General features: G+C 43.9%; 1 protein-coding gene across 1 annotated transcript; it reads left to right on the top strand.

Moving 5' to 3' along the window:
- The first annotated feature begins 6547 nt into the window (after positions 1-6547).
- NDUFA9 (NADH:ubiquinone oxidoreductase subunit A9) lies at positions 6548-54954 on the top strand. Its single transcript, XM_073621306.1, has 11 exons — positions 6548-6704; positions 12156-12326; positions 12452-12549; positions 18380-18471; positions 27991-28132; positions 31245-31347; positions 32435-32502; positions 45888-45964; positions 48520-48615; positions 50650-50716; positions 54678-54954. Exons 1-11 carry the CDS (start codon positions 6656-6658, stop codon positions 54843-54845), a joined length of 1131 nt encoding a protein of 376 aa, XP_073477407.1. The 5' UTR covers positions 6548-6655; the 3' UTR covers positions 54846-54954.
- Positions 54955-56046: the final 1092 nt, after the last annotated feature.

Raw genomic sequence — 56046 nt, 5'->3', positions numbered from 1 at the left:
CAGGCCCAGTACAGGAGGGCTGGCTGCACTGCCTTATCAGCAACCCTGGCTAGCACTATACAATATTCTACTACTACTAACCTAGAATGAAAAAGTTACTAAGCTAAAAATAAAACGCAAAACTATGACCTTAATTCATGAAGCTGCAATTGCACATAAGGCATGCTATAAAGATGAGTTATGAGTGGTTATTTTAGCATGCCTTAGGCGAACATTGGGGTCTTAAGTTTTAGCAGGTTGATAAATCAAGGCCTTGTGTTTTTAAACTTACCTGAAGCTGTACAGACATTGAAATAAATGATGCGATATAACTTTGTAAGCTGTCATGTTATACAGAAGGTTTTCCCTATGACCATTGGCAACTTTCTGTCATAGGAATGTTTTAAATTATGTGCTCATGATTTGTGTGGCTGGCTCTTCTCTTTGGTTTGTCACATGTGAGAAGATCAACTTTCAAACTTTAGCATATGCCTTTATTGCTTTGTTCTATGTAACCTGCGCTGTGTATCAGCATAATGTGGTGTAGGGGATAAATGCCGACACACTGTATGTGAGGGTGTTGGGCTTTGGGCTTCAAATTAGGTGCTGTGCTATTGGAAGGAAGATGGATAAAATAATTCATTGGTTATAGTTCAGTGAATTTCTACAGCTGCTCGTTATTTTATCTTGCTTTCTAATTAGACTTAAATGCTTCTTTAATGAAAGTGCGAAAGGGGCCTAAATATGCTTCGTTATTTGTCTTCCAGAGAACCATGTTTACTGATTTATGTTTTTTTTTTTTTTTTTTTTTTTTCCCTATTAGGTCATCCGATAATTAAATTGACCCTATCCTTTGTGAACAAAGCCCACTCTAGTATGTGGGCTTTGTAAAAGGGGTTAAAAACTCCTGTGTTGCGATGCTTCTGTATCGCTTTTCAGGCGCATTGGAAGCGCTGCCCATTCATTGCAATGGGCAGGGTGTTTTGGGAGCACTAAATACAGCACTCCCAAACCGCCCCAAAGATGCTGTGATTGTAGCACTTTTTCTAACAACCCGCAAACGCACCGCCTGGGTGTGAAAGCACCCATTGCAATGAATGGGAGGCAGTTTTCAGGCTCTTTACAGGCGCTATTTCAAGCGCTAAAACAATTGAAAACTGCCTCAGTGTGAAAGGGGTCTTACAGGTGTAGGTATACAGTCTTTGCTAGAAGCCTGTACAGTTCAATGAAAGGCTGACAGACACCACAGCTGTAAGCTTGTAACCTTATATGATTACATTGTACAACGACGGGTATGCGGCCCCCGTGGCATCTGCCAGCCTGTCATTGATTTACCATTAACAAGTGTTACTGCACAAAAAAGAGCATCATACAGGAATTTTTTTTTTTTTTTTACCACACATACATGGTTTGTCCTATACAGATGAATCACAGTTCTCATTTTCTTTTAAATCCTATTAGGACCAGCTTGTTCAGTATGAATAGTGAAAATGTGCACTTTTCAAATGGATGTAGATTACTGAAATGAGTCGTGGCTTGATTTTATTTTTTCTTAAGAAAAAAAAGTGGTGTTATTACAAGCAGGGCCCCAGGAACACCATTAATCATAGAAACCAGTCAGGCTTCAGATGCCAATTTTCTCATACTGGGCAACAAAGAGTTAGCTGGTTGCTACTTTTCAGAGTGTATAAGTAAGGCTAGCAGCCATTTTGTGTCTGTAAAAACCTCTGAGATTTTAGCTTATTTGTTCAATAACCACTAGTGATGTTGGTGACGCATGTTCGGATTTGCAGAGAAAAAAATGTATTAGTTTTATGAATTTTTCTACTTGAAAATGACTGTCAATTTTACTTCTTGTGATGTCATCGCTTTTATTGATTGGAAACTGCTGATATGTGGCACTGTGGAAATCTGATAAAATTTTTCACTAAATAACACTTCACTGTATCAATTTATGTGCTGGAATAAGGTTGCTGATACATTGCGGCAGTGACCAGAACAGGGGGAAATGGACTTTATAGCAGCATTGCTTTATATCAAAGACCTCACCCTAATTTTACATGTGTAATAACTTGATATGTCATTGTTTACACTCTCTGGAAAAAGGACATCTGAAAAATAAAAAAAAATTCATGTGTGTTTTGTCGCCTGCTTAATCATTTCAGTTGGTCTATTTAACATGTATTACCATACAAAAAAAAAAACAGCAGCATGTTGGAAATGTGTTCATCTTTTTTTTGCACACAGATCATAAATTATATGTGAAGGGGACCCTTAGTCCCTCGTCAAACGAATGATGTCTTATTCCATTTGAAAAGAAAATGTTGTCATTCCTTTTGACCACTTGAAGACCAGCATATTAAATCACTTTCCTGTCCAGGCCATTTTTCAGTTTTCAGCACTGTATTACTTTGACAATTATTCAATTATACCTAAATTAATTTTATGTATTTTTTTTTTTTGAGATGGAGAGCTTTCTTTTGGTGCTATTTAATCACCACTGGGTTTTTATATTTTTTGCCATATAAAGGAAAAATATCTGCAATTTAAAAAAAAAAAAAGGAAAAAACGGTTTCTCTTTCTGCTGTAATATTTTGCAAATATATAATCTTAGAGGGGCCTGAAATCCAAGAAGCACCTTCATGCTTTCAAGGAGCATAATAATGCATCTGATTTCCTGACTACATATCACATTTCTTGAGGCCCTGAAGGTGCAGAGCAGGTGAGACTTTTGAAAATCACATTTAGGAATATAGCTAAAGCTGGATACACACTATATACAGTTTTCTGTAGACTTTTTTTTCCTTCAGATTTACCAAAACCATATACAGTGGAACCTCGGATTGTGAGTAACGCAGTTAATGAGCGTTTCACAGTACGAGCTGAATTTTTAAATTTTTTTTATTCTGACTCGCTTTTGCGAGCGATGTCTCGCAAGACGAGCAGGAATCAAGACTCTGGGGTGTGCAGTACTGAATCTGGCCAGAGGTGGCGATGTTGCTCGGAGCCACTCGAACACTCCGTTCCCGAGTGTCTCCGAAGCGTTTCCGGCACCTCTGGCCACATGTGGTACTGCATAGACAAGCAGTGTTTGTGGAACAGATTATCTGAGTTTCCATTATTTCCTATGGGGAAACTCGCTTTGATATATGCGTGCTTTGGATTACAAGCATTCTTCTGGAACAAATTATGCTCGTAATCCAAGGTATTACTGTAATATGAGGTCAAACCTTAAGAGTTTCAATTTGTATGCAATCAGGCAGGCCCTTGCACTACATGGTTTTGGTAAATCTAAAGGAAATCGGACAACAAAAGTTGTATAGGGTTTTAAGCATCGTACACACGGTACGATTGTTGGCCAACCAAGCATCTGATTTTTGTCAAAAGGATGTGTACACAATTGTCGTGAAACAAACACAAACGTAGTGATGTACGATGAGGAATTTCAGCTCTTGAGCACCACCCTTTGGACCCCTTCTGCTAATTTTGTGTCTGGTGAGCATTGATTCTGATCATGCGTGTTTGTACTTTTTTGTCTTTTGTGTGACGTATTTTTGTACTGACCATACGAAAATCTGACGTTAAACTGCTGTCCGCCGAAAATTTACTAGCCTGCCATCCAACATTTGTTGACTGAAAGGTGGACAACAATTGTCAAAAGGAGCGTACTAACGGTATGATTTTAGGACAACAGTCTGTCAACAGACAATCCCCTACCAACAATTGTACCATGTGTACGAGGCTTTAGTGTAGTCACAGTAACTGATAGAAGTCCCTGTACCTAAAAGCCGAGAAACTCTAGTCAACTGGTATGTGGCAGCCTCCAGGAATGCTATGCTCACTGTCCAGGAAGTACAGTAGGCTAAACAAAGTATGAACAAAACAGTTCCTGTGGGTCCAGGAATGCAGTTGTCGACAGGGGGTGGCTTGACTGGTGTCTCACAGGAACATAGTCAGTGGGACATGCAGATGAAGACAGTTCAGGTTGCAGAGAAGTGGTCAAATACCAGGCAAAGGATCGGTCCAGACAGCAGGCAGAAACACGGTCAATAAACAGACCAGGGTCAGTTACAGCTGGCAGGTAGAGGTAACACTGCACTGGTGTGGTTGACAATCAGGGACACTGTTGATGGCTGTAATGGCTCTGATGACACCGGCACTGGTATGGCTAGCTATCAGGAACACTGTTGCTGGCTGCACTGGTCTGGAAATATTTGCACTGGTGTGTTGATGATACGGAACACTGTTGCTGACTTACACTGCTCTGGCGAAACTGGGACTGGTGTGGCGGTGATCAGGAACATTTCTGCTGGCATACACTGGTCTGGTGCCATTGAAATGGATGTGGCAGCGATCAGGGACACTGTTGCTGGCTGCACTGGTTCTGGTAAAAATGGCACTGGTGTGGTGGTGATCAGGAACACTGTTGCTGACTTACACTGGTCTGGTGACACTATGATATGACTGGTGTGGCAGCAATCAGATACACTGTTGGTGGCTTACATTGGTCTGGCAAATCTGCAACTGGGTTGGCGTTGATCAGGAATACAATTGCTGGCTGCACCGTTCTGGTAGTACTGGGACTGATGTGGCAGAGAGCGGGAACGTTGTTGCTGGCTGCACTGGTCTGGAAACACTGGAACTTGTGTTGTGGCAGTTAGGAACAATGTTGCTTGCTTACACTGGAAAATGTGAAAAAACGCACTATTGATCCTAAAACGTACCAAGCAGCAACTTTTCTGTGAGATACTGACACTGTGACAAAAATTAAACTTAGATAAGCTACACTAAAAATGCATTACATATATAAATACAAACCATATATAACAATGGTGTAATAATCCAGTGAAGAATGATCAAATAATTGGAAGTGAGCCAAAGCTAATTTGAATAAACTGTGAAAATGATTTATCCAATAAAGAGTCCAGTAATATAAATGTTCCAGTGAAAAATTCTCAGTGTTTCCGATGGGTCTTCACCACCATCCAACACCTTTGAAAAGTGATCATGTAAATACATCACCACTAATGGCTGAAAAAGGGCTCTCTTACCAGATCAGATAGACCTCTAAATACAAAAGGTCAAAAACGTCTGTGGTTCCATACCCAGCCAGGGCCTTTAATCCAGTCAGTCTTCTAAACAGGGGACATCCATCCTCCTCATACAATGTTCATAGAGGTGCCCCAAAAATGAAGAAGACTCCGCATAGTGTAAAATCCTCAAAGTTTTAATGAACTTTTAAATTACAGGTTGCACTTACAAGAATGTAGTGTAAAAACGCCTGAATTTGTATGTGTAGCCGACACACATACATAAGCCTGTCTTTCTGGGATATGAGTACAGCAGTGATGTCAGTGCGTTGCTCCTCCCTATGTGTTTTGTCATCCTGGGACACTGGTCTGGCGACACTGGGACTGATGTGGCGGCAATCAGGAACACCATTACTGACTTATACTTGTCTGGTGGTGATCAGGAACATTGTTGCTGGCTTACACTGGTCTGGTAAAAATGGGACTAGTGTGGCAGGGATCAGGGAAACTGTGGCTGGCTTACACTGGCCCAACAATCAGGGACATTGCCGCATTTTAAAGCATGACATGTTGGGTATCAATTTACTTGGCGTAACATTATCTTTCACAATATAGACAAAATTGGGCTAACTTACTGTTTTCTTACTTTTAATTCAAAAAGGTGTTTATTTAAAAATAAAATAGTTTGTAAGGCTGCTGCGCATATACTATGTGACATAAAATATTGCAACGACTGCTATTTTATTCTCTAGGGTGTCTGAAAAAAAAAATGTATATAATGTTTGGGGGTTCTAAGTAATTTTCTAGCAAAAAAAAACAAAACGTCACGGTGCTTTGTGTAATAGATACAGCGGGCGTGCTCTCTAGACCCCCGTTCTGTCAGGGGCGTACAGTGTGATCGTCTGTTCCTAGTGATCAGGAACAGCGATCTCTCTGTACTCCCAGTCAGTACACTCCCCCCACAGTTAGAAACACCTTCCTAGGACACACTTAACCCCTTGATCGCCCCCTAGTGTTAACCCTTTCCCCGCCAGTTTCATTTATACAGTAATCACAGCATTTTTTTTAACACTGATCGCTGTATAAATGTCACTGGTCCCAGTGTCAAAAGTGTCCGTTCTGTCCCACTAAAAATCGCTGATCACCACCATTACTAGTAAAAAAATAAAATAAAAATGTCATAAATCTACCCCCTATTTTGTAGATTCTATAACTTTTGCGCAAATCAATCAATATATGCTTAAGACAATTTTATTTGACCAAAAATACGTAGAAGAATACACTTTGGCCTAAACTGATGAAGAAATTTGTTTTTTGCCAAAAATGGCCTGGTCATTAAGGGGGTAAATCCTTCCGGGGCTGAAGTGATTAAACTAAACCGAAATTTGATGTCACAATTAATAATCCCACTCGCAGTATTACCACCTCTAACCACTAGATGTAGCCGGTGAGTAGTTGGTAACCCCAACTGCAGTTTTACAATTTACGGCCGCTAGATGGAGGCCCCACCTGGAGTCGATGGTAATCCAACCTGCAGTATTACCACATACGGCCGCTAGATGGAGCCTGCCGGTCGCTGACAGTGCTGTCTGGTGTATACAGTGCGGCTTCCGTAGCTCGCACAGGACTGTGGGAGGCCGGACAAGATGGCGGTGATTATCCTCTGCAGGGCGGCCGGAGGCCGGGCAATGTCACGTAAGTCAACCGGAGCTGTCAGGTGAGGGGGAAAGGTTTGAGTGAGGGAGGATTTTATATGGGAGCTCGGAGCTCACTGGGGGGTAATAATGAACACATATATTAGAGGGAGAGTGTTCTGTTGTGACATCCAGGTCATGTATGGAGGAGAAGGACACACCAACATGCCATAAAAAGATCCTCTACAACCAGGACACAGCACCAGAAATCACCCGCATTACACCACAATTCAACCCTTTGCAGTCAAATAAATGCACCCATATTGCAAAAAGGAAAAATGTCCCATTATTATTTTTGCTTGCAAAGCAATGCAACCGAGATTGGTGGAGTGTGGGTGCAATGGTCTGGCTGCTGCACATTATTCCTCTAGCCCCATGTCCAAATAGAGCTACAGACCTTCATCTATGGATACACCATTGAGGGCTACAAGTCCTTCTACCACAGTGGCAGATGGGACCTGTAGTATTTTCATTCTTGGATTAATGGCGCAACTTACTGTGGCAGGCTGCACTGCTCTGGTGACACTATACTGGTGTGGTGGGTGACTGGGGACACTGGACAGGTGTGGGGACAATCAGGGACAATGACAGGCTGCACTGCTCTGGTGACACTGTACTGGTGTGGGGGTGACTGGGGACCCTGGCTGGCTGCACTGGTCTGATGACCCTATACAGGTGGGGGGGTGACTGGTGACACTATACAGGCGTGGTGGCAATCAGGGACAATGGCAGGCTGCACCGGTATGGTGACACTACTGGTGTGGGGGTGACTAGGGACACTGGCTGGCTGCACCGGTATGGTGACACTATACAGGTGTGGGGGTGACTGGGGACACTAGACAGGTGTGGTAGCAATCAGGGACAATGGCAGGCTGCACTGGCCTGGTGACACTATACAGGTGTGGGGGTGACTGGTGACACTATACAGGTGTGGTGGCAATCGCGGACAATGTCTGGCTGCACTGGCCTGGTGACACTATACAGGTGTGGGGGTGACTGGTGACACTATACAGGTGTGGTGGCAATCACGGACAATGTCTGGCTGCACTGGTCTGGTGACACTACTGGTGTGGGGGTGACTGGGGACACTGGCTGGCTGCACCGGTATGGTGACACTATACAAATGTGGGGGTGACTGGTGACACTATAAAGGTGTGGTGGGTGACTGGGGACACTAGACAGGTGTGGTAGCAATCAGGGACAATTGCAGGCTGCACTGGTATGGTGACACTGTACAGTTGTGGTGGCAATCAGGGACACTGGCTGGCTGCACTGGTCTGGTGACACTATACAGGTATGGGGGTGACTGGCGACACTATACAGGTGTGGTGGCAATCGGGGACAATGGCAGGCTGCACTGGTATGGTGACACTACTGGTGTGGGGGTGACTGGGGACACTGGCTGGCTGTACCAGTATGATGATACTATACAGGTGTGGTGGCAATCGGGGACAGTGGCAGGCTGCACTGGTGTGGGGGTGACTGGGAACACTGGTCTGGTGACACTGGTAGAGAGACAAGAACCTTACAAACCTGTAACAGGGGGGGGGGGGGGGGGAGCTCTGCATGTTGTCCATTCCGAAATATGGGTGTACTATGAAACGTGGTCAGAAAGGTGGAGTTATCTTTTGATGCTCGTGTCTCACTTTGCTCTCGTTCCTTAGCTCTTCACTTTCTTGCAGAACCTTCATATCTGATCCAAAAGGCTCTGTGCATGTGATCACTGTAGCCAATCACTGTGATTAATAGTACAGTGTTTAGGTCTTGAGCTTTGTGCGCTACATCTAGTGCATGTTTACCATACTCCATGTTTTAACACCCTCAACACCAGCATGTTTTTTCAATTGCAAAAAAAATCATCTAGTGAAAAAACAAACCACAGTGAGAGTGAATAAATAACACCAAAAGAAAGCTCTATCTGTCTTAAAATAATGATATAAATGAATGTGGGTGCAGTGTTATATGACTGAGTAATTGTCATTCAGTCAAAATATTGCAGTGCCAAAAAATTAAAAAAATTGCCTGCTAATGAAGGGTATTTCAGGCTGGTACTGAAGTGGTTAAAGAAAATTGTCCCTTTTACTCATTCAGGACTAAGTGACAGGTTCTCCTGAGAGCTTGCAAATCATAGTCACTGAAGCTCAGCTTTGCCATTCTCCCCCCACTTGGTTGGTCTGTTAGAGCCCTGGGACTAATCTCTGTGTAAGCTCTATATCAGTCTGAGTTGGAGCTTATTCGGGGTTCATGGCATTCAGACAAGGCATTTGACTGCTCAGATCCAATCACTGCATCCTGGGAAGAAGGGCAGAAAGTCACATGCTATACCATACCTGGAAAGTAGAGAATATTTCTCGTATGTACTATGTGTGTGTATGTATATATATATATCCGGCCACTTTATTAGGTACACCTGCTCAATTGCTTGGTAACACAAAGAATGGGGAAGAAAGGGGATTTAGCCCTGGTTTACATTGGTGCATTTTGATATGTCAAATCGGCGGCAATTGCCGGCAACGATTTAAAAAAGTTGTTTCTGTACTACTTTTTGTCATTTTGGGGTGCAATGTCCATTGACATCTGTGAAGAAACCCGCATAGATGTCTCTGAAATCACCTCCAAAATCGGGACTGACATGGAGGAATAAAATGGTGCGAGATCAGCTGAACTCACACCATTTAATTCCTGCACTCAGTGGGCTCAAGTGACTTTGAATGTGGCATGGTTGTTGGTGCCAGACAGGCTGGTCTGGGTATTTCAAAAACTGTTGATCTACTGGGATTTTCACGCACAACCATCTCTCGGGTTTACAGAGAATGGTCCGAAAAAGGGAAAATATCCAGTGAGAGGCAGTTGTGTGGAGGAAAATGCCTTGTCGGGGTCAGAGGAGAATTGGTAGACTGGTTTGAGATGATAGAAAGGCAACAGCACCACACTGGGAGACACTCCTGTCGGCTAAGAACAGGAAACTGAGGCTACAATTTGCACAGGATCACCAAAATTGGATAATAGAAAATTGGAAGAACGTTGCCTGGTCTGATGAGTCTCGATTTCAGTTGTGACATTCAGATGTAGGGTCAGAATTTGGTGTAAACAACATGAATGCATGGATCCATCCTGCCTTGTATCAACAGTTCAGGCTGGTGATGGTGGTGTAATGGTGTGGGAGATATTTTCTTGGAACACTTTGGGCCCCTTACTACCAATTGAGCATTGTTATAACCCCACGGCCTACCTGAGTATTGTTGCTGACCACGTCCATCCCTTTATGACTACAGTGTACCCATCTTCTGATGGCTACTTCCAGCAGGATAATGCACCATCTGGACAGCCGAAGTTCCATTTTTTGGGTGGAACTCCGCTTTAAGGCAGATCCGAAGGCAAAATGGGGTCCAACCCAGTACTTTCAAGGTGTACCTAATAAAAAAGTGGCCGGTGCATGTATATGGTTTGCAGTAATAAAAATTTCCACCTATTTAGTCAGTGACTTTGTAAAACAAAAACTTTTAGCTAAAAAAAAAAAGTTAACATGAGGGAATCGCACCTGCCCCCAAAACGGGCTGTTCTTTACATGATTTAAATCACTATCAAAAAGGCTTGATTTAAATCATAATTTTTAAAGAGCAACAATCATCTCTGTCCTGCAGCAGCCCCTCCTCTGACCTGCTGTTGACTCACCGACAGTCCCATTCACGGCTGGTGATGCGGCAGTGACACAACAAGGTGAGGGATGTGGTGGCAGCAGGTGAGTGCCATGCCCACTAACAGGCGCTGCCATGATAGATCTGAAATTACAGGTGCTCTTTAAATGTAGGGACTTATTCTTGTTGGTAGTTAGAATCTTTAATATTTGCAAACAAAATGAAGGAATAATAAGCGGTCAGGTTAGTAAAACAGCGATATCAGAACCGATTCAATTATACCGTTTGTAGTGTACATAGATGTGCAAAACAATGGGATGGAGGAATATTCCTGAATTTTGTTTTATCTCATGGATACTGTAAAATTGTGTGAATGCATCAATGCAGTGCATGTTATCTCAGTTTGCAGAGCTTGGATTGATTGAAACAAAAATGGAAATATTGCAGACTATACAGCCTCATGCTACATAACTAAGCTCCATTTCATGCTGAATAAACTAAATTATTAATGTATCCTGAATAGAAAACTATCTTTAGATAGATTTTTACTCCAAAAGCATTTTATTAAAATAATTTGATACAAATCTTTTTTTTTTTTTTTTGATTTGTTTAAAAAAATCATTGGTTTTTATCCACCCTGTTTTTAAGTGATCGCATATCACTCGGTTCTCAACTGCATAAGAGCTGGGGGAGGAGAAGCAACAGCACACTGATCTTCCCAGTGAATGTCTGTGCAGCAGGGCCGTGTCAGGACAAGTCTGATTATTGGAAGAGAGTAGACTGAGTTCTACTACTTATGCCGTGTACACACGGTCTGACTTTTCGACCGGACTTGTCTGACGGACCAAATCCGGCGAACAATCCGATCGTGTGTGGGCTTCACCGGACCTTCAGTGGACTTTTCCAGTCGCAAATCTGACGGACTTTAGATTTGGAACATGCTTCAAATCTTTATGTCGTAACTCCGCCAGACCAATTTTAAATAGGAAAGCAAGGAGACTAGCAGGGATTTCACATAAAAGAAGCAAAACAAAGTGAACAGGATACTTTCTCTTACGAGTACATGGTACAGCAAGCTCATGTCAGGAATATGAAATGTTGGGCTAACAAACGCTTTAATGGCTCCCCCACCCATCTAAACATCCAGTGCGTTTGTGGGTATGGGAAATCGCATAGTGAAATTCTCTGTGGCTGTGTTTTAAAAAGTGCAGGAACCTTTTTTCGGAATTTCCTGCAAGTACAGGAGCTCTTTCAAGTGAAAGGGCTGCTCCGCCTGTGCAAACGCGGGACACACTGTTTGCAGAGGTGTGAACCAAGTGTGTACTATAGCATTCACTCATGTGAGCGCCATGTTTTCCCGCACAGGGATGTGCAGGTGTTTGTTTATGTCGGCCTTGCAGGCAGTCCCATTTGTGGCAATTGGGAAGCAGCAGCTGCATGGACACAGCCACTGCTTCCAATTTGACATCCATGTGGGTGCGTGGGCCCGGATGTAGACATCATGAGTTTTTTTTAACACGCACCTTTCACCCTCACAGATGTCAAATCAAAGAACACCCGTACATCCCCCTGCAGGTAAACACGGCCCTCGCGTGGAAGTATGCTGCAATACGCCCGTGTGAATGAGGTCTTATAAACACATCCAGCTTTTTTTTTTGGAAAGTTATCTGGGTGGGCTAGGACCATCTCCTGAGGAAGTCTATTCCATGTTTTCAGAACTTTCCATGAAGAAACCTCTTTTCCTGAAGATGCAGAGTGCCCCTTGTCAATTACACATGTGGTATTTGTTAACATATATATATATTTTTTTTTAGGGCCTCAGATTTCATCTCTGGCAGCGTCTGTCCCGGTTTTCCTGCAGCAGAGGAATGTCCACCATGCGGTCGTACCACATGGTAAACCTGGGCGCTCTGCAGTTAGCGGTGTGGTGGCCACAGTTTTTGGAGCCACAGGGTTTTTGGGCCGATATGTTGTCAACAGGCTTGGTAAGTACCAATACACACAATATAGTGTTATTCTATGCAGGATGGTTAATGTTCTTGACTTTCAGCTTTGAAATCTAGAATTGTATTTCTTTTTTACTTATTTTTATTTTATTTTGGCATTGTAGGACGCATTGGCTCTCAGATTGTAATACCCTATCGCTGTGACCAATATGATATAATGTATTTGCGACCAATGGGAGATCTTGGACAAATACAGTTCATGGTATGGATCTAACTTTGCTTCTTGAAATTCTTAAAATATGTCGTCTTATTGTGGTATAAGAAATAGCACAACTGTATTGTTTTCTGTGTTGTCTATAATATTAATGCAGTCATTTGTTTACTGGCTGTATGCTTCAAGAAATACTGCCACAGGAGGAAGAGGGGAAATTTCTGCAGGTATAAAGTGCAGCAGCCTCCTAGTTTAGTGTTGCAGCCGAATACTGGGCTGTTCTAACTGGCAAAGCTCTGACACATCAGGTAGTGTCAGAACTTGTTGTAACTAAACGCAATACCTTGTTTCCTTTTGGCTAGAGCGGAGATTAGAACACCTGTCAGGATTTCATTGCTGTCTATGCCCCCATTAGGGAGATTTAGTTTCTCTGTTTGTCGTGTTTTTACCGTCCATCTTCAAAAATAAAAGCAAAAGAATTCCTAAATTTTAGGTTTTCACCAAAATGCTTTTGCTGTGACAGGAAGGGTTGGGTAGGCAATTACTTTTCATACATGCAGCAATGTTCTCTAGTAACTGGCACTCTTTAGATAAATGACAAAATACATTTAATGTCCTGCTTTCCACAGTCACTAAATTAATGTAAGGCCGACACTTTTTTTTTGGATAGAGTATTTAATGGTTATAACCTCTCTCAGGTTTTTATTGCTGCTTGTGTCCCCCCTTGTTAGGTTCAACCTTCCCTCTTTGTCTTTGGTGATCAGGGCCTCCAGGACAGAAAATGATGGGAAATTGAAAATTGTATTGTTATACAGGAGATAAAAGTAAATATTCCAGTGGGGACACCTGTTTTTCTGACCGCTGTCTAAAGTTCTCCATGAACATTTGCAATCAGATTGTACAATCCCTGTACATTAGTAGTATTATTATTATTTTTATTCAGGATTTATATTGCACCAACAGTTTGCACAGCGCTTTACAACATGAGGGCAGACAGTACAGTTACAATACAATTCAACACAGGAAGAATCGGAGAACCCTGCTCGTTCTCCTTTAGATTTACAAAAAATACATAGGGGTCTACCTACACAGTTCATTCATTTTGTAACCAGTTATTAAGTGGTTGTAAAGGCTCAGCCACACCCCCCGCTCCCTCTTCATAAGATTGGAGTGACAGCAGCAGCCAATAGCTCCCGCTGCTCTCAGAGCCTCGTATGAATGCAGGAAGAGAGAGTAGCGCTGCTGCAGGTTCAGAGCTGGATTGAGAGAGGACTCGGGTGTTTAGGTAGGGGCTGGGCGGAGCATTGGAAATGTGTTTACCTTTTTCATGTAGAGAATTCATTAACCTCCCTGGCGGTATGATTATTTCGGATTTTAGGTGCTGAAAGCGGTACCATTATTTTGCATGGAAATTTGGCGTTTTATATTGTAGGTCTGTAAATCTTAACAATAACACACTTAAATCTGTCCAAACCAGAGTCTAGTAGATATCCCGGGTATGATAAAGTTTGAAACACAAAAACATAAATTATAATATAATAAATAAAAATAAATAATTAAAAAAAAAAAAAAAAATAGTAATAAAATAAATTTCCCCACAATTCACTATCGCTCAATTCTGCAAGTGTTCTAATTTACTATCGCTGTTTTCTAGGTGGTCTAAAGCCACTTTTGACGTAAAGGGACACTTTTTGGTTGCTATGGACAATCTCCAGTTTCCAGGCAGAAAGAACAGTGTATATCATGTAAAACTGCATGCAGGGCATGGGACAAAGCACTGGGGACAAAAGGGATGTGAAATCATTTCATACAGTACTGTAATCTGTAAGATTACAGTACTGTATGTGTTATGATTTTTACTTTTTTTTTAATTTGCCGCCAGGCTCCGCCCCTGTGCGTCGCGCCGCTCGCAGGGAACGGAGCCTGGCACGGAGAGGCTTCGGAGGAGGACGGAGCCCTCGGACACTGCGGGTGACATCGCAGGATCCCGGGGACAAGGTAAGTAACGCCGCCCCAGGATCCTGCAATGCGATCCCGAGTGTGGCTCGGGGTTACCGCTAATGGTACTGAATTTTAACCCCGAGCCACACTCGGGAAAACCGCCAGGGAGGTTAAGGTTTCAAAAAAATCTTTTAACCGCTTCAATACAGGGCACTTTCACTCCCTTCCTGCCCATGCCAATTTTCAGCTTTTCAGCGCTGTCGCACTTTGACAGTTACAGGATCATGCAACACTGTACCCAAATGAAATTATAATTTTTTTTTTGAGACATATAGAGCTTTCTTTTGGTGATATTTAATCACCACTGGGTTTTTTATTTTTTTACTAAAAAAATAAAGACTGAAATTTTTGAAAAAAAAAAAAGTTATTTTTAGTTTCTATTAGAAAAATTACTTATTTACAAATTTCCTCTTTCACTGATGTGCGCTGATGAGGCTGCACTGATAGACTGCACTGATAGACTGCACTGATAGACTGCACTGATAGACTGCACTGATAGACTGCACTGATGAGACAGCACTGATAGACTGCACTGATGAGACAGCACTGATGAGGAGGCACTTTTATGCAGCACTGATGGGCTTAACTGATGAGCAGGTACTGTTGGGCACTGAAAGGCAGCACTGACTGGTATCTCTGCTGGGCACTGTTTGGGCTGCACTAATAATCAGTGCAGGTCTCCCCTGTGAGGAAATGCGGCTTATTGGCTCTCCTCTCCTCACACGCTGTTAGTGTGAAGAGAGGAAAGCCAATAACTGGCATTTCCTTGTTTACATGGTATCAGCTGTGATTGTATACCGGGTAAAGAGCCTCGTCATCGGCTCTTTACTGAGATCGGGGGTGCGCCATGTCCCAGAGACACAGTGCACCGCCAGTCGCCACGCTGCACAGCCCAGAACGAGAGAGCCACCTTGTGCCCGTAATATTACTATATGGCGGGCGGCAGGTGGTTATTAAAGTGATTGTAAAGTACTTTTTTTTTTTTTTTTTTTGTTATGATAAAAATTATATTGCACAAAACAGGTAGGAAGAGGGGTTTCTTGCCCTCCTCCTCTTCTTCTGGAGTTTGCCCTTGGCATTGTCCACTTCTCCTCTTCTCTGTGCATGCCTGCTCTCGAGCCAGGTTGTGTGCATCCATAGACACACACACAGTGGCTCAGCCATGCCCCCCTCTCCCTGCTCCCAGGATTTAAATGAGAGCAGAAAAAGCTAATGGCTCCCGATGCTTTCAAGATGTCCTGTGAGAGCATGAAGTGAAGAGAGAGGAGATGTAGTTGGGCACAGTGCTTGATTGATAGAGGAGCCAGGTGTAAGTCTTTAGGGGGGCACAACAAGTGGTGTAACGATTTTTACTTTAAAAGTGAAGTATGGGGTTTACAAAAAAAACCTCATACTCGCCTAGATAGATGCCTCATTGATCCGATGCTGCATCTGTCCCCCGCTGCCTCTGCACTGAGAACTGAGTAATCAAACACCACTATACGCTCAGTTCTCCCCTCTGATCTAAACAGAGAGCCATGACTGTTAGTCACAGGGTGTCTGCTTTGCCCCTCCAGCACTCACTGGTGCACTGGGCTGGGGAGTGGAGGTAGCAGCTGGCTCAGTCTCCCAGCGGTTCATTGAGAGTCGCCAGCTTGCCAGTTCAGGCATCTGGGTGGATCCTGACTGTAAAGTCAGGATCTTTCCCAAACTGAGTGACATCCGCTGACAGCAGACTTTAACCCGCTGTCGGCTGAAAATGGGCCACAGGAGGTCAGAACAAACTTCACTCCTGTTATCCATAGAAGTATAGCCAAAAAAGCTTCTGCCACACTTCTCCTTTGTTGCAGGAAATGCATTAAGGCAGGGGTCCCAAACTGGCAGCCCTCCAGCTGTTGCAAAACTACAAGTCCCATCATTCCTCTGCCTGTGGGGAGTCATCCTTGCAATGCCTCATGGGGCTTGTCGTTTCGCAACAGCTGGAGGGCCACCAGTTTGAGACCCCTGCATTTAGGTAAAAAAGTTTTAACATTAGAACCACTTTAAAGATATTGTTCAGTCACATTGTAATGCATCTGGCAAGCTTGAGAGGAAATTTTCTCTCATTATGTACAGATTTTCAGTTGCAATACTTTTTGTTGCATCCTAAATATTGCAATATTATTTCAGGCTAGATTTTTAAGCCCGTTTTATTCCTTGAAGGATAATGCAAGAAAAATTCAACTAACCAAGGATCCCCCAAAGCACTGTGGATTATTTAGAGTCAGCAAAGCAAAAGTATCTCTCTTTCATATATAACTGTATCTCTTGGAGCAGTGGTCTTCATACTGCGGCCCAGCGGGCCGGATGCGCCCTCTGCTTGCCTTTATCCAGCCCATGTGGCATTATTCCCCCCTCCACACTGTCAGCAACAGTGGGGCATAGTCTTTGTCACTAACGTGGACAATGGGGCACTATTGCTCCCACTAATGACGCACTATTGCTCCCACTGGCCCCAACAATGGGGCACTATTGCTCCCACTGGCCCCAACAATGGGGCACTATTGCTCCCACTGGCCCCAACAATGGGGCACTATTGCTCCCACTGGCCCCAACAATGGGGCACTATTGCTCCCACTGGCCCCAACAATGGGGCACTATTGCTCCCACTGGCCCCAACAATGGGGCACTATTGCTCCCACTGGCCCCAACAATGGGGCACTATTGCTCCCACTGGCCCCAACAATGGGGCACTATTGCTCCCACTGGCCCCAAGGACGAGGCACTGTTTACTTCCACTGGCACCAACAATGGGGCACTGTTTACTCCCACTGATGCCAGTATCTTTTCTACTCCCAATGGCCACACTCCGGCAGCCTAAAGTATGTAGAACAGTAAACTGGCCCTTTGTTTGGAGACCCCTGTCTTAGAGACTTCAGAGTGAGCTGTCTGATAAAAGATGGATTATTGAACTAACAAATCCTGTTCTGTGTGAAAATTGCCCAACTTAAAATTATGTTCTTTGTGTATCCTTCCAAAAATGTACAAAACCACTATACTTTCTCTTTAAAGGAGTTGTAAAGGCAGCAGGTTTTTTTAATCTTAATGTATTCTATGCATGAAGATAAAAAGCTTTCTGTTTGCATCAGCCCCCCTAATACTTACCTGAGCCCCATCTCTATCCAGCGATGTCCGGGACTCTCCTCCTCAATGGCTGAGACACAGCGGTGGCACCATTGGCTCCCGCTGCTGTCAGTCATAGTAAGCCAATGAGGAGAGGGAGGGCAAGGCCAAACTACAGCTCTGTTTCTGAATGGATACACGGAGCTGCAGCTTGGCTCGAGTGCCTGTGGGGCACTCAAAGGGAAGAAGGGGCCAGGAGAGCCGAAGAGGGACCCGAGAAGAGGAGAATCCAGGCTGCTCTGTGCAAAACCACTGCAACAGAGGAGGTAGGTATAACATGTTTGTTATTTTTATTGAAAAAAAAAAACTAGACTTTACAATCACTTTAAGGCTCCACCCCCCCCCTCCTAAAGCTGCAACAGGCAGCGAATGGGGGTGTTTACATGCTGCAGTCATGATGCTTTGCTGCATGCCCTCTGTAAAGTCCAACCGACATGTAGTGCGACATATTCAGGCAAATGTTTGCAATGCACGTTTGTTGTGGCGCATTTGTCAGCAAAAATGGGGTCAAAACAGGTGGTGAGGAGGTGTTGCATCGCTTCCTCGTCGCCTGCCAGTAGCACGATCCGAACACAAATCATGCTTTAGGGGAAAGGTTGGTTTAGATGCACGTCATAATCTACCCTAAATGTAAAGTCAGTACTACAGATCAAACATTATAGGTAATGTTCATATAAACAGTGTAAATGACACCTGAGTGAAATGCAGCTCATTCATCCAATCTATTTTCTTCTTTTAGGAATGGAACCCAAGAGACAAAGAATCTACTCTACAAGCCCTACAATGCTCCAATGTAGTGATTAATCTTGTGGGAAGGGAATGGGAGACCAGGTACACATGGACAAAATTCACCTGGGGTTTTAATGCTGCAACATGCAGTGTCCTGGTTTTGAAAGTAATTGGTGAGGTGTCTAAGAAATATTTGTATGTTGTCCTATTTAGGATGGTTAATTTGGTGTTATTGCCACATGTTCAAAAAGTGTCCTTTTTTCTGAGGCTTATTTGACTATTACACACAAAGCAGTTTCATCCATCAGTAAACCCTGTTTTATCCATCCTTAAAGGGGTTGTAAAGGTAAAAATTTTTTCACCTTAATGCATTCTATGCATTAAGGTGAAAAAACTTCTGACAGAACCGCCGCCCCCAGCCCCCCCGTTTTACTTACCTGACGCCTCGAAAGTCAGCTTCGCGTTCCCGACATCTGTTCCTCCGCTCACCCTGGCCGCTGATTGGCTGCAGTGGATGGATTGAAAGCAGCGCAGCCATTGGCTCGCGCTGCTGTCAATCACATCCGATGACGCGGCGCGCCGGGGGCGGGGCCGAGTGATACAGTGAGCGGCTATAGCCGCCGGCTGTATCACGGGAGCGCGCCCGCAAGCACTCACCACCGTGCGAGGGAGCTCGCATTAAGGTGGTGAATGCTTGCGGGGAGGAGCTGAAACAGCCGCCGAGGGACCCCAGAAGACCAGGTTCGGGGCCACTCTGTGCAGAACGAGCTGCACAGTGAAGGTAAGTATAACATGTTTGTTATTTTAAAAAAAAAAAAAAAAACACCTTTACAAACGCTTTAAATAGAAACCTGTTCTCAGCTGCACGAACCTGCAGTTCTCGGCTGAAGAAATACTAGCTTCACATTACCTAAAATTAAAAGGACACTGTCACCTTGCCCATGCAGGGCAAAGTGACAGTATCTCTGCAAAAGGCCTTCCCTTGTCTCTCCTTACTCGCTTTACCTGTGCTCCCTTGCAGCTCTTTGCTCCCCCACAGCCAGCAAGAAAACCTGGAACTTTCAGTTTTGTGGGCGCATGTAATAGAGCAGCGATAGGGTGCTACTACCCAATAAGATCAGAATTTTTGTTTTTTAGAGCTACCTGGGAAAGGCGGTCACACAGCTGCAATAGCAATTGTAAGAAAAGATGGTCCGCAACTCCTTGTTTGCTCTTTAAAATCTTCAGAATTTATTGATTCTCCATAAAAGACACTGGAACAGACAGCAGATGTAAACGTGTTTCAGTCTTGTGGCCCTTCTTCACAAAGCCCACAAGTCTGAAATGCTTTTACATCTGCTGTATGTTCCTGTCTTTTATGGAGAATCAATACATTTTTGAAGATTTTAAAGAACAAGCAAGGAGTTGCGGACCATCTTTTCTCATGTGGGAGAATGTGACCTGCTCCCCTGGGACAGTGCTTGGGCCTAGCAGACCAGTTGACTGACATCACCCCTCTCCTAGGTCACCAATACAGCTGAATTCAGGTCTGACTGAGGAGGAGCAAGGGACTGTGAGGGAGACCAGGTAAGGTGGGTATGAGGGGTGCCAACTATCCCTGCATGGGCAAGGTGACAGAGTCTAAATACTGGTCACATAGTACATCCCCAGAAAAAGTCATTTTAAAAAATGACCCTTAGGGGTTTGATTAAAATTGGAGAGTGCAAAATCAGGTGCAGCTCTGCATAGAAACCAATTAGCTTCCAGGATTTTTCATCAAAGCTTAACTGAACAAGGTGAAGTTAGAAGCTGATTGGCTACCATGCACAGCTGCAACAGATTTTGCACTTCCCAGTCTAGTAAATGAACTTACTGTCAACAGAAACATTTATGGGGTCCTATGCTACTAACAGTCACACACATGTGGATGAGCTGGAGTCCATGCTTCCTCCTCAGCTCCAGTTCACCAGTCTTCTCTGCGTTGGTTGATTGCACCTCCGTGTAAAGACCTTCACTATACCAGCAGCACTAGCCAATGAAGCTGCAAAATGGAGACTCTCAGCAAGGGCTGGAGGCAGAGGAGACATCCGGGATCTAATATGGGCTTTTATATAGTATTTTCTTTTTCATACATCATGGGACACAGGGTCAGGCTAATATTCATTACCTGCTGGGTTATACTCCATCTCCAAGTGAATGGACACTGATAGACCAAAGTTCTTTAGACAGGAAGTGATCCCCTATATAACCCCTCCCATACAGGAAGTACTTCAGATTTCTACCAGTGCCTGCAGGTTGGATGGCATGGTTTGTTTGAGCTCTCTGAATCCATATCTCTAGTCCCACAAACAGTTCCTTAATGACTCAAGGGATTGACCAATCTGATCCATTTGATACAGGATTTATATGCTTAGATAAATGGTACCCGAGCCTCGCAAAGAAGACTAAAGATCCTGCGAGGTTTTGCCTGTAATGCGGCCTTTGGGCGCTGGACCCTGCAAAGTGAAATCCTGGACACCACAGAGCTAAGACATTCCTGCAGGGTGCTGTACAAGTCCAAGGGAGTGGACCCAACATGGAGAGGGGAACCGGTCCTTGAAGGTCCACAAGTGACAGGAAACTCGCCGTGATGGGTAAAGTTTGGGCTCTTAGTTTCTAAACTGCCCTGCGCCTGGACGGGTAAGTGAAACCCCTTTACATATTATTGTGGGGTGTCCCAGTGATTGTAACAATCAGTCAAGCTAGCTAGAGGCTGGACACCTGTGTGCGGTGACCATACGGGGGAGTTTTGGGCTAGCTGTGGGTGTTTTGCAAAGTGTACCTTTTTTGCTTGTGTCTGGCTATTTTTTACCCATGTGATGGCGCACGACGGTGCACCATTTTGCCTTGGTTCACCATGGCGCATGTGCGTACGCAAGAGTGCTGCTGTGCTCAGCAGTTGTTTGTTTGGCGACCATGGCGCACGTGCATTCGCAAAAGCGCCGCTGGGCTTAGCTGTTTGGCGGCCATGGTGCACGCGGCTTCGCCGCACGTGCAGTAGCCTTTATCTGGGTGCACGAAGATTTGCGTCGTACGTGAATACAGCCACGCCTGTTCGCTGGGACTGCGCAGGTGCGTGCGCATGCACAGAACATTCTGGTGCACACCCAGCTTATTTAAGCCGTGTAGGCCAAGCATGCGATGCTTTCAGAAGGCAGCTGTGGGACACAGAGCAGGCTATGAACAGGCACTTGCACCGGTTCATTTCTCCTTACCTGGGTAACGTGAGTCACCAAGTGTTGCTTGGTAGGCTAAAGGTGCTTAGCAGGATTGTTACATAGGGGCTTAGTGAGCACTATTAAAGGGTCTACCTTCTGAGGTGTTTTAATACTACACCCAAGTACTCTTTTTGTGGCTAGTAAATGTTTTCAAAAAGGAGGAGCAGGACTAACACTACAGGGAAGGGCACACCTATGTCAGTGCACCTATCTGGTATTGTGCCTACAGTCAACGCTGCTGCTTCACCCTTTATCACCAAGGATGTACTTTCCTCAGCCCAAGCTGGGTTAGAGCACAGGATTGCTGGCATAATTGCCTCCATCCCACAGGGTGGCAAGAAGCATGACAGATCCCCCTCCCCGGAGCCTCTTAGTCTGGAGCAGGAATGCGTTGAGGATGGGGAAGAGCTTAAAGCTCAGGATTTTGTGGAGGGCCCGGCAGATGAGTCTGCTTCCGAGCAATCTGGACAAGAAGATATCCAGTGGATGTCTGCCTCTCAGTCGCAGAGGCTTTTGATCCTGACTCTGACCGAAATGGTTCATTCTGCAATTAATTAGTCCTCTTTGGGATCCCTGAGGCCTCTTCAGGCCACACAGGCTTTCCCCCTTCACCCCCTGTTGGAACAGGCGGTGTATGCTGATTTGGGAACATCCTGACGGGATTTTTGTTCCTCCTAAGAGGTTTTCCCTTTTATATTCCATGGATGAAAAGTTAGTTAAAAAATGGAGCATGCCAGCCGTAGATGTAGCAATCTCTTCCTTAAACAAGAACTTAACTTGTCCGGTAGATAACACACAGGGCTTGAAAGACCCTGTTGACATTAATAAAGACTTCCTTTTCTTTGGCCAGTTCAGCTATTCAGCCAGCTGTTGCAGCATTTGGTATCTGCCAGTCCGTTAAGGATCAGGTCAAACGGCCTGATAGGCCTAACCAGGAGGATGATCTGCCTGAAAGTAAGAGCGCTGTGTTTTGCTGTTGACTCTTTAAAGGATTCAGTACAGCAGGTTTTTCGTTTGGCTCTCTTGTCTGTACATATGCGCAGACTTTTGTGGCTTAAGAACTGGTCAGCTGAGCTTCCTTGTAAAAAGTTATTGGCAGGTTTCCCTTTTTATGGGGAACGTTTATTTGGTGATCATTTGGACAAATATATCTAAAAGATTTCCGGAGGGAAGAGTTCTCTACTTCCTGTGAAGAAAGGCACCAGACGTCCCTCGTTTAAAACCTCAGGGACTGCTTCCTCAAATGTCTCAGCGTCAAGGCGGTTCTGCCGCCAACAGGGCGCTAGTGCCAGAAGCAAGCCGCAGAGCCAGGGCCAGAAGAAGCCGTGGGTCCAAAACTCTTCTAAACCCAGCACCAAGCCCTCCTTTTGAGAGGACGCCCCCACTCCATCGAGTGGGGGGAAGGCTGCTGCACTTTGCGGACATTTTGGAGAACAATAATTCTGGACGAGTGGGTCTCCTCAATTATATCTCGCGGTTACAAGCTGGAGTTGCAGGTTGTTCCCCCTCAGAGGTTTTTACGATCCAGCGTTCCCTCGGAGCCTCCAAAAAGAAACTTATTGCTTCAGGCACTACATCATCTAGTGCATCAAGGAGTGATTGTAGAGGTTCCTGTATCCAAAAGGGGCATAGGGCTTTACTCAAACCTGTTTACGGTTCAGAAACCAAACGTGGACACAAGACCCATTTTGGACCTAAAATCCCTGAACAAGTATCTACTGATGCAATCCTTTAGGTTGGAGTCTGTCCATTCAGTAGTAGCCTCACTCCAGAGGGGAAACTTTCTAGCCTCCATTGATATAAAAGACGCGTATTTACACATACCTATCTTTCAGCCTCATCAGAGGTTCCTACGTTTTGCAGTAGAGGAACTTCATTTTCAGTTTGTGGCTCTACCCTTCGGGCTTGCTACAGCTCCTCGGGTAGGTCCTAGCACCAGTACTGGGTCTTTTAAAGGCTCAAGGGATCCTGGTGCTCTGGTATTTGGACGACCTCCTGCTCAAAGATCACTCATTACAGGCTCTAGAACAGCATAATATGCACAGTGCTGTATTTGAAAAGCTTAGGCTGGATTATAAATACCGAAAAGTCATCCTTGAAACCAGCTCAAAGTCTGACGTATTTAGGTCTGATCCTAGATACGATTCAAGCAAGAGTATTCTTGCCACCTGTAAGGATCTGTGCCCTGAAGGTTCAGGTGCGTCACATAAGGGGCACCAAACAACCCTCCATTCGGCTCTGTATGAGTCTTCTAGGGAGGATGGTATCCTCCTTCGAGGCAGTGCCCTATGCTCAGTTCCATTCCAGGCCTTTACAACATGACATCTTGTTGGCTTGTAACAGAAGAGGACAAGCCCTGGATTATCCAATGTGCTTATCTTCTAAGGCACGCTTAAGCCTAAACTGGTGGTTACAGGACCAGAACCTGCGGAAGGGAAAATCCTTTCTCCCGGTAACTTGGAGAGTACTCACTACAGATGCCAGTCTCTCAGGCTGGGGAGCGACACTAGAAGGGCTCAGGGGAAATGGTCAGGGACAGAACAGATCCTGGCCATCAACGTCCTGGAATTGCGGGCAGTACGTATGGCCCTACGGTCCTGGACGGTGGTACCTCAGGACTGCCCTATCAGGATTAAGTCCGACAATGCCACGGCAGTGGCCTATATAAACCACCAAGGTGGTACCAGGAGTCATTCAGCTCTGAAAGAGGTAAACTACATACTAGCCTGGGCAGAGGGACATGTGCCGATTCTATTGGCAGTCCATATCATGGGAGTAGAGAACTGGAAGGCAGATTATCTCAGCCTCCAGCAGATCTGCCCGGGGGAATGGTCCCTACACCCAGGGGTATTCCAGGAAATTTGCCAGCGTTTGGGATGGCTAGAGGTCGACCTATTGGTATCCAGGTTCAACAACAAGCTACAGCAATTTGTGTCCCGAACAAGGGATCCTCTGGCAATCAGAGCAGATGCTCTGATAGTTCCATGGAGCCAGCACTCCCTGGTTTATGCTTTCCCTCCAATCCCTCTCCTTCCACATTTGTTGCGCAGGATTCGGAGAGGGGTTTCCAGTCATTCTGGTGGCACCAGCCTTGCCCAGAAGGCCCTGGTTTCCGGAGATTGTGAGACTGACAATAGACGAGCCATGGACGCTTCCATGTCGCCCCGATCTACTGTCTCAAGGTCCTATATTCCACCCCAATTTACAGTCTCTAAATTTGACTGCATGGCTATTGAAGCCAGGGTGCTGAAGGACCGTGGCATCTCAGGACCAGTAGTGTCTACTCTAGTGAATGCTAGTAAAGCTGTCAGTAGGAAGATTTTATCATAAGGTCTGGAAGACTTGTATTGCTTGGTGTGAAGCCAGAAAATGGCATCCTCAAATACATGATTTGGAGAATTCTCTTTTCTACAGTCAGCTGTGGAAATCGGATTGGCTTTGAGTACAATCAGAGGTCAGATTTTGGCCTTGTCAGTATTTTTCCAGAGGCCTTTAGCATCCCATTCGTTAGTCCGAACCTTTATGCAGGGGGCAACTCGTTTGCTTCCCCCATTAGGTCATCTATGTGTCCTTGGGACTTGAACTTGGTGCTGTCTGTGTTACAGAAACAACCATTTGAACCTATCAAGAAAATTCCATTAGACTTGATGTCACGCAAGCTAGCCTTCCTGATGGCCATCACCTCGGCTAGAAGGGTTTCGGAGTTGGCGGCCCTTTTGTGCAGGGAATCATACTTGATCCTTCACCACGCTGTTACGACCTGTTCCATCCTGTTTGCCAAAAGTGGTGTCGGCCTTTCATTTAAATCAGGACATTATTTTGCCGCCTTTTTTTATCTCAGCCTCTTTCAGCGGGCGGAAGAGAGACGACTGCATTCTTTGGACATTGTCCAGGCAGTCAAGGTTTATTTGTCTAGTTCTGTGGAGATCCAAGGATCAGACTCCTTTATTTTACCAAAAGGACCCAAGAAGGTGCAGGCAGCTTCCAAGGCTTCCATTGCCAATTAGGTCCGTCAATTGATCATTCAGGCCTACGGTCTGAAACATAAAGCTCCTCCCTTTAGGGTGAGAGCTCATTCTACCAGGGGTGTAGGAACCTCCTGGGCTTTTCGCCATCAGGTATCTGTGGCTCAGATTTGTAAGGCTGCTACCTGGTCTTCAGTGCATACGTTCACGAAATTTTATCAAGTGGATGTTCGAGCAGCCGAGGATTCGGCTTTCGGCCACAGTATATTGCGGGCTGCCATATAAGTTCTGATGGCTATTGTTTGACAGGGTGTCTCCCTCCCCTCAAGGCTATTGCTCTGGGACATCCCAGCAGATAATGAATATTAGCCTGACTGTGTCCCATGATGTATGCAAAAGAAAAAGGATTTTTTCCGTCATACTTGCCTGTAAAATCCTTTTCTTTGAGTACATCATGGGACACAGAGATTCCTCCCCTCAGTTTTGTAGTAAGCACTGAATCCTCAAAGAAGTACTTCCTGTATGGGAGGGGTTATATAGGGGATCACTTCCTGTCTACAGACCTTTGGTCTACCAGTGTCCATTCACCTTGAGATGGAGTATAACCCAGCAGGTAATGAATGTTAGCCTGACTCTGTGTCCCATGATGTACTCAAAGAAAAGCATTTGACAGGTAAGTATGACGAAAAAATCCTATTATAATAAAAACCAGGGGGTCTGGTCTTTGCTGTGCTTTTGAGATATAAATTGATGACTTTATCTGCTCCTGGCCAAGGATACAGACAGTAAACCAGCAAAATATATATTTTTTGGGCTATCCAGCAGGAGTGGTGCCTCTACCTTTTTGTTTTCTTCACTTGTGATGTGGCGGAATTCTTTGCTGTCTGATAGAGCACAAGCTTGTGGTCACTGATCTTACCCATAGCTTGTAATAAGAGGATCTAGATGACATTAGTTATTGGTCTGCAGGGAGCAGTTAATGTTAGTGGGGTGGGAATGGGTTAAAGTGGTAGTAAACCACATTAAAAAAACCCACAAAAAATAGGCACCAGGCAGTTTAACCGATTCCTGAACGCCTCACGATGTTATACGTCGGCAGAAGGGCACGTCCAGGCAGAATCACGTACCTGTACGTTGCCCTTTAAGAGGCGGCTTGCAGGCGCGCGCGTGCGCCTGCAAGCCAGGAGCACGCCAGGAGCCTCATGAGCGCGATCGCGGGGATACCCGCGATCATCTCACGAAGAGGAAGAACGGGGAAATGATAATGTAAACAAGCATTTCCCCGTTCTGCCTAGTGACACTGACACTGATCACAGCTCCCTGTAATCGGGAGCGGTGATCAGTGTTGTGTCCCACACAACCCCTCCCCTCCACAGTTAGAATTGCTTCCTAGGACACACTTAACCCCTACAGTGCCATCTAGTGGTTAACCCCTTCACTGCCAGTCACATTTACACAGTAATCAATGCATGTTCAATTGCACTGATCGCTGTATAAATGTGGTCCCAAAATCGTGCCAAAAGTGTCCAATCTGTCCGCCATAATGTCGCAGTCACGAATAAAAAATCGGTGATAATAAAAAGTAAAAAATTAATAAAAATGCCATAAAACTATCCCCTATTTTGTAAACACTATAACTTTTGCGCAATCCAATCAATAAACGCTTATTGCGATTTTTTTTATTTTTTACCAAAAATATGTAGAATACGTATTGGCCTAAACTGAGGAAAAAAATTTTTTTTATTTATTTTTTGGGGATATTTATTATAGCAAAAAGAATAAAATACGTTTTTTTTTTCAAAATTGTCGCTATTTTTTTGTTTATGGCGCAAAAAAAAAAAAAAAAAGAAAGAAAATGAGGTGATCAAATACCACCAAAAGAAAGCTCTATTTGTCGGAAAAAAAGGAAGTCAATTTTGTTTGGGAGCCATGTTGCACGACCGCGCAATTGTCGGTTAAAGCGACACAGTGCCGATTCGCAAAAAGTGCTCTGGTCTTTGGCCAGCCAAATGGTCCGGGGCTTAAGTCATAATGTGCTAGTATGCATCGCTGAAAAAAAAAAAAAAAAAAAAAAACCTCCAGCGAGAATTCTGGCAGTTTTCTAAAGTCCATTTACAGTATGCTTGTTTTGGGTCTGTGACTTAAGAGTACTAAAATCGGACACAGCTAGGTATCTAGCATTTTCAGGAGGTCAGCAATGGCAACTTTTGTACTTCAGTCATGACATTCACTTCAAGAGAGCAACCAATAGGCATTATTACAGCCTTCCTGACTTCAGAGACGAAGTGTTAACGTGTAGTTGCAGATTTAAACCGTTCCATCAATAAAATGTATTCCAAGGAAATATACACTATTTTTTTCTGTACACCAATTAAAATGCGATAGACACTTTTCTTAAATTATTATCTCTTGTGTTTTAGAAACTTCAGTTTTGAAGATGTGTTTGTGACGATCCCTAAAAACATTGCTCTGTTAGCTAAGGAGGCTGGAGTGGAAAAATTCATCCACGTGTCCCATTTGAACGCTGACATCAAGAGCCCCTCCAGATACCTGAGGAACAAGGTGACCAAGGCAGGAATGTTTACTGCTGAGAGAAAGACCTGATCCTAATGTGAACCTGTCAGTGTGCTCATATGGCAAATGATGTACCTAAATAAGAAAAACATCAGGTTCTCTTTATATGGCACTCTGATACTTTTCCCACAACTCCCTAGTTTCTGTGATTGCCTGACAAAGTCTTTTTAAAAGCCATGCGTCTACAAATGCAGTCGTATGATCGTCACAATTCATCCGCCCTTTACAACAAGAGCTGCCTTGCGTTAAATGGCACACTATATACAATTTGTAATGATTGCCCTCCTTTGTAGGTAATACGACTACACGAGGTGCGACTATGGTTGCTCATGCAATGATCAAGTGGTTGGATTGGTGCTAGGCAATTTTACCGCACCTCAACCGCTCCCCCTTTTGTTGCCGTCTTGCTCGGCAGGCGAGTGCCACCCATTCAAGTGAATGGGGCTTATTGCAACCGCCCCGCAATTGTGCACATTGTGTGCAGTTGAGGTGTGCTTTTTCAGTATTTAGGGGGTCAAATCAGGCAATGAGAAAGTGATACACATCCTCACCACTTGTCTATTGCTGTCCAAAGAGCGATCAGAATGCAGATCGTGCTTCAAACAGCAAAGCAAGTGTAAACAAGGCCTTTTGCTTCTGCTGACATCAAAGCCTTGCCTAGGCTTGAGCAGCAATACAGAATGAGTGAGTCTATGCAGTGCACTTCAGGGCCCTTTCACTCCATGTGCAGTGGCTGCTGTTTTTCTGCACCTGGTCAAGGCCAGTCACTGCAAGCACACATAGAAAACCATTGCTTTCTATATGCCTTGTTCTCTTTGCAATGCTGGTGTAATATGTGCTGTGGAAACATGCAAATATGCTACATTTTGCTGCTGCTGATTGTATGACACCTCAGGTTATAATGCCCTACAGTTCAGAGGCCCGTATAGAGTGTAACTTTCTACACTCTTAGGCTACTTTCACACTGGGGTGAGGGCCGCGTCAGCGGTAAAGCTCCGCTAGTTTTATCAGCGCTTTAACACTGTTATAGCGGCACTTTTCAGGCTATTGGGGGGCAGTTTTAAACCCCGCTAGCGGCCAGGGAAAGGGTTAAAAGCGCCCGTGTTGCGGCGTTGCCAAAGCGCTGCCCATTCATTTCAATGGGCAGGGTGTTTTGGGAGCGGTGTATACACGGCTCCCGCACCGCCCCAAAGATACTGCTTGCAGGACTTTTTTTCCCGTCCTGCAAGTGCACCACCCCAGTGTGAAAGCACTTGGGCTTTCACACTGGGAAGGCATGAGAGGTGCTTTGCAGGCGCTATTTTTAGCACTAAAACATCTGAAAAGCGCCCCAGTGTGAAAGGGGTCTTGATGAGGTTAAAAAAACTGTAATCAGTGCGATGTTCTGAAACAGCAATTTTTTAGCAAACCCCCCCACAGCCTAGTAAAATGACATTAGCCTGTGGCTTTTGTGACTGGGCCCTTAAAGTGGAATTACACTGCATCTGAGCACCACAAACCAAAAATGCTATTTAATGTAATTTTTGTATATTCATAGCATACTCATCCATCCATGTCTCAATGCTTTATTTTGTTGAGAAATCACTTTGAAAAACGCCCCTCCTAGCATTTCTGGAAGTGGCCATCTTGACCAAGGACAGATGGTTCATGTAGCATTTACTTCCTGGAATCTACCATGCTCAGGCATACAAGCAGGAGAGGGTGTTCTTAGCTGAGAGAGCCCCTCCTGAAGATTCCTGGGATGTATGACATTTGTCTAGGCATGTGTTTTTTTGGTTTACAACCACTTTAACAATAGTCAATGTTGATTGAGAGCGTGAAGTTAATGATCTAAGTCTCACAAAAAAAAAAAAAGGGATCAAACTTCTTGACGCATTTCAAGCTGCTGTTACCTATAAGGCTTATGAGTAAGCTCAAGTGAAACATACCAAGGCATTCTGAAGGGTTTTTTTGTTTTTTGTTTTTTTCTCAAGTGACTTGCCGTTAAACAAACCTACTTATCTCTCCACAACACTGCTTGAACTCACTCTTTTGGATTTGTGGCTAATGCTAGGTGGCATTGTGTCTAGACCAGTGGTTCTCAACCTTGCTAGTGCCGTGACCCCTTATTTTCATAGCCTGGGTTGTCAGCACCCAAGGCAAGACAAGTCATTTGCGCTCCTAACCCACGGAAATTTAGTGCTCCCCGAGTCCCTTCCACTCGTACAGTATTAAAACCCCTTATTGTACATTTTAGGATGTACCACTCCTTCTCTTTGTTCTCCTTTCTTTCCCTTTTATCCCCCTCTATCCTAAATTTTTTGGTCCCCCCCCCCCCATCCCTCTCTCTAGCTGTCTTTCTTGTTCTTTCTCTTATTCTTTCTCTCCCTTTTTCTTTGTTCCTCCCTCTCTTTTCCTCTCCCTTCCATGTATTCTCTTTTTTTCCTTCTCTTACTCCTTGATGAGGGTGGGGGGAAATGGGATGAGTGGCAGTGCTGAGGGGAGTTCTGATCAGCCAACTTAGGTGCTCTTGATCCGGGTCATCTGCTAATGATGTGATGTGTTACTCACTGTGTCTCCGACTTTGTGGTGTCTCGTAGCAGTGACACCTATGCCGAAATCAAGAAATGGGGTCTCCTCCAGCCCCTCCAACTTAACATTCCTCACCAGTCAGCTGACCTCTAGTATCTGGCCCCCAGCCATGGCGTGAACTGAACGGGTGGCTGCAAAGAGGCTAAGTGGGCAGCCACAGGCTCCAGGGACAGCCCTGCTGGGTGGCCGCAGAAAGACTGGGAGAGCGGTGCGGGCTTCAGGAACAGCCCAGGATTCGATGACCCCTGGCAAATCATCGTTCGACCCGCGAGGGGGTCCTGACCCCCCCAGGTTGAGAACCACTGGTCTAAACCTTATTAATCGACACATCGTGCCACCAAGCATGCAGGAGGAGGCAATGCTGTCATATCTACAGGCTGAAGAACTAAAAAGAAAGGAAATGGATAAAGCTGGAGTTGGGCTTTAAAGCCAGCTTGTTGATTACATATTGGCTTACATTGTCTGTTTCATAAAAAAGATAGCTGATCTGATTTTGTGGCATCCTTTTTAATAAATGCTTTGTTAATAGGCAATTGGAGAAGAGGCAGTGCGGGAGGTCCTCCCGGAAGCCATTATCGTTAAACCCTCAGAAATATTCGGTCGGGAGGATAAGTTCCTGAACTATTACGCAAGTATGACTCTTGAGTTTCTAAACATTAGCAAGCATGTGTCAGTGTTTTAAAGTGCCACCTGTAGACAAAAGTATACTGCTGAGGAGAGTAGTGGAGGGAGACTTGAATTGATTCCCCAACGGTGAAAATTTTCCAAAGTGTCATGTTGACTGCCTACATTAGTCTTCTGTACCTCCTAATGTTCACCGTTTATTTATAAGAGTGTCATTGTTTAGTTTAGACCCCTTTCACACTGAGGCGTTTTTCAGGTGCTTTTGGGCTAAAAATAGCGCCTGTAAAGTGCCTGAAAAACGTCTCCCCTGCAGTCTCAGCGTGAAAGCCTGAGTGCTTTCACACTGGGGCAATACACTGGCAGGACATTTAAAAAAATCTCCTGCTGGCAGCATCTTTGGAGCGGTGTAAACACCGCTTCTAAACCGCACCTGCCCATTGAAATGAATGGGCAGCACCACCGCCAAAGCGCTTTGCGGGTTGTTTTAACCCTTTTTCTGCCGCTAGTGGGGGTTAAAAGCGCCCCGCTAGCAGCCGAAAACCTCCGTAAAAATGCTGGTAAAGCCCTCCTAAAAATAGCGGCCGACGCCACAGTGTAAAAGCAGCCTTAGAGATAGATAACATCTTTTATGAGTTCAAGCCTAATTCAGTCTGCTTACCTGTTAGTCTGTTTTGTGCCTAGTTGTGGTGTAGGCACTGTCTAAGGCTGACCATACAAGGTTCCTGCTGAACCGGCCGAGATTCGAACCATTAATGAGCAGGTTAAATGTGCCAAGTTAATCGATAAACTTGGGTACAGCCAGCCTGCCGGATTCTCAATTATCGCTAGTGGCTGCTATAGTCGCTAGCGATAATCGTGGTCTTCTCCTGACGGGGACGGCTTCCCCTGCCTGCCCCCGGTCCCCTGCCGGGAGAAGTCCATCGCTGATTCCCCTGTCAACACTGTCTGTGTTGATGGGGGAATTGTGCAAATTTCTTTCCTGCAACCAGAAGAAGTTCACACTGTGTATGACCGGCCTAAATACTGGTATGCAAATATTCTACAATGTGCCTATAGTGAACTTTGTATCCTTTTATATATTGTTGTTTCCCCTAGACATGCGCTGGTTTGCTGGAGTGCCGTTAATAGCTTATGGCAAGAAGACGGTAAAACAACCTATTTATGTGAGTAATAATGAAACCAAGTTGGTCTGTTTCTTTTTAGATTCAGATTCCAGTGCCTGTATGCTTAGGGCTTCTCCTAAACCTGGATGCAGCTAGTTAGTGGCCTTAAAGTGTTTGTAAACCCTCACATTGTAAAACAACCCATTCAGTTTAACCACTTCAGCCCCGGAAGGATTTAAACCCTTAATGACCAGGCCAGTTTTTGCGATAATGCACTGCATCGTTTTAAATGACAATTGCGTGGTCGTGCGACGTTGTACCCAAAACAAAATTGTTGTCCCTCCCCCCCCCCACAAATAGAGCTTTCTTTTGGTGGTATTTGATCACCTCTGCGGTTTTAATTTTTTGCGCTATAAACAAAAAAAGACTGACAATATTTAAAAAAAAACAAACAATATTTTTTACTTTCTGCTATAATACATATCCAAAAAAAAAATATAAAAAAAAACAAATTTCTTCATCAATTTAGGCCAATATGTTCTACATATTTTTGGTGAAAAAAAAATCGCAATTAGTGTATATTGATTGGTTTGCGCAAAAGTTAGAGCGTCTACAAAATAGGGGATAGGTTTATGAACTTTTGTTTATTTTTTATTGTTTTTACTGGTAATGGCGGCGATCTGTGATTTTTGTTGGGACTGCGACATTGCGGCAGACACATCTTACTCTAAGTGACACTTTTTGGGGACCAGTTATATTATTACATTGATCAGTGCTAAAAAAATGCACTGATCAATGTATAAATGACACTGGCAGGGAAGGGGTTAACACTAGGGGGCGATCAAGGGGTTATCTGTGTTCCCTTGGTGTGTTCTAACTGTTTAGGGGATGGGCTCACTGGGACAACACAGAGATCGCTGTTCCTGATCACTAGGAACAGCAGATCTCAGTGTTGTCCCCTGTCAGAACGGGGATCCGCCTTGTTTACATAGGCAGATCCCTGTTCTGCCTCTCTGTACTGCGATCGCCCGTCCTATTGCATGAAACGATGTACAGGTACACAATAGTATATGTACTGTGGCTGGTCAGCAAGTGGTTAAAATTGTAATGAAAGGCAAAACATTTTTTTTATAGTTATAAAAAAAACATTATACAGTCAGGTCCATAAATATTGGGACATCGACATAATTCTAATCTTTTTGGCTCTATACACCACCACAATGGATTTGAAATGAAACAAGACAGCAAGAAACGCTAGACAAAGTTTCAGAACCTTACCAGTTTTGTCCAAATCAAAACTAAGATTTTGGCTAAAATTTAAATTGTTTTTTTTTTTTTTTCAAGCTTGTAAATTCTCCTTTAATAATATGCTTCTACAGTCAGGTCCATAAATATTGGGACATCGACACAATTCTAATCTTTTTGGCTCTGTACACCACCACAATGGATTTGAAATGAAACTAACAAGATGTGCTTTAACTGCAGACTTTCAGCTTTAATTTGAGGGTATTTACATCCAAATCAAGTGAACGGTGTAGGAAATACAACAGTTTGTATATGTGCCTCCCACTTTTTAAGGGACAAAAAGTAATGGGACAGATTAACAATCATCCATCAAACTTTCACTTTTTAATACTTGGTTGCAAATCCTTTGCAGTCAATTACAGCCTGAAGTCTGGAACACATAGACCTCACCAGATGCTGGGTTTCATCCCTGGTGATGCTCTGCCAGGTCTCTACTGCAACTGTCTTCAGTTCCTGCTTGTTCTTGGGGCATTTTCCCTTCAGTTTTGTCTTCAGCAAGTGAAATGCATGCTCAATCGAATTCAGGTCAGGTGATTGACTTGGCCATGGCATAACATTTCACTTCTTTCCTTAAAAAACTCTTTAGTTGCTTTCGCAGTATGCTTCGGGTCATTGTCCATCTGCACTGTGAAGCACCGTCCAATGAGTTCTGAAGCATTTTGCTGAATATGAGCAGATAATATTGCCCGAAACACTTCAGAATTCATCCTGCTGCTTTTGTCTGCAGTCACATCATCAATAAATACAAGTGAACCAGTTCCATTGGCAGCCATACATGCCCACGCCATGACACTACCACCACCATGCTTCACTGATGAGGTGGTATGCTTTGGATCATGAGCAGTTCCTTTCCTTCTCCATACTCTTCTCTTCCCATCACTCTGGTACAAGTTGATCTTGGTCTCATCTGTCCATAGGATGTTGTTCCAGAACTGGGAAGGCTTTTTTAGATGTTGTTTGGCAAACTCTAATCTGCCCTTTCTGTTTTTGAGGCTCACCAATGGTTTACATCTTGTAGTGAACCCTCTGTATTCACTCTGGTGAAGTCTTCTCTTGATTGTTGACTTTGACACACATACACCTACCTCCTGGAGAGTGTTCTTGATCTGGCCAACTGTTGTGAAGGGTGTTTTCTTCACCAGTAAGGATGAGCTCCGGCGTGTTCGCATGGCGCACGTGCCGAGCCCGCCAGGAAGTCGGCACGGCGCAGCGCTAATCACAGGCAGGGAGACATTTCCCGATTTCTGCAGCCGCACATCGGGAAATGTCTCACTGCTTGTGATTAGCGCTGCCCCGTGCCGACTTCCTGGCGGGCTCGGCACGTGCGCCATGCGAACACGCCGGAGCTCATCCCTATTCACCAGGAAAAAGAATTCTTCGGTCATCCACCACAGTTGTTTTCCGTGGTCTTCCGGGTCTTTTGGTGTTGCTGAACTCACCGGTGCGTTCTATCTTTTTAAGGATGTTCAAAACAGTTGATTTGGCCACACCTAGTGTTTTTGCTAGCTCTCTGATTGGTTTGTTTTGTTTTTTTCAGCCTAATGATGGCTTGCTTCGCTGATAGTGACAGCTCTTTGGATCTCATATTGAGAGTTGACAGCAACAGATTCCAAATGCAAATAGCACACTTGAAATTAATTCTGGACCTTTTATCTGCTCCTTGTAAATGGGACAATGAGGGAATAACACACACGGCCATGGAACAGCTGAGCAGCCAATTGTCCCATTACTTTTGGCACATATACAAGCTGTTGTAATTCCTACACCGTTCACCTGATTTGGATGTAAATACCCTCAAATTAAAGCTGAAAGTCTGCAGTTAAAGCACATCTTGTTAGTTTCATTTAAAATCCATTGTGGTGGTGTATAGAGCCAAAAAGATTAGAATTGTGTCAATGTCCCAATATTTATGGACCTGACTGTAAATACCTTTTCTTTCTCGAACATCACGGGACACAGAGCCACAGTAATTACTGATGGGTTATATAGGTATCACTGGTGATTGGACACTGGCACACCCTATCAGGAAGTTCAACCCCCTATATAATCCCTCCCCCTTTGCAGGGATACCTCAGTTTTTACGCCAGTGTCTTAGGTGATGGACGTGTAAAGATGTCCTGTGCTGAGCTCCAAAGGGAATATCCTGATATCCTATACTGGGGCAAGCCAGGCGAACCGGATCCATTCAAAGTGTCTTTTCATGGCCGAATTGAATGGTACCCGGGCCTCGTGTCCGAAGAAACAAGGTTTTACCCGTAATGCTTCTCTTTTTAGAGAGCTGGACCCCGCAGATCAGAAAATGGCTTTAAACTTCCTAATTTCTGGCGAGGTGCTTTACGGTCCCAGAACTGTTGGATCCCCCTACTGATGGGGGCCCCAGTCTCTGACGGTTTTTTCAAACGGAGCCCACCGTGAGAGGTGAAGATTGGGTCTGTGTAAACAGCACCCTGTGGCTGGATAAGGTAAGAGGAGATTCCACAGAATTTTTGAGTTCTAGTGGCTTTTCTCCTTTAAGGTAAATGCATGCTATGCCTATTGTGACCACCGGGGGCTGCCAAGAGCACAAACCTACACATGCTGACTCTGTCTCAGGTGTTGTAATCGCTGTTTATGTCCCAGCGTATCAAGCAGGCTGCAAACAGGTAAGGTGGAAAGGGGGATTTCTCATGTTTGAATGTTCCCCCCCAGGCTAGAGAGGGGCCACAGGGGTCTAGAAAGTGGTTATACCACCCGGGCTCTGCGGCCTAATGGCCACCATCTCTCAAGATAGCCGTTCAGGCAGATCTTGTTACCAGCCTCCCTCCCCCCCCCCCCCCCCCCCCATCCCCAGCCTTTCTCCGGAAGCATGACAGGAGAGTCGGCAGCGCGGGAAGCACTCGTTTTTTTCAAAACTCGAGGGGGGGGGGGCGGTAGAGGAGGGGGCGGGACGTCAGCACAGGTGCTTAGACTCCCACTCAGGCCAGCTGCAGGCTATTAGAGGCACTCTGTACAGGTGCACACAGCCTTCTGAGAGACACAGAGCTGACGGTCGCATGTAAGGTGGGACACAGGCATTCTCCTAGGCAGCATTTACTGAAGTAACACCAGACTGAGCATTGGGTAGCAAGGCTTTTAGCCAGACTACATCACTCAGCGGGCAGTGTTCATTTGTATACCTCACACCTTGTTGCTTTGCACTATGGGTAGAAGAGGTTCAAGCACCCCAGGAACCAGAGACACTAGGGGATCTCATTCAGGTTCTGAGGGCCCCCTGTCGGCAGCATCCTCCCCCCCTAAAGATGGGCCAGGGACGGCTAGCCAGGGAGAGCCATCGGGGTCAGGGGCTACACCTGCTTCTGGCACTTCAGCCCCTGTATATATTACACAAGAGGTTTTTTCCTCAACCATTAATGGTCTAGAGGAAAGATTAATGGCCGTGATTACGTCTTCACTCAGTGGAAGAAAACGCACTAGGCTTTCCTCTGTTCCCCAAGACCCTAAGACAGAGGAGCTCTGGGATAAAGGAGATGAATCCCTTTCAGAGGATCGGGATGGGATGGATGATTCCTCTTCGGAGGATTCAGGTGGAGAGGGACCCTCTGCGACTTCCCAAGAGGAGAAAGTCTTAGTGCAGATCCTCACTGGATTGGTCCGCTCCACATTTAAGTTGCCCATACCTGAAACTGCTAAAGAATCCTCTTCTGCTTTGGGGTCACTGAAACCTTTCCAAGCAGCACATGCTTTTCCTGTTCATACTTTACTTGAAAAGCTTATTTATTCTGAGTGGGATCACCCAGACAAACGTTTTTTTCCGCCGAGAAAGTTTTCAACACTTTATCCGATGGAAGAAAAGTTTATTAAAATGTGGGGAATACCGGCTATTGATGCCGCCATTTCCTCCGTAAATAATAGCCTGACTTGTCCTGTAGACAATGCTCAGATGCTCAGGGATCCTGTAGATAAAAGGATGGAATCCCTATTGAAGGATGTTTTCTCCTTAGCAGGATCAGTGGCCCAACCTGCAGTAGCAGCGATTGGAGTCTGTCAATACTTAAGAGACCATGTTAAGCAGGTCATCAAAGTATTACCTGAACAGCAGGCCCAGGGGTTTGCTAACCTTCCAGCGGCCTTATGCTTTGTGGTTGACGCCATTAGAGATTCTATCGTGCAAACCTCCCGTCTTTCACTGGGGTTGGTGCATATACGTAGAATCCTATGGTTGAAAAATTGGTCAGCCGAAGCACCATGTAAGAAGCTACTGGCTGGGTTTCCATTTCGTGGTGCAAGGTTGTTTGGAGAGGACTTGGATAACTATATCAAGAGAATCTCTTGTGTGATAAGCACTCTCTTACCTGTCAAGAAGAAGAGTAAGCGTCCCTCTTTCAAACGGACTCTTTCCCCAGCGCCGGGGGCTTCAGCCTCCAGGCAGTCTCGACGGCCGCCTCCATCGGGGTCCAGAGACAAGAGTCAACCCCAGGGACAAAAGAAGTCCTGGGGAAAGAAGCCTACTAGGCAAAACACTAAGACCTCTGCATGAGGGAGCGCCCCCGCTCACTCGAGTGGGGGGAAGACTGCGACAGTTCTCAGAGCTCTGGCACGAGGACTTCCAGGACAGATGGGTAGTCTCCACGGTAACCTTAGGGTACAAGCTGGAGTTTCAGGAATTCCCTTCTCGGTTCCTCAGATCAAATGTTCCCAGAGACCCAGAGAAGAAGCAGTCGCTCCTTCTAGCGTTAGAGCGACTTTTGTCGCAGGAGGTCATTATGATAGTTCCCGCAAAGGACCAGGGATTGGGCTTCTATTCCAACCTTTTTACGGTCCAAAAGCCAAATGGGGATGTCAGGCCCATTTTGGACTTAAGGGATCTGAACCGATTCCTAAGGATTCAATCCTTCCGCATGGAATCAATTCGAACAGTAGTTCCCACCCTGCAGGGAGGAGAATTTCTGGCATCAATAGACATCAGAGATGCATATCTGCATGTGCCCATTTTTCCTGCTCATCAGAAGTTTCTGCGCTTCGAGGTAGGAGGGCGCCATTTCCAGTTTGTGGCTCTGCCTTTCGGGATAGCCACTGCACCTCGAGTGTTCACAAAGATCTTGGCTCCTCCTCTGGCCAGATTAAGGGCTCAGGGTATAGCTGTCATAGCATACCTAGACGACCTGCTCTTGATAGACCGGTCGGTAGCCTCTTTGAATGGAAACTTGAGGACCACGGTCAGGTATCTAGAACACCTGGGTTGGATCCTCAACTTAGTAAAGTCTTTCCTAGGGCGGCACAGTGGTGCAGTGGTTAGCACTCTCGCCTAGCAGTAAAAAAGGGTCGCTGGTTCGAATCCCAACCACGACACTACCTGCCTGGAGTTTGCATGTTCTCCCTGTGCCTGCGTGGGTTTCCTCCGGGTACTCCGGTTTCCTCCCACACTCCAAAGACATGCTGGTAGGTTAATTGGCTTCTGTCCAAAATTGGCCCTAGTATATGAATGGGGACCTTTGATTGAGGGTAGGGACTGATGTGAGTGTGCGATGTACAGGGTTAGGAACAAGGGTCAGGGTTGTAGACACACACTCACTCAGGTTGAACTGGATGGACTGGTGTCTTTATTCAACCTTACTAACTATGTAACTATGTAACTAAAACCAGTAAGAAGACTGGAGTATTTAGGTCTGATTATAGATACAAGCCAGGAGAAAATATTTCTACCCCAGGCAAAGATCACTGCTTTGAGAGAGCTGATTCTGACAGTAAGGACCAAGAAGGGTCCCTCAGTCCGCCTTTGTATGAGGCTACTAGGGAAGATGGTGTCTTCATGCGAAGCAGTTCCCTATGCTCAGTTTCACTCAAGAATGCTGCAACACAGTATTCTGTCGACCTGGAACAAGAAGGTTCAGGCATTAGACTTTCCGATGCACCTGTCGCATGCGGTGCGTCAGAGCCTCAATTGGTGGCTCATACCCGAAAACCTGCAGAAGGGGAAATCCTTTCTACCGGTTACCTGGACGGTGGTAACAACAGATGCCAGTCTGTCAGGTTGGGGAGCAGTTCTGGAACAGGCTGCGGTCCAAGGGGTATGGTCCAAGACAGAGAGGACCTTACCCATCAACATTCTGGAGATCCGGGCGATACATCTAGCTCTAAAAGCCTGGACTATCAGGCTACAGGGTTGTCCGGTCAGGAACCAGTCCGACAATGCCACAGCAGTGGCTTATGTCAATCATCAGGGAAGCACCCGGAGCCGAGCTGCTCAAAAAGAGGTGAACCAGATCTTAGTCTGGGCAGAGATGCATGTGCCATGCATATCGGCAGTTTTCATCCCGGGAATAGAGAATTGGCAGGCGGACTATCTAAGTCGCCAGCAGTTACTTCCAGGGGAATGGTCTCTGCATCCCGACGTCTTTTGGGCCATATGCCAAAGATGGGGGGTTCCAGATGTAGATCTCTTTGCATCCCGATTCAACAAAAAGATAGACAGATTTGTGGCAAGGACAAAAGATCCTCTTGCATGCGGGACGGATGCGTTGGTGATTCCGTGGCATCGGTTCTCACTGATTTACGCATTCCCGCCTATTCTGCTACTACCACGACTCCTTCGCAGGATCAGGCAGGAAAGGAAGTCGGTACTTCTGGTGGCCCCCGCTTGGCCCAGAAGGACTTGGTATGCAGAAATAGTAAGGATGACGGTGGGTTCCCCGTGGACCCTACCGGTACGCCCAGACCTGTTATCTCAGGGTCCAGTGTTCCATCCTGCCTTACAAACGCTAAATTTGACGGTTTGGCTATTGAGACCCACGTTCTGAAGAGTCGTGGGCTCTCAGGTCCTGTCATATCTACCTTGATTAATGCAAGGAAGCCAGCTTCCAGGATGATTTATCATAGAGTCTGGAAGGCTTATATAACCTGGTGTGAATCCAGAGGTTGGCATCCCAGGAAATATGTCATAGGTAGAATCCTTGATTTTCTACAGATGGGATTAGAGATGAAGCTGGCCTTGAGTACCATCAAGGGCCAGGTTTCTGCTTTATCAGTATTATTTCAGCGGCCACTTGCTTTGCATTCTTTGGTCCGAAACTTTATGCAGGGGGTGATGCGTCTTAATCCTCCGGTTAAAGCGCCCCTAAACCCCTGGGACTTGAATTTGGTCCTGGCTGTGTTACAGAAACAGCCTTTTGAACCAATAAGTCAGATTCCTTTGGTCTTGTTGACAAGGAAATTAATTTTTCTGGTGGCCATCTCTTCTGCTAGAAGAGTATCAGAATTAGCAGCCCTTTCCTGTAGGGAGCCTTATTTGATTATACACAAGGATAGAGTGGTACTACGCCCTCATCCTAGTTTTTTACCGAAGGTGGTTTCTGATTTTCATTTAAGCCAAGACATTGTTCTACCTTCCTTTTTTCCAGATCCTTGTTCTCCGGAAGAGAGATCTCTACATTCGTTGGATGTAGTAAGAGCAGTTAAGGCCTATCTAGGAGCAACTACTCAGATCCGCAAGACGGATGTTTTGTTTGTGCTGCCAGAGGGTCCCAATAGAGGACAGGCAGCGTCAAAAGCTACCATTTCTAAATGGATTCGACAGTTGATCATTCAAGCTTACGGTTTGAAACAGAAGATTCCTCCATTTCAGATCAGGGCACATTCCACAAGGGCTATTGGTGCTTCTTGGGCAGTGCATCACCGGGCCTCTATGGCTCAAATCTGCAAGGCCGCAACCTGGTCTTCAGTTCATACATTCACCAGATTCTATCAGGTGGATGTGAGAAGGCATGAGGATATCGCCTTTGGGCGTAGTGTGCTGCAGGCAGCGGTACAGGGTCCTCAGGTCTGATTGCACCCTACTTGGTCGTGGTTCCCCCCCATCAGGTAGCATTGCTCTGGGACATCCCATCAGTAATTACTGTGGCTCTGTGTCCCGTGATGTTCGAGAAAGAAAATAGGATTTTTTAAAACAGCTTACCTGTAAAATCCTTTTCTTTCGAAGGACATCACGGGACACAGAGGTCCCACCCCTCTTCTAATACACTATATTGCTTGGCTACAAAACTGAGGTATCCCTGCAAGGGGGAGGGATTATATAGGGGGTTGAACTTCCTGATAGGGTGTGCCAGTGTCCAATCACCAGTGATACCTATATAACCCATCAGTAATTACTGTGGCTCTGTGTGCCGTGATGTCCTTCGAAAGAAAAGGATTTTACAGGTAAGCTGTTTTAAAAAATCCTATTTTTTTTTTTTTTTACATTTCCTCTATTCTCAGCTGCATAAGAGGGGGGGGGGGGGGAGAGAAGCAGCAGTATACTGAGCTTCCCAGTGAATAACCGTGCCGCAGGGACAGGACAAGTCTGATCATTGGAGGAGAGCAGGCTGAGTTCCCAGCACAGCTAGAGAACTGACCACAGTGTGCTTGCCTGCGTAGTGTGGTCAGTTTTGAATAAGAAAGCAGAGGGAGTGGCAGGAACACCAGGGATTTCACACAAAGGAAGAAATACAAAGAGATCATGATACTTTCTTATACAAGCACATGGTACAACAGGAACATATCAGGAATATAAAGAGTTGGAGTAACAAATGCTTTAACCACTTCCGGACTGCCCACCATCGTTATACGTCGGCTGTTTGAAGAGGGATATCGTTGTTATGGCAGCAGCTTGCTGCCATAACCCCGGTATCCTCCTCTTCAGTGAGAGGTCCAGTTTAAGATAAAAGTGGTCCCTGTGGTGGATTCGCCGCAAGATCACTTTTATCGGGGCTCCAGGGCTTACCGGAGCTGTCAGCAGCGGCGGAGGCAATCGGATCCTTCCTGTGGCCTGACATGGAGATGAGTAAGGGGAAGATGGCCCCCACCCGTCTCCATATCATTGCAGGGCGGAAGCGACTTCAAAACGTCACTTCCGCACATAGCTCTTAAAGGGCCATTTTTAAAAATTTTTTTTATTGCATTTTAATGTAAATATGAGATCTGAGGTCTTTTTGACGCCAGGATCTCATATTTAAGAGGTCCTGTCATGCTTTTTTTTCTATTACAAGGGATGTTTACATTAATAAAAGTGACACATTTTTTTTTTAAACAGTGTAAAAATAGAAAATAAAAGGTAAAATAAATAAGAATGAAAACAAAAAATTTTAAACGTGCCCCGTCCCAACAAGCTCGCGTGCAGAAGCGAACGCATACGTGAGTAGCGCCCGCATATGAAAACGGTGTTCAAACCACACATGTGTAACTTAAATCATGCAACCTGTAGAATTTTTTAAACATCGCCTATGGAGAGTTTTAAGGGTAAAAGTTTGTCGCCATTCTACGAGCGGGCGCAATTTTGAAGCGTGACATGTTGGGTATCAATTTACTCAGCGTAACATTATCTTTCACAATATAAAAAAAATTGGGCTAACTTTACTGTTGTCTTATTTTTAATTCAAAAAAGTACATTTTTTCCAAAAAAAGTGCGCTTGTAAGACCGCTGCGCAAATACGGTGTGACAGAAAGTATTGCAATTATTCTCTAGGGTGTCAGAAAATAAAAATGTATAATGTTTGGGGGTTCTAAGTAATTTTCTAGCAAAAAAAAAAACAGTTTTTAACTTGTAAACTATAAATCTCAGAAAGAGGCTCGGCCCTTAAGTGGTTAAATAACTTAGCCCAGCCTTAATTTTGCAATAAAAAGAATATATAAAAAAACTTGGTCCATTCAAATTGGATATTTTTTTTTTTTTTTTTTAAACTTTGAAAAATAAAAGTGCTAGCTAAGAACGAATATCAAGGGATATCTAATACCATTTGCTTAACAGAAAAGCCTCTTCTCTGTGGGCCTCTAATCCTGGACCCTGTTACTAACCGTTCAGTTTCTCTGGCTTTGGAACTTGTCCCTGAACATCTTTCATCCCTCTGACTGATGATCGTGTTACTGTGGCACTCTCGTTGTATGGGGGGTGGGTTTGGTTCATGGACAGGTGCATTTGACCTCCTGACCTGCATTTGACTTGCTTTAACCACATCAGCCCCGGAAGAATTTACCCCCTTCCTGACCAGAGCATTTTTTGCGATTTGGCACTGCGTCAATTTAGCTGACAATTGCGCGGTCGTGCAACGTACCCAACAAGCTTTCTTTTGGTGGTATTTGATCGCCTCTGCGGTTTTTATTTTTTGCGTTATAAACAAAAAAGAACAACGATTTTTTTAAAAAAGCAATATTTTTTACTTTTTGCTATAATAAATATCCCCCAAAAATATATAAAAAAACACATTTTTCCTCACTTTAGGCCGATATGTATTCTTCTACATTATTTTGGAAAAAATAAGCGTATATTGATTGGTTTGCACAAAAGTTATAGCGTCTACAAAATAGGGAATAGATTTATGGCATTTTTATTATATATATATATATATATATATATATATATATATATATATATATATATATATATATATATATATATTTTATAATTTTTTTTTTTTTACTAATAAATTGCAGATCTCCGCCATTACATCGGGACTGCGACATTATGGCATACACATCGGACACTTTTGACTCTATTTTTGGATCATTGTCATTTATACAGTGATCAGTGCTATAAATAGCCACTGATTACTGTATAAATTACATTGGCAGGGAAGGGGTTAAACTCTAGGGAGCGATCAAGGGGTTAAGTGTGTCCTAGGGAGTGATTCTAACTGGGGGGGGGGGGGGGTGGGCTACCACTGACATGACAACGATCACTGCTCCTGATGACAGGGAGCAGTAGATCCCTGTCATGTCACTAGGCAGAACAGGGAAATGCATTGTTTACATAGGCATCTCCCCGTTCTGCCTCTCCATCTCACGATTGCGGGCTACCGGCACATATCGAGTTTGCGCGACCCACGGGCACGCTCCCGCAGGGTGCGCGCGCCCGCATGGCGGCAAATTCAAAGGGACGTACAGGTACGAGCCATTCTGCCGACGTATATGTGTGTGCGGCGGTCGGCAAGTGGTTAAGCTGTTTCTGTATTCTAATAAACTTATATAAAGTCTATGAAGAGGAGGGAAGCAGCTCACACACAGGACACAGGCCCTAAAACGGACCACTGCAGACATAAGCACTTCCGTTTCTTCACCCCCCTTCACCATGCTACTTTAATCAGCTGCTGCATGTAGCCCTATAGCCCTGTAGTGGCCCTATGTAAGCTATGGGCCACTGGAGTTGTAGTTTATACAGGAATATAAACTACCCCGCTGACAGCACTGATTAATTTGTTGCAATCACAAAGCTTGATTTAAATGCTCCTGCATACATGGAAATAATAGCAAGCACTTGTTGGTCCCTATTTTTTAGATCGGACATTTACATATAAAATTTTAAATGCCTGACTGGTTTGCTGGGAGAGTTTCCTGTGTCCCCTGTTTGACTGTACAATCTCCTTTAGCTGGCCATACATGTAACAATCTGACTACTATTTTTGTACAACCCCCTTTAAATTGGCTACAGCCATGAAAAGTGAGGGCCTGCCTAAACAATACATTTGGTGTGTATACAATCAAACAGGCCCCTGCATCACCTAGTTATTGGTAGAGCTAAAATATTGTACAGTCTAATTGTAATGTGTGTGGGAAGCTCTGGATTAACCAACAAGTATGTAGTGCGATGGAATAATTTGGGCCATCCCTTGCACTACCTAGTAATGGATACAGTTTTATTGGAGATAGTACAGCGAGATTGTTACAAGTCTGGCCAGTTTTAGGAGGAGATCCGGTGTCATCTCTGAGCATGACTTCTTAGTTTGGTTCCTGCGAGTCACAAACGTATTCATATCTCCACGTCTGATTCTTTTATATTCTGAAACAAGAGGAGTGGAAATACCCGGTTGTAGCAGCGGTATAAACGAAGCTGGGAACTGTTTGTGGGCAAAGGGTTCCCAACAGATATTAAAGCCAACCCGACAGTCTCCACCTATAACCAAAATAACTTTGGGTGCTATCCCAGTTAGTATCTTTTTGTCCATTTTTACTCCTTTATTCAGTTATAGTGATTACTATTCAGTAGTGGTGATCAGAGCACTACGATTTTTTTTTGATTTTTTGATTTAATTGTTTTTGTGAATCTCCATTTAAACTTTTTTTGTCTTTGTATGTAGCAAAAGATTGATTAGTGCTGTTTTTACAGAATGTAACAGGAATTTTTTTTACTTTTTTAGGTAACAGATGTTGCCCGAGCTATAGTAAACATTGCCAAAGACCCTGACTCGATAGGAAAGACCTATGCTTTAGCTGGGTAAGATATGTTGTTATTCTCTGTTTTAGTATCTTCTACACAAGTATTGCCCTTGGTGCTACTCTGCTTATTATTATTGTTTGTTGCTGTCCTTAGACTGTCACTCCACCCAGAAATTGTGTTTTGGTTACAGATGCATACAAGTGAAACACCTGCTTGTATTTCTCAGGGACTGCAGCAGCAAGAAATCCTTGTTGCAATGAATGCCTCCAAGTACCTTTGCCATGACATGCCACTCCACTTATGTGATACAAAACACAAGCTAACGGTTTTCTCCGGTTTGTGCAGAGATGTATGTGATGCTTCCAATATGATGACTGCCCTGCTAGTCATAGATACTAGTGACCCCTGAAGGGTAATTTTGAGAATTGCACATCTCCTTTTTTGTATTTTAAAGGGTATTTCCACGTTTGCAGCCAAACTTGGATTAGACCTACCTTTTAAAGAGTAACTCCACTTTTGTTGAGGAAAAAAACAAAACAAATCCCCTATGGGTGATCAATGTACATTGCAGGGGTTTTAACAAACTCCAAGTTGCCTTATTGAATTGAATTATACAGAAAATGACATAGCTGCAGCTTGAAAGGGAAAGGTGTTTTATTTATATATATATATATATATATATATATATATATATATATATATATATATATATATATATATATATATATATATATATATATATATATATATATATATACATACACACACAGGCGGTCCCCGGGTTACAAACAAGTTAGGGACTGTAGGTTTGTTCTTAAGTTGAATCTGTTTGTAAGTCGGAACAGGTACATTTTTTAAGTGTAGCTCCAGCGAAAAAAAACATTTTTAAGCTTTTTGGATAGCATAGGGAAGGGTTAACACCCCTGTAACATTTGTTTTGCTGTCTGTGCCCCTGTTCAGAAGATTTCACCTCACTTTCTGTCCCAATGACAATTGGATTTTGAAAATTTTGGCTTGTTGTGGAAACAAGCCTTGATGATAAAGCATCAGTGGAGACACCTTTTCCCCATAATAGCTCTTACAGGAGTGAATTTCCCTTCCTAGGGGTAGATTTCCTCTCACTTCCTGTTGTCTCCCTCCGTTTGTAAGTAGGAGTCGTTTGTAAGTCGGATATTTGTAACTAGGGGACCCCCTGTGTGTGTGTATATATGTGTGTGTGTGTGTGTGTGTGTATGTGTATATATATATATATATATATATATATATATATATATATATATATATATATATATATATATATATATATATATATATATATGTGTGTGTATTGTATTTCCACAAAATTGGAGCTACCCTTTAAATTTGTTACATGTCCTCATTAGCATAGCATGATCTAAATAAAATGTAAACAAAAATTGCAGCTTACCTTTTTTTTTTAGATTCTCTTTTCTGGAAGTTCCAGCAAGGAAAAATTCAGCTTATTTCTTTTTCTTATGATCCTGGGGAGCTGTGTTTGCCTTAATTAACCCTGCCTGTACTGCGCAGGCACACATCTCATCTATTTTATTAGATCTGAACACTGTCTTGGCAAAAAGTTTAGGAGCTAGGCTTCACTATTGTATGGAAATGAGAATTGGATTCCGCCAGTCCCCAGACTAGTTATTAGTACAGATCACACTGAGCTAAAAAATGATTGCAGTCAGCCATATGACACCTTCTCTGCAGAAACACAGAAGTAGTAAGAAGTTATATGACTGCAAAAGTAGAAATAAACATTAACCCTTATGTGTGTCTAGCCAAAACAAATGTGTAAGTTTTTGAGGAAGAATTCGAAACCCTGTCAGGTTTTTTCCCTCATTTCCCTTGGTGAAAGAATTCCTCGGTTTGAAGTGGTTATACTGGGATGATGGCTGCAAGGGGCAGTGGGCTTTCTTATCAAAGTAAACTGAGCTGCTTCACAGCTGCTCGGTCACTTCTACAGGGTGCGGAAGGGCCCCCCTCCCACCTCCCCCTTCATCAGGCTCTCCCGTGCGTTTGGAGAACTTGGTACCGCTGCTGTTAGAATCACTGGTACACCGCGAAGAGAGGAAGATACATTTGTACCCACCTCCGCTCTGTGATATAAGAAACAGGAAGTGACAAGGATTTCCTCACTTCCAATTTCAGTTTGTTGTTTACAAGCAGTTACTGGCTTGTAAAGCATCTGATCAAACCGATCTTGGTTTGTTTAGATACTTTTGAACGCAGCGAGATCTGAGGTCTGATAGACTTAAGATCTCTCAGTAAAGGGGACATATCATGCTTTCGCAAGCAGTGTCCAGGAGCTTCCTGCTAGCCAATGACAAAGCTGAAGCTTAGCTGAGCTGGGAGAAGTTAAGCTTGAGCAGGAATGCCTGCCTTTGTTGGCCAGTGGTTATTCACCTGATGGTGGGGGCATAATCCAAGTAGTCATGAAATATCATGCCTTCTGTGATCTGAGACGTACTCCTTGAAAAGGATCCTACAGGTAAACCAAAAATTCTAATTTATTGATGAAGGATCGGCACTCCTTTTTTTTTTTATGTTTTTGGTTTGTGTTCCAACTTCTAATAGTCCTAATGTCTTCTCTTTAGACCTAACCGATATCTCCTCCAGGACATGGTGCGATATATTTTCGCTGTTACTCACAGACCTTTGTTCCTGTATCCATTACCTCGCCCTATCTACCAGTAAGTACACTGTAACTATCACTATAAACTTGTTTGGATACATAGTATTCATTACACAGGAATGCATATACTGGCGACTTTGTTATTTTTTGCACTTTATGCACAAAATTAGGACTGGTGCTTGCCCCCTCTGTTTTCCTTTTATTGTTTGCTGTCCTAACCATTGGATATTTTGCTGGTTGGCAACACTATCTGGTTTAATTTTATCTTTTTTATGGAGAGGTAATGTCTCTCAGGTGCACATTTTGTGATCAAACTAAAAAATATTTTAACATTGATCCTCTTGTGAGTTATGTAATGTCAACAGATCTAGTTGTGAGTTTGAGAATTTTCTGTTATGACAGAAGTGTTCCGTGCATGGAATCATACCAGTAAACCAATTATGAACTATCCTAACGAGAGCACAGGCATTAGATCTAACTATGTACAATTATGTAGATAGCTTTGTCTGTGCAAAAAGACTTTTTGGGCAATAAAAGGAAAGTGATGTCACCTCCCAACCATCTTCAACCAGTAAACACTTTGCATTCATTCAGAAAATGCAAAGCATTCTCTGAGTGGCACCCATCCTCAGTAGCCAACCTCCTGTGTTCACAATGCATCAGGCTAGCTGCTTAGCACAGGACCCAGAAGGAAGTGGAGATCACTGGAGTAACAGTGTCTACAATGATTTCAAGAGTACAGGGGCATCAGCCAGATATAGTATATACTGTACATAGTTACATTGGTCCAAGCTGGACCAATGTAGTCATGTAGAATGTTACCATGTCTGGAAAAATTCTTTAAAGCTGAACTCAAGACAGATATAAGAGGCACAAATAATGCAGCTTTACTTATTGATCCATCATTAGATGTATTTTTAAATGGAATAAATGTAGGTACCTGAAATTGAGTGATATTAGCCTTGCTGTCTCTCTATGACATGCTGATAAGAGGAGAGAACAGAGTGATAGAGAAAGGAGATCATCAGTCTGCTGCTTCTCCTTTCACTACCCAGTCTTAGGCTGAGGGAAGGACAAAACCCGTAATTGTTTAAACTGCAGAGCAGGGCTCCAACCCTGCCAGACAGGACTGTGAAGTATGGCAGAGCTGTGTAAATCTCAGGGCTGAAAGAAATAAAAATCCTTTGTCAGGAAAAAACAGCTCCCATGTATGTTTGTTTTTATTGATTTGCCCAGAGTTCAGCTTTAACATGCCAATGTGGCTGACATAAATCAAAAGGAGGTGGGTGACTGCTTAGGGACCTGGGGCCACATGCGACCCTCTGGGGCTCTCTGTGTGGCCCTCAGGGGCCCCTGCATAATACCATTCTGTGTTTCCCTATTTCCCTTTTATAGCAATTTATTTCTAACGGTGTTATGTAATGTGTCTCCAGTCTTTGACTGACTGTCTTCTGAAGCATATCTCCAGTTTTCAATAACTCCTATAGCATGTTCAGTCTGTGACCATCTCCTGCAGCATGCCCCCAGTCCTGACTGTCTCTTGTATCCTATCTGCAGTTTATATATCCTATGGTGTCTGCTGTCTGAATATTCACAGAAATTTATGTGTGGCCCTTTGGTGAGGGCCATACTTGAGGCCTCCCAGATCAAGAAAGTTGACCATTGGCTTGCAGTCCTTTGGTACTTATTGTGCAGCTCTCAGACCTCAGCTGTCAGTAGTGGGAACAAAAGCATTCATTTATAAAGTGGTAATAGCAGTTATTTCTACTAGCCTCATGTAACAGGTTTTTAGTCTCTCACTGCCTTCTGCAGCATGTTTTCAGTAAAACCTGTAGCATGTCTGCACTCTCTGATAGTCCTTTCTTGCATTACATATACTGAACTTTGCATGTGTGGTTCTTTTGGTGTTATCAGGAGCCATGATTGAGCTCAATCACCGGCTTGGGCTTGAAAACTTGTCACTGATTTTACAGGTAATCAAGCCTGATTCACCCATAAACTGTCATTCTTTTGAATTTTTAATTGCAGCCATTATTACTTTCTTGTCATTTTGCAAGGATTTTACATTCTGACTCTTGCTCACTTTGTCTAGCTCGCTAGCAAGGTTTTTTGAACTGAATCCATTTGACAAATGGACATCAAGGGACAAAGTGGATCGAGTGAGTATCAATCATGTTTAGCTTTCTTTAAAACTTTGTTTATTTTGTTTTTATTTTAAAGTATCACTTAAAATCTTAAATGAAGGAAAGTGCAAAAATGTTTGTCTTCTGAGAAAAAGGAAACAAATTAGAAGGGTGAGAAGAGAGTTAATTAACTAGGTGTTATGTAAAATTAAATGTGAAGAATTGTATATAAAATAAAATTTGTTATTTTGAGATCACAGAATGAACCTGCAATGTGCTGCAGTGTACCTTGTGTAGAAACACAACTTTTTTTTTTTTTAAGTTTTAGACAGAATATGGAATGGTTAAAGCGGAGTTCCACCCATTTTATGTACTTTCTCTCGATAGAATCCCCCTTGTGCATCCTTTTACCAATGCAAATCCTTGTTTTTTTATTTATTTTTTTTCTAAATGTAAATACCTTTTTAGATTACTTTTTCTCCTTCACTTCCAGCAGTCCCCGCCTAGGCCATTATGTCACTAGGCGATTCGCAAGGGTTCCTGGGATAGCGGCGTCATGTATCCCAAGAGTCCTTGCAAATCTACTACGAATCCTACTGCCGAAATCTCGCGTTAGCAACCTGTCGGGAAGGAGAGCCAGGCAGAGGCATTACTGCGCATGCGTGAGATTGAGAGGTGCATGCTGAGTAGCCAGCATGGAAATCCCATAACTGAAGACAGGAGGGCTTCACATGGCCACATCCAAAATGAAACCTGTGTTTGGGGGACTGGAACTCAGCTTTAAAACCCCTGCCAATTTATTTTTTGTTGTTTGTATCATTGGAGACATTTCCCTTTACTTGGAAAAAGATTCACATAGACAAATGCGTGGGACTTTAAATATACCTCCCCAGTGTCCTACATGAAACATAATAATTACTATTATTATACAGGATTTATATAGCGCCAACAGTTTACACAGCGCTTTACTACTTGAGGGTAGACAGTACAAATACAATACACTTTAATACAGTAGGAATCAGAGGACCCTACTCCTTAGAGCTTACAATCTAAGAGGGAAGGTCAAGAGATACAAGAGGTAATAACTGTGTGAGTTGCAGAAGTCGAGGCGAGACATGACCAGGGAGTGTATTAGAAGCTTTTTGGTGACATTGGTTAGGAAGGGGTGTATCTTGGAGATGTTCCAGAGGTTGAGGTGTCAAATTTTGGATAGCGATAGGATGTGGGGCCGAAAGGTTAGTTTGGAGTCCAGGATTACACCTAGGGCCTTGGCATGGGGGGAACAACTGGATAGTTGAGCCGTTGATATTGACAGAGAAATCAGGAGAAGTGGCACCTAAGGGAGGAAATATCATGAGCTTGGTTTTGGATGGGTTGAGTTTGAGGAAGTGATGTGACATGCAGGCTATTTCTGCTAATAAGTTTGTGATGTGTGAGGAGACAGATGGGGAGAGCTGGGGGGTGGAGAAATAGATTTGGGTGTCATTAGCGTAGAGATGATATTGAAAGCCATGGGAGGCAATCAACTGACCCAGGGAGGTGGTGTAGATTGAGAAAAGGAGAGGTCCAATAACAGAACCTTGGGGGACCCCGACGGAGAAAGGAAGAGGAGAGGAGGAGATAGAGTTGTAAGTGACACTGAAGGAGCGGTGAAATAAGTAGGATGAGAACCAGCGAAAAGTACACAAAGACCAAAGGAGTGGAGTTTTATGAGGAGGAGGGGGTGGTCCACCGTGTCAAAGGCAGCAGAGAGATCCAGGAGAAGTAGTACAGAATAGTGTCAATTGGTTTTAGCCATTAGTAGGTCATTTTGTGAGTTTAAGGAGAGCAGTTTTCGTCAACTGTTGAGGGTGAAATCCGGACTGAAGGGAATCAAGAAGTTTGTTCAAGGTCAGATGGTCGCTCGGTCGGTTGTAGACCAGTATTTCAAGAAGTTTGGAGGAGAAGGCGAGTAAGGAGATAGGGCGTAAGTTGTTAAGATTGGTGGGATCCTGTAAGGGGTTTTTAAGTATGGGGGTGACTAGCACATGTTTTACAGAGTTTGGGAAGATGCCACAAGAGAGGGAGTGGTTGAAAATGTGCGTTAGAGAGTGTAGAATTGAGTCAGAGGGTGAGTGTAGCATTTGCGGGGGAGCAGGATCTAAGGGTTAGATGCATGTTGGATAAAAGTTTGGCAACCTCGTTAATACTAGCAGGGTTGAATGAGGGAAGTAATAATTGTATCTGTGGACATGGGGTGTTGAGTGGGGGAGGTTTCTGCGCATTGAAGATCTTCTCATGAATTGTATCAATCTTATTTTTGAAGTGATTGGCAATCTGGGCAGTGAGTTAATTGCAGGAGGCATGTATATCCTTATATATAACCACTATGGCAGCAGTTTAGAAAGGCTGAGCGTGGGTTTACATCCACTTTAAGGGTGCTCAAATGTATACTTTTATAAGGGTGGGGGTGGAAGTTCGTTAATTAATCATGAGTGAATATAAGGATGCCTATCAATCAAAGTGGACCTTTCACTTCTTCTAAAGTCAGAATAGCCAGAGGTAAAGATAAGATCAACACATAAAACTTAGGTAAGATAGTCCAGAGCAACAAAATACATAATGGTTATGCACACAGGGCAACACATATAGAGAAGGCCACATACCAAAAGCACATACACAGAAATAGCAAGCAGATCCCAGTTTCATTTAAAGGTGGAAGATGTGGTTGAGCTGACAAAAACCTATGGAGGGACAGAGAAGAAAAGACAAAATATCCACTTTAAACACAATTTTTATTATACAAACAATATAAAATCCAATATTAAAAATATATGCCCATTAACGTGGAATGTAATAATACAGTGATGGCAAACCTTGGCACCCCAGATGTTTTGGAACTACATTTCCCATGATGCTCATGCACTCTGCAGTGTAGTTGAGCATCATGGAAAGTGTAGTTCCAAAACATCTGGGGTGCCAAGGTTCGCCATCACTGTAATAATATAATCTAGACACATAAGCTTCTGTCTATATGTTTTTACTTTCTCGGGATATTCACTGGAGCTATTTGCATGTCAGAAGAATAAAAGGATCACACTCCATCTGAAAATATATTGACAAACAACCATCCACAAATTGTAAATCTATCCAGACTTAATGTAGAATAAAAAAACAGACAGAACAAAAACAAAATACCAAATCAAACACCAAAACAACGAACACAAGTTTGAGCGTGACACCCACGTATATACTTACCTTATATGATTAACATGACAACATGTTGCACAGTAACATATGTCAATTGAGGTGATAATTGTGCTACCACCCCACCATTTCCCTTCACTTTCTGCCCCAGAGACACAACAGTAAGTTGGGAATTCCCCTCTTAGCTAGATGTTGCTGGAAGAGATGTCCCCCCTTTAATGATTTCCCCCCACCCTTTATTCTCTTCCCCTTAGTTTCTTTCACCATGACAAATAGGACAGAGTTGTGAATCTCTCTAAAAGGGACACGCACAGCAATAAAAACCTGACATAGGGTCTTTCCCTTCACCATGTCTAGAACTGAAAAGAGAGGTTTTGCCTAGAGATATTCTTTAACTGTGATTACTGTGGCTATATTATGTTGTGATGTTTAAATTACTGGAATATGCAAAACGAAGATTGCTGCTAAAGTCAGCCATATTCCATGCTTGCAGAGTTTTTGTTGGATGGTATGATACATTAGGAGTCTGAGTGGACAAGCTTCCCATTCCCCTACAATATGTGTTAAAAAACACCTGTTAATTCTTCTCAATGCTGCTTGGTAATGGAGGTTGTAAAACGGTGTCCATTCTGGCTGTATTTTGGCTTATGGGAGCCGTGCAATGATGGTTTTCTTTCTGTACTTCTTGCCTCCTTATACTCTGTTCGAGACACTGGGCCACTTGTGTCTCATAACTTTAGCCCTACATAAGTTTTCACAGGAATAAAGTAGAAGCAGCTTCTAACACAAGCGTTGTTCTTCTACCATTTAGTTCCACACTACAGACAAGAAATTTCCTGATCTACCAGGTCTGGAAGACCTTGATATCATCCCCACTTCACTTGAGCAGAAAGCCATTGAGGTCCTGCGCCGTCACCGTAAATACCGCTGGTTGGATGCCGATTTGGACGTGGCAAAGCCGGCCACAACTGTGAACTAATAACGTCCTCTGCTGCCCATTAAATAGTTTGTGCCAGTTGTTCTTCATGTGGTGTGTGAAGTCTGATTGATTGCACCTGATATGTATATAAATAAAATATTATATAGAGTTTGTGTCTACCGTGTGTTTCTTTGGACCTTTTTTTGCTAAGGTGTACAAAATGTGTAGCAAACATTGGGAAGTTTTTCTTGCAGCAGACCTCTGTCTTGGTGAGACGGGCCATAAAGTAAACCTTTGTAAGGGTAGAAATAGGGAAGCAGCTCTTACTGACTTGATTTTTAAAGGTGGGTCAATCTTCCTCTTCCTAGCTCTAGTGCAACTGGTTCATGGACCTGAAAGAAGCATGAAGACAACCCAGATTGAAAAGTATGATTTCCCATTTCGCCCCTCTTCTAATACACTTATTTTGCTTTGCTACAAAACTGAGGTATCCTTGCAGGGGGAGGGATTATATAGGGGGGTGAACTTCCTGTTTAGGGTGTGACCAGTGTCCAATCACCTAGTGATACCTATATAACCCAGAGGCTCTGTGTCCCATGATGTCCATCGAATGAAAAGGATTTTACAGGTAAGCTGTTATAAAAAATCCTATTTTTACTGTGCTTGTGCATCCTCAAGAGCATGCCGGAATTTGCACATGCTGGTGTCCAACAAGCTTGTGTGTGTTATAATTGTTGTGACACACTGCATTGATGCAGTAATTCATGCAAAAGGAGCCCCAACCAAGTGCATACTATACTGTACATGGACAGTTTTCAGTAACCAAGTGTTGTGATATTTGTGAATAAACTTACAAGACTGCTGCTGAGATAAAAGGTATGTATTCCTTTCAAGTATGTTTGTGTATGTACTCAGCGCTGTCTAAACATAACAATAAATATGCACCTTTAAAACATAATATGGTGTTTATACCATGAATCTCCATGCAGAATTCGTACAAGCTTTCATAACAAATTGCAATCTGTTTTTGTGCAAAAAAGTTTTTGTTATGTAAACAATAAGTCCTTTTAAAGTGCAATTGACAAGTCTTCCAGTGCCAGTGGTATCAATAAAGTGCCGTGCTCCCCTCCTTATTTGCCCTCACTCACCAACTTGTAGTGGGTTAAGCGCCTATGTTGAAAGGTCTTGTAATCCTCCAATAGTTGTTAAGATAGCGGTTTCTTTTCCTTCTGGTATTCCAACAGGTAGGTTAAAACTCTTC

The sequence above is a fragment of the Aquarana catesbeiana genome, linkage group LG03, assembly GCF_042186555.1.
Source record: "Aquarana catesbeiana isolate 2022-GZ linkage group LG03, ASM4218655v1, whole genome shotgun sequence".
NCBI classification, from domain to species: Eukaryota; Metazoa; Chordata; class Amphibia; order Anura; family Ranidae; genus Aquarana; species Aquarana catesbeiana.
This window is presented reverse-complemented; position numbering and strand designations above follow the sequence as displayed.

Bases quoted from the DNA above. Each gene is read 5' to 3' on its own strand.
- NDUFA9 (XM_073621306.1), top strand. From the start codon at position 6,656: ATGGCGGTGATTATCCTCTGCAGGGCGGCCGGAGGCCGGGCAATGTCA. The intron at 12,550-18,379 runs GTATGGATCTAA...TTCTTCTTTTAG, and splicing joins TTGGACAAATACAGTTCATG to GAATGGAACCCAAGAGACAA. The intron at 31,348-32,434 runs GTATGACTCTTG...TGTTTCCCCTAG, and splicing joins GTTCCTGAACTATTACGCAA to ACATGCGCTGGTTTGCTGGA.